Source organism: Momordica charantia (assembly GCF_013281855.1).
Source record: "Momordica charantia cultivar OHB3-1 chromosome 9 unlocalized genomic scaffold, Mcharantia_2.0 BLBB01000009.1, whole genome shotgun sequence".
NCBI classification, from domain to species: Eukaryota; Viridiplantae; Streptophyta; class Magnoliopsida; order Cucurbitales; family Cucurbitaceae; genus Momordica; species Momordica charantia.
The window spans coordinates 5153310-5221922 of record NW_028275167.1 but is presented as its reverse complement, the minus strand read 5'-3'; the positions used below and the strand labels follow the sequence as shown (position 1 = coordinate 5221922).

Sequence of the window (68613 nt, the reverse complement as noted above, 5' to 3'; positions counted from 1 at the left end):
AGAAAAAAAATTGAAAGTAGGGTTTAGAGGGGGGTCACATGGAAAAATTGATCAAATTCGAATCGAGGGTAGGATCCGCCACTTGATCGTTAGGGGTATAAGTGGTTTAGTTCAATTTAGTTTTTGGCGAAAACCAACATTTAGTCAATTTGTTATTTCGCACCAAAAATTTATGTTCAAGAAGAAGATGGAAGCTTTTTAAATTTAGAAATAAAATATAATGAGATTGAAAGTTGATACGGATGGTGTAATTTAACTTAAATGATTCAAGAAGGGAAACAAGTCTCTGAAATATAGTCCATGGTAACTAATTACATTTACTTCCAAAACTTTTAATTAATTACTCCAGCATCCCTCGTGGATAAAGGCAAGAAAGAAACAATTTTTTTTTACTTGAATTATAAATTTTTAAATTTTTAAATTTTAGGAAAAGATATAACCATCAAATTTCATAAAACTAAATTTGTAATTTACAATTCGTCCCATGGAATTTTTTTAATCTGAGTCTCTCATTCTTTTTTTTTTTTTTTTTTTGAGAAATGAGTCTCTCATTCTTTTTGTCATATATTATGTCAAATAATCAAGCAATAATCTAATTAACAAGTAACGTTAATTTTTAAGAAACAATTTTAACCGCAAAAAGTTACTAGAATTAAAATAGACCAAATAAAGCAAAAAGTTACTAGGATTAAATTTATAATTTTAACCCATTTAAAATACCATAACAGATGCAATATAAATAGACTAGATTAAAATGGCAACCACCTACGATGTTATATGATCACAGACGGTCCATTAATCGACCGTGGATCATCCACTCCACGATGAACCTCCACTTCCAATTTTTGGTCTAACCTAAACCGGAGAAAAAAGGAATCCCGGTCGAATTAAGCCACTGGCTACCCTCTAAAAACCCTTCCACCGTAAACTGACTCGCCTCCGTCGAACTATTAATCACCCGATAACCCGGCCAATTAACCCGACCAGTTGTGTTTGAACCGGGCCCTCGATTCATATACTCCCCATAATATAAAGTGTCCAATGCAAACGTCCCATTCCACTCAAGCCACCCGACTGGGTCTACGAGCTGCCCAATAAATGATCGTATAAAAATCGTCCTTGAGTATAGCTTCCAGGGTCGACCCAAGTAAGTTCGGAACGACGAGAGAACCGGGATTAGATCGGAGGCGGCCTCAACCTTGCAATTCAAGATGGAGATTCCAGTGTTCTGGTTGGGGTCCTCTCGACCTTGGGCGGTGAAGATGTTTCGTTGGTTCGAGTTGGGTTTTCGAGCGTAAAGGTTGCAGTTTTGGAAGACGACGGCGGCGTTGCCAAAGATGAAGTCGATGGTGCCGTAGACGTCGCAGTCGCGGTAGAATTGGCGGAGGGAGTGGACGTAGAGAGTGTCTTGGTATGCCACGAAGCTGCATTGGTAAAATGCCGATAGGTCGGAGTTGCTCCGAAGGGCCACGGCTTGGTGCTTGCTTGGCCCGGCGAAGTTCTCGAAGGTTATACCTTTTGCTATGAACCCGCCTCCTACCACGGCTGAAAACGATGAATTGAAACTAGGTGTTATTGTAAAGAGAAGAAAATAAATATTAAAAATCAATTCGTATAGTTAAACTATTTGAGACCGAGTATTGAAACCTCCGACCGGTTAATGAATATATATATATAATATACACCCAAACAATCTTATAAGTATACATTTTTAATTGTGATAGTTACATCTTTTCCTTCAATCTAATATTTTGATCGTGCCAAATCATCCTTTTTTTTTCAATCAATATGTATTAACATTTTAATGTCATGAATTTAATAAAATTACATTTCAAAATTTTAATATAAAATTTAATTTAGCTGTTTGGTTGACAATCATCACTAAGTGGAGTGATGTTCATGAATCTATTAGTTATGATATTATAAGATAATATACGATTTCAAAATAAGAAGCTTAATTTATTTTAGACCTATGACTTGTATGAAAATGAAAAAATTGAAATTAACCAAGTAGAAATTAAAGTATAATACATATGATTTCAAAATAAGAAACTTAATTTATTTTAGACTTATGTGAAAATGAAAATTTTGAAATTGCAAGCACCAAGTCGAAAAGTATAATTTGTCTGATAGTATATAATTTTCGAATAATGACTTTAAAATAAGAAGTTTAGTTTATCTTTGACTTACTTATATTAAAATAATACAAAAATAATATTTAATTTCAATTTAGAATATTGAAGAAAAAAATATTTTTTAATTTCAAATTAGTCCTTGATTCATTTTAATATAACCTAGAGTATGTATTTTATTTTTAAGTCAATTAAACAAAACAAAAAAAACTATAGAAAACAATTATAGTTTTAATTTAGCTAGATTTAAAATAATAAGAAATTAACTATATTAAAATAAAAATTTTAAATAATTAAAAATCAAAATCAAAAGAGATATAAAACACGACCATTTATTTAATATAAATAAATATTTCACATATTCAAGCTACCCGTTATTCAAAATAGATAAATTAATTACTTCTTACAAAATTATTAAATAAAAAAAATTAACTACATTAGATTGAGTACTAAACAGCGAAGAACAAATACAATTTAAACGATACTATGTATCTCAAACACAAATAGCTCAAATCGAAGCTACAAAACTAATAACTCCTAACATTTTCGAGTTTAAAATATCGAACCGCTCTCTTTTTTTCGGTCAGATTACGAATCTTATCCAAGCGACACGTGGTTTAATCATATCCACTCCTTTTCTACCCCCTACAGCCCCACATCTTGTACTATTTTAATTTTTTTACAGTTGTCTTTTCTCTCTTTATTTAATTTTGATTTCATCCCCAACTTTTATCTGCTTTAAAAAGAAATAATTGAATCTTTATTCACTTTACATTAAACACTTCAAAGCTCAACTAATCAACATTTAATCTAATCTGAAGTTCACAACGTGAATGTTATACGGTATGTATTTCACCATTTTTATCGAACACATTTAAAAATTTAGCCAATTTTTAAAGTACTATTTTCTTTTTTCTAGAAAAACATTAGTGTTTTAGAAACAGAAAAAACAAAATAAATTAAAATAGTTATCAAATTGGACTCAAAATAATTAAAAGGGATAATATAACTTCATTTTCTGGTGAATCATAGGTAAAAGTTTAAGTACTAAAATGGATAATAGAAGTTTTAGATTACTTACATCTGTTTTTGTTTTCTATTTTTAAAAAATTTTAAGTTTTTTGGTCTGTTAACTACATTTAAAAATATTTTAAATCTAAACTAAAAAAAAAAAGTAGATTTAAAAAACTTGTTTTTCATTTTATAAATATGGCTAAAAAGTGAAAATATATTATATGAAAAATTATGTATAATTTTTAAAAATAAAAAACAAATAATAAAATAGTTATCCAACGCTTTAAAAACCAAAATGATAAAAAGTTGAAAGGCCAAAAGTTCATTAAAACCCTACTTTTTAAGTTTGAAGAAAATGATAAAAAAGGTACGTTAATGATTCATCGTAGAATAATGTCTCAAAATGTTTTGAGATATTCCTGAAAGTACCATTTAAAAAAAAAATGTTCTTTTTAAATCTAAATTATTGAAAATGGATCCAAAATTTCCCTTCCCCAGATAAATTGTATAATTAATTACTAAATTAAAAAATAATAATTTAGAGGCAAGAATCAAGATGCGATCATGGTCAGTTGGTTTTGTATGTGGAATAATAATAAATAGGTTAAAATACTATTTTATTAGGTAATTCTTCACTTTTGTTTCTTTTAACTTGTAAGTTGATTTTAGTTTATATATATATTTTTTAAAATCAAAATATTTTTTTAATCTTTGTATTTTTAAAAATGGACTATTTTAATATCTATTTTTAAAAATTTAGCACAAATTTTACCCCCGACGAAAACGTTTAATATAAAATTATGATTATATTTCAAGAAATATGTAATATATTGAAATTTTGATAAAAAAATGAAATTAAAAATAAAATTAATGATAAAAATTATCACTTTCTAAAAATAGAGAGACTAAAATAAAGATATGTACGAAAATAAATAACTAAAATAACTGAATCAAAATGAACCATATTGAGAGTGGGAGATGAAATTAATATTTTAACCTTATTTGATTTACCTTTCAAACGGTGGAATAATATATAATTAGTTATATAAAGAAATATTAAGAGAACTGACCGACGGTGGCTGATCGGAAAGTTGTCCAGCCGTCGACGACGTTCCGGTTGCCCTTTATCTGCGTCTTTCCGATCCCGTCGCCGACGAACATCAGATTTGTCTTCTTCCTTTCTATTTCAACGTTCTCAAAATACGCCCCTGCTTTTATGTATATTAAAAACCTGCCCCACATTTTTAAATCTTTGTAAGAACCATAAATTTAATCTAACATTTTCTATTTTTTTTAAGGTATCGTCTTATAACAATAATAATAATATTATTATTATCTTGAGTATTTGAAGAGGAGTTTTGAGTTCATAATTTTTTTAAAATATAAATCTATGTAAATATAATATAATACACTTTATCAGTTGAACTAGATTTAGATTTAGATTTGTTTTTATATCTTTATTTGTCTCTATTATTAATATCTAAAACAAATTTAAATATAATATACTTGTCATAATTGATAATTATTTTTTTTAGCTAATAAATGTGAGATGTGGATTTAGATACTATCTATATTTTATTTCAAGAAAAAAAAAGATCATGTCTATATTTAGTAATAGTGTTCAAATTTTAAAAACTTAAACTATAATTTAAACTTTCAATGAACCTAGTTTATTGTATTAAAAACAACCCCTAGTTTATTGGGTCACCTACTTTTCAAAACCTTCCTTTTAGTTCTAGATAGATTTGAAAAGAAAAAGGAAAAAAAAAATTAGATACTTTTTCTCTTAGTAGAAGTATTAAAATTGGAAACATATTTTTAGATTTTGTATTTTAATTTTATTTTATTCTAAATTTTTATAATATTTACTTTAACTTATAAAGTTTAAAAAAATATATTATAATTTTAGTCTCTACATTATACATTACTTGATTTTTAACATACATTATTAATGTATTGGAGCTAGATAAATTAGTAATGTTTAACTCTGGATTAGAAAACTAAATTTTTCTTCACTTGAAAATTTGACAATTAATTTTTTTTTGAGAAAAAAAAATTCTCTTTCTTTTTCTCCTTTTATACATTTCTCTCTACTTATTGTAAAATAATAAAATGATGGTCGGTGAAGAATTCTACTAACCAATAAAAAGTAAATATTGTTCTTAACTAAGATAGATAAATATATATATATATATATATCTATATTAGACCCATAATAACAGCAATAACAAAATTAGCTATTTTTCAAAAAAAAGTTTATAGATTACAAAGAAAACCCTCACTAAAAAGTAGTTTGAATCTATTTTCTTCTGTATCCATTTTAAATATCTTCAAAAAAACAAAACAAAACAAATCTATTTTATTTTAGTCCTTCGACTCTTCATATTTTGTTTGAACTCCTATTAGTATTTGCTAAACTTCACCCTACAAAGTAATTTTAGATTTTTTTTCCCTTAATTTTTCCATAATCCTTTCCTTTCCTTCGAAATCATAGTTCAGAAATTCCATTTCGCTGTGTCAAAAAAAAAAAGAAAGAAAGAAAGAAATTCCATTTCGGAAGGAACAAACCTGGTCGCGCTGGAATTCGGGGCGGCGGCGACGGCCTCTCCAACGGTGGTGAAATTCCCGGAGCCGTCCTTCGCCACCACCAGATCGAACTTCGTCTCATTCACCGCCGCCTGCAACAGTCTCCGATCCTTCACCGAAATCCACGTTGGAAACCCACCCCTCACCGCGCCGTACTCCGGCGAAACCTCCGCCGCCGCCGCAGCCGCCCGCTTCTTAACCATCGGGATTTTCTTCAGCATCGCCAAATCGATACTCAAATGCTGCCCAATTTTACCCAAGTACTGCTCCACCCGGCTCCTCACAGTCCCGGAACTGTTGTAAAATCCGTCAAGGCAGGTCCGGTGGTTGGTCATGGCGGCGCTGACCAGAGTCAGAAGGTCGTTGTAGTGGCGCGAGGCGGACTGCGGCGGCGCCAGATCGGAAATCGAAGCTTGGAGCTCGGCAATGCTGCCATCGAGAAGCTCGAGGCAGTCGTCGAGGGCGCGGCGCTCCGTCGGATTCAGGCCACCGTAGAGGCGGGTCTTGAGCTTCGTGCAATTGGCGTAGGCGGCGTGGACCTCGACGGCGGTGAAATTAAGGGCGCTTCCGGCAACCTTCTCCGGCGAGAGGGCGGCCAATTCGGGGAAAGAACAGAGGGTCTCGAAACAGAGGTGTGGGTACAGAGTGTCATGGCAGATTGAGAGAGCGGTTTGGCGATGGAGTTTTTGGGTTATTTCTGAGTTTGGAGAAATGGGTCTGGAGAAAATGAGGGGAAAGAAGAAGAAGAAGATGAAAATGGCGGAAATGGAGGGGATTTGAGCTCTGTTTTTGAGGGGGGACATTTCTGAAAGTGAAAACAGAGAGGGGAGAAGAAGTAAGAAAGAGGGATAGAGGGAGATTTGGGGATGTGGCTGTTGAAAGGTGGGTGGATGGAACTTGCTTAAATAGTGACATAATTTGTGAATCTTTCTTTAAATCCAATACAAACTTTTTGCCAAGTTCAATTTTGTTTTCCATAAATGAATTTTACCTAAACTACCCAAAATATCACTTGACTTTGAGTTTAGTTTACATTATGTACTTACGGTTAAAAAAGTTTCACTTCTACCTTCGATGATTCAAATATGGATTCCCTGAACAATTTTGTCCTTAAAGACATGTGATGGAAGTTCTTGTGATTTTTAAGTTGTAAAAGGAGCAATGGCAGCTTGAAATCTCGTTTGAAGAGTGATTTTCTAGTACTTATCCATATTTGGCACATTTATCGTTCATTTTTTGAAAAGTTACATTTGTTACCATTTATTTTACAACTCGACAACTATGTCAATTTTTGTCACTTGTTTTAGCCAGAAATTGTTCAAGAGCATATTTGATTCAATTTTAAAAGTTAATGGTAGAAGTAAAACTTTTTAAACAATAGGATAATAACTTTTTTTAATTTGGTGTTTTTAGATGTAGGTTTAAATATCATTTAAGTTGGCGAGCTTTCAATTAGAAATTTTAAAATGTATATTTTACATAAGAATCCCAACTTATTCTATTTTTTCTTTATGAATTTTACCAACATGTTTATTTTAGTCTCCTAAACTTTATGGTTCTTACTATTATTTTATATTTTAACAAATGAATATTATGTAAATGGTTTTTTTTATTAAAAATTTAGAGACAGAAACTGATTATAAAGGTTTAGGAATCGTAATGAAATAAAATTGAAAGTTCAAGACCAAAAACAAGATTTACATCTTAAATCTCATGTCCAACCTGATACAAGGACTAAATTGGTTTTTATTTTTAAAATTTGACTAAAAATTCAAATGTTTCTTAAAATTATTATTATTATTATTATTATTATTATTATTATTATTATTTTGTAGAAGATGAATTTATTATGAAAGATAGCCTAAATTATACATTATTTTTATAAGTTCAAGTTTTGAATTTTGCAATTTCATCTAAATTAAAAAGTTTTTCAATATTACACACTATCTTAGTTATAGAATCTAAAAGATTGAACTAAAAAAAATAAAAAAAAAATTGAAATGGTTGTACTCAATTAAATAATGTGGGGGCGAGTGATGAGAATAATAAATATGAAGCAAGTAGGGTAGATTTTAGATATAAAGTGTTCCTTAAATAATAAAATAATAAGGATGGCTCGTAAAAATTATTATATTATATTGTTTTACAAAATTCGAAAAATATCCGACCTGCCGGATTCGAACCAGCGACCTAAGGATTAAGCTGCGATCTCACTACAGTCCTCCGCTCTACCAACTGAGCTAAGGTCGGTTACGATTACAACGTTATTCTTTAATAAATACTACTGTTACATACTAACAAATTTATTTATATTTTACGTGAAGAAATGATTTTTTTCTTTTTTTTAATTTATGATTATAGTATTATCACGTTTTTTCTTTTCTTTTCCTTTTTTCTCTTTCTTTCCTTTTTGAAAATAGGATTATCATATGGGTGACTCTCTCGATACGATGAAGAGAATGGATTCGATCTAAGCTCAATAGCCCTAGGACGAGAAGCCCTCATCTCGAAGATGGGTAGTCCATCGACATTTGCTTTTCTCTGATAGAATTCACCCGATGAGGTATTCGTTGACCTTCGGTGGGAGTACGATCTCGCGTGTCAAAGTATCCTTACAAGTCACCAAAGGACTTTTTGTCCAAGGTTACGACTGAAATTTTACGGTGTATGTTTCCCCAAATCAATCCCCTATAAAAGGAGGAGTCAAATAACCCTTCTCAAATGTATGCAAATGTCTTGCACCATACGCTTGCTCTCTTTTTAACTCTTCCCAACTGGGTTCTAATTTAAACTTCGGAGTGTAGTCAGTAGAGCACCACATCAAATTCATTTTCATTCATTACAATCTAATATGACCTTCATCACACTCTTACACCAAGTAGATCGTATAATTCAATCGTCCAATATCACTCACACTAAACGAGCACACATTTTACTTGGTGCATCCTATGACCTTAGAACTAACTCTGCTTTTGATGCAACCAATCATGAATACATGTGATGTACAAGAGTGTAGTGCAAGCAAAAGACTCTCAATACATCATGGACATGTTTGCAAGTTGACGTAGATGTAAATACAAAACGTATCCATACGTGTTATAATTTAACGCAGCTTATAACTTTATAAACCATGTGAGATGATTTGCACTTTAAAATCACTTGTCATACATAGTGTATTTGGAGTATAATATGAAACCATGCATATCAGGAGAATTATATTATAAACATTATGAAAAATTTATTTTCTTCAATTAAAAACCATCAATCCAAAATTATAAATTTCGGATTGGATCCACTTACTTTTAGAAGTGGGACCAAAGAGTGGAGGGAGGAAGAAAAAAAGCAAGATGAAATGATTTAAGTTGCTTTTGCATGGAACAGTTTTACACACCTTGTCCTTTCTGGACCACTTTTTTCATGTTTTGTTGCTATCTAGGTTGTCGTTTGATCCTTTTTTCTTACTATGTTTTTAAACTTTATTATGAAGTTCCAATTTCTTGATATTTATAACTTAAGGGAAAAAAATGTACAAGAATGAAATATATAATTCTTTTGTAGTATAAAAGTTGTTGATGCCTAAATCTAGTTGATAAAAATTACCAAAGATCTCACCAAAATAAATCGACATAACCTGTGCAACCAACAGAATAACACATCAGTGTAGTGCTAGCCAGTAGCTACACACTGCGATGCTTAAGTTAGAATCTAGTTTTGTGTGAAGTTTGACTAAGACAGTAGGATTTCTCAGTGTACTTTGATTCTGAGTCTTTACCCTTTATTTATAGGGTAGAAAACCTATAATGTTATTCGAATATGTTATGTTCTCTTTTGAACTCTTTATATATCTCGGAATTTCGAATTTGACTACCTCTTTATCGATGATCAAGAAAGTCTTTAAATTGAAGGTGTCTTTGTTAACCTTACAATGGTTTATAATAAACATGGATTACTCCTCTCATTGTCAATTGGTCTTGAGATTGAACCCCATGAATATTAATATGGTATCAAAGTTCAAAAGCTCAAACGAGCTTCCGGTCGAAAAATGGGATCCGACCAAGATCGATGAGCCAAAAGAGTCACGATCTTGAGGGGGACATGTTAAAGATCCTGAAAAGAAAAGAGACATTCCAATGGTTTATAATAAAACATGGGCTAGTCCTCTTATTGCCAATTGGTTTTGAGATGAACTCAATGAATATTAATAGTCTTTACGTCGCTTTGACCCAAAGTTGACCAGACGACCCATGAGCTGGTTGGCCCGAACAACCAAACCGGCTTGTAAACTTGTTGATTTTCGATCGTGGATAGTTGACCTCAAACTTGTTTCTAGTTGACTTTGATTCATTTCTCTTCGTTTTTCTTTATTTCATCCATAACAAAAATTAAGATTTAGTAAGTGTGGTAAAATACAAATCTTCATATTGTTCTCAGATACATTTACTATAGAGAATTTATTTTTAGAATATAATAATATAAATGTGGTTGTGAAAATCAAACTCTTCCATCTATAAGAGATTACTAATACCTTAATCAATTAAATACACCAATATAAACATAACTTAGAAGTGAAATATTTACTACTTCCATGGTGGTTGAAGGTTTAAAGTCTGTTGGGTAATATTCATGTCTCTCATTTTCAGTTTCATCTTTTTTAATAAATAAAAATAGAACTTGATTTGATATGTTGCTCTTGTTTCTTGCTTTTTTATTCTTTTATTGAAAAACAAAAGAAAATTAGAAACTTAATCAGGGTGCCAATTTCTTATTTCTCATTCTGTCCAATTTTAAATTTAAAAAGTAAAATTTTCATATGAAAATTAATTTTTTAAAATAAAATATTTAAGTTATATTGTATTTTATAAATCAATAATGATAAAATAACGAAAAAAAATAGAAAGGAAAACAAGTAACCAAAATTTCGATTTTGTTGTTTCCAAAATTTCTATCCAATTTTGAAAACATTTAAAAAAATGAGAAATGTGAACATGACCGTTACCAAAGAGTTATGCTAGTTAAAAATTGAAAACGAAAAATAAGAAATAAGAAATAAAAATATTATCAGAAGAGACCTTAATTTCCATTCTCAGGATTAAAGAAAATATCAATTAAATTCAAAGGCAATTGGAGTAATGTATGACCCAATCGATTTTGACTTAAATTTGATAGGGGAAATGGAAGGGTGGAGACAAATTTGAAGGTGCACCGACAAGTTTGCAGAAATCTAAGGGATTTTGAGGGCAAAAGAAAAGGTAATTGACTAATTTAGTTCAAATTATTGATGCCTTTTTGCTTTGTTGGCACATGGCTGGGGAATCTCCCAATTCAACTTCATTTGCAAGCAATAAAAATCTATCCAATCTTAGAGGCACACCAACATATTCATTTTCTTATTATATCCATCAATGATTATGTAAAATATTGTTAAAGTGAATATAGCTCACCGATGATTGGCACCTATCTTGAATCCAGAGGTTGCAAGTTTGAAACTCCTGACAACCAACTAATAATTATCTCAATCACAAATGCAAACTATATTTGTAAGCTAATCTCAGGTTCCAATTAATATGGACTTCAAATTTCAAATTGGAACTTACAACTTAAAAAATTAGATAAAATAATCTAAAACTTATAAGTAACAAGAACCATAAATAAATATTAGGAAGAAGAAAATTAAATGCTGGATTTATAATGACTCGCCCAATGTGGGCTATCTTCCTAACCGGATACACAAGTATTTAGCTCTCGAACTCTCTTCTTAGAGAATTTTTCACGACTCTCTATTTTTGCTCATGTAGAAAAAAAATTGTCCGCTTTAAACATAATTCTCACGACTTTGCTTTTGGTTTCACCCAAAAGACCTCATACCAATGAAGATAATTGTCCTCTCTTGTATACTATGCATCAAACTCTTCCCGAGCTAATTTTGGACTTTATTTGCATCTACCTTCCAAACCGAACAACCCCACACCACGTGTTGTGCTATTTCCAAAAAAACAAAAGAAGAAAGAAAGAAAGAATTCATTTTTATATGATAGAAGGGAAATTCTCATAAATTATATGACTATGTGGCATCCATTGATAAGGCCACCTGTATCCAAATAAAATTCATAAGCAATATAAGTTCGTAGGAGGATAAATACTAGGTTGACATATGAACCAATAAGCTCGGTAACATCTAAATGGCTTGTTTAACCAAAAGGAGAATACTAATCTACCTTTGAAACCGATCTGAGACCAGATGAACCAGAGAATCATCCAAATTTTCTTGAACCAACCTGAGAATGATGACCTTAGATCTGACAATCTGTAACCATCCTAACCTCCTGTCATAACGGCCATAACAGACTCGTTCTCGACTTTACCTATAAAATGAACACTACTTCTCCAACTGATCAGGTACGCGATTTTGTCTGAGAACGACCTACTAAGCTTTAACTCTTGCTTACTTAAGCGTTAGAGGGATGTTCATTCTACAGATCACTCTTCGTGCAACTCGCTTCTCCATCTTTGTAGCTCGACAAAATTGATTTGGACAGTGTGCAAAGCAAGCATACCTAACTCAGCAGGGTAATAACCTTCCTAAAATAGCAAAAAACATGACTATACTAGACCTAACAAATTATGCGAAAGTCTATGATAAAAAATCCTAATGAATATTTTTTTAGATTTGATTAGGTTGATCCATATTTACAATTGAACTGTCACTTCAAAAGGATCCTATAGAATTACTAATGCAATACACTAAATAAAGAATAAGATTCTTATGACGGGTGAATAGAGAATACTATGTTCTTTTTTCTTGAAAATAAGAGAATACCATGGTTTGAAAGTTGCAAAAAGAATTGAAATCATGTGGCCCAATACGAAGGCCATAATTCCTTTATTATTAGGCTATTTAGGAAATTAAAGTCTGCTAAATTTAATGAGCCAATGACCAATTCTTGGTCCCACACCTCCCTAAATAGGATCACATGTCATGTCGTTCACCTTATCTTAGTAAATAGAGTGAGTGTCACATTTATGATGCATTTATGTCCCTAAATTTATATATAATTTGGACATTCAATTTTATTTCTCACTTTCATTCTCAATACCTATCTTTTAGGCATAAAACGATTTCAATAATGACCCATATTCAATAACGTCGTTGAAATTAAATTAAATAACAACGATGTTACAATTAAAATTGATTTTTATGAGCTAATATCTTTTCAACCTTAACATAATTACTCCCATTATAGTATATCATATGTCTATATTTTATTGAAAAATCTAACTCTTCTGATCTACTTTTACTATTTATTGTGATTAACTAACTTCTATTAACAATAAATGTTTTTTCTAACTCCACATAGCTATGGAAAAAGGGAATAATTAACACTGTTTCACATGAAATAAATGAAACGTGAAAAACGAATATTTTAAATATTATAAAAAATGAATCATGATAGTGTGTATATATTTTGAACTCTTGGGCCATATTTTGTATTTTTTTTTTTTCTGTTTAACGAACATTACACAGTTATTGATGTTATATTTGACAAATAGCTCTCTACAGCAAAATCGAAAATAAATGAGAGCCCATTCCTCGGGCCCTAAATTCTCACATGGGCTCATAAATGGGCCTCACGAGCCTGTCCAGAAACATACTGTGTTTATTTGAGTTTTATAAATTTTTTATAAAAAAATTTAAAAAATTAGTCTAATTCAATTTTTTAATTTAAAAATTATAAGTATATTTATTCCATGAAGTTTGAAAGTTGTGATCTATTTAACGTATAAACTTTCAAAATTTTCAGTTACATTTTTAAATCTTGGATTTTAATTCTAATCAATCTTTAATATTAATATTTCATTGGGGCTAATTAGATTAAGGAGGGATGATTTTGACACAAACTAACGCGAGAGAATAAACTAATATGATAAAACACGGGTGGAAAGCCTAAATTAATTAATTAATGAATTAAAATTAAAATATATCATGCCCTCCTGCCTCATGAAAAAGTTTAAAGATTTTCTCACAATTATTTTAAAAATATATTTAAATTTTATTTTGGAGAATGTTCAAATTAAAATATATATTTTAGTCTCTATCATAAGAAAAGAAGGAAAAAAAAATTTTATTTTAGTTCTTGTCATTCTTATTTTATCAGTGACTTTTAATGTGTATTTATGTATTTGATATGAGAGTTAGAATAACGAAAAAATAAATTCAAACTATAAAAAATTGAAAATTGAAATTTTATTTAGCGAAGATGAGCATATAGTTGAACGACATTAGTCTTTTCCTTAAAGTTAGAGGTTGAAATCTCAACGATAGAGGTTGAAATCTTAATGTTTCAAATTTTTTTACGGATCACAATTTTATTTTTAGTGCCGACTCAGAAAAATTTGAAATTTAAAATATTATTACTAAAGTAGAATATAAAGTATGAATAAATGTGATTAGAAAGAAAGTTGCTTAAGTCAGCAATGACGGTGATGGATTCTTCGTCCGTCGGTGTCGGCGGCGTTGTCGGTGGTTTATGTACAGGAAGTCTGACCGGAAACAGCCGCAGCCAGGCCGTGATTCTCAAACCTAATTTCCATTTCAAATTCCAATTATCAATTTGATGGGCCTTTTTAAAGCTAAGCAAAAATTAAAAAAAAAAAAAAGTTTTGATTTGATTATATGTCCCATTCTCACCTCGTAATGCTCATTTTAATTTTTGTATTTTTAATTTTTAATTGTTTGGATTTTTTTACTTTCAAAACATTATTTTAGTTCACGTGTTTTTAAAAAGTGATAAATTTGATTTTTTTTACAAAATTTGAACATGAATTTATATTTAACAGTGTTAAAATCTATATAAATGAATTAAATTTATCAAGTCCATCAACTTAAACTGTTAGGTTGAGTGGTGGTTTATTCATTCTTAAGAAATGGAAACCTTTTTATACAAATTTATGGCAACATTATTTCCAGAAATTTAGTGAATCGTACGGATCAAGCTACAATTATGATTAAAAAAAGATAAAAATTAAATAATAAAAAGGGTCACTTTTTGGAATTATATGGTTATTTTGGCTATAGTTTTGTTACATTTCTAATAACTTTTTTTTCCTCTCTTAATTCCCTCTCTCTATCCTTATTCATATCTTTCTTTGGAATTTCCTTCAACTTGAGACTTGAGAGAGATAGAAAGAGGTCGGGAGAGAGATTGAGACCTAATAGCGAAAAGAAATTTTGTTTAATACGACGAATATTATAACTACTGTTTTATTTTATACTATGAAAGAGAGATTTAAATATACTTTTATACGAGATGAGGACCATTCATTTTTTTTTTTTTTTTGCCCAGTCGAATCTAATTTTTATTAAGATTTTGTATAATGTCTCCATCATTCTTCAAAAAACGTTGTCGCTTGATGATGTTTCTTAAAATAAATATGAATTTTATGGAATTACAAAAAATAAAATAAAATCGTTTTTCTATTTTCTACCTTATGAATTTCCTTTCGCACTTCGACTTAAAAGGATGATATCATAATTTATTTTGTGCTCTTGGTGTCTTTTTTAAATAACATTTAAATATAGATAAATTTTAGTTTTAAGGGTTTGGTTGATAAATTATTAATATGCATAATATATATATTTCTCCAAGACAGGAGAAAATTATTGTCATCCCATATGGAGGATATATATACATGCACCTTTTGGACTAAATTAAGTGACCGACAGCTTTAATTATTTAATCTCCATCTTATAAAATCTACATTACTATTATTCCTATCATATTTGTTGTTATCTTTTTTTTTAGGTCATATTACCAATCTAGCGGGAGTGATTTTAGGCTTAGTTTCAACTTGGTTCTATAATTTTAAAAGTAAATATATAGCATGCTTTCTATTTATACGTTAATTAGTTGTCATAATCTAATTGGTACATTTTATAAGGATTTTTTTAAACTGCATTAAAAAGAAACACAAGACTACTAAGGAGGATAACATTAGAAGAGTAGTGACCACGTGTTACCATCACAATCTATGAAGGAAAACAACTGTCCCAGACGACAGAAAAACGAGGCACATTTGGCCAATAAAACAGCTTGTTTTTTCAAAGAACAACAAATTTTAGCCCACCAAACACCTTGTCCAAAATTAGGAGGAGCTCCAAAATTTATTTAACAAATTTTAGTTCACTAAATAATAATATTGAACAATTGTTTTCGATATGAATTATGGAGAGTTCTATTGCTTGCTTTTTAATTAATAAAAAAGCTTAGTAAAAGATAGAGGAAAATGAGTGAACTTTTAGAAAGATAAATTATGAGGAAATTAAGATTAACCTTAAGCTCTAGAAATTAGATTGATAACTTTACCTTTATTTTATTTATTATTAAATCATAGGTTATTTTTTTCTTTTTATTTTGATTAATAAGGTAATTGAATTGACTCATATGCCCCTTGACCTAACTTTAGGAAAAAAAAAAGATGACAGAGAAAAGAAAAAGTTGCAACAAGGAGGAAGAAAAAGATTGGAAATTGTGTGGTGTGGTAGCTTGTATTGAGATTTTAAAATGTAGACTAATATACGACTTAATTGATTTAATTCGTCGGTTCAACTCCCTTTAAATAAAATGGTGCGGTGCGGTGGTAATTTAAAATAAAATAAATCTTCATAAGAAAAAGTAATTTAAAATAAAATATTTAAATACGAAGGAAAATCTTTACATCACGGTCATGTGCTTGATGCTTTGACTTCTGAAGTTTAGGAACGGCACACGCAATATTTGACCCATCTATTTATTAAATAAATAATTAATAAAATATTTTAAAACTAAAACATAATAGAAGTTTTTTTATTTAATATCTTTTTTTCGAATATAATAATTAAGTTGGGATTCAAACTTTCAACAAATAAGACTCGTATCACATTCCCTAAGATTCGATCTTCAACCTTACATAAAAAAAAATATGTTCTCAATCGTTCACAAGACAAAAATCAGTAAATATTTTTGTTTGAACATTTTAAGGATCTATCTATGAGTAGCTAATCAACCATGGATAAAAAAATTATAAGATGTTTTATATTCCTAGCAAAAATAATATTGATTACACTAATTTATTCTAATAAAAATAAATTATTCTAAACTTGGCCTCCCAATTTGACCATATGTTCGGCAGATCTTGACAGAATTAAGAGATTTCTCAATTCCTCCATGATTGAACCATCACGTCCCTTTGCTTCCCTTCACAATCACAAACATCTTTCTTCCATATTGTGAGAAATTTGAATTCGACTATGGAATCATTTTTTGGATTTACTCACACCAAAGAGAAAAAATCAAGAGAGAAAAATAAAATTGTCTCCATTTCTGACTTAACATAGCGTGGGGAGTTTGAAATTTATGCCGACATGCAAATATTTTTATCAACATTTTCGTGTATGTTTATAGATTCAAAACATAGACACAATAACCGATCGAATTGACATTTTTATTATATTGCAAAACAATTGATAGAAATATCAATAAGTTAGCATTAACGTGGACATAATATTAATAATAAAAATTTCTAACTCAAGCAAAAAGGGTGAAATGATTATTTATTAATTTAAATATTTTTATAATTTTTTTAAAAATATTCATTCACATCGACATCTTAGTGATATTTCTATAAAATTGGGACATATTGATATTTGCATCAACATCGACACTTAGTTAGAAAATTTTAATTGCATATGTAGGTACATTAATATAGCTATTGTTTTAATTTTGCAAGAAAATGTTTAATTATTACACTTCAGAATAAATAATAGATAGAATCTTTTAACCAACACAAATTATTTATCGAATAAATCTTGTTTTAATGTGAAGAATCATATATGGATAATCAGATCGACGAGTTTGTAATTAATTTGGTAAGTCAAATTTCTAGGCATATGTTATTAATAATGTATTTCATCAATTATTAAGCATATGTGATATTATACTAAAAAAAAAACATGTGTGATATAAGTAGAATTCGAAAATTATTGATAATTATTAAATGAATATTGCTATTTTGTAGTTATTAATAATAGTTGCCACCACACTCTTATATAAACTATATAAATTTAACCATTTTTTTAATTTTAAAAAATTAAAATAAGCATAGTTGTACCTTAAAAAAAGAAGTTAAAATAAGTACAAGGCATTTTCAAATAAAATAATTTTTGGTTGAATTAACTATTTGGCCGGTATGATTTAGATTTAGTTACACTTTTAAAGTTTTGATTAATTTTTTTTAGTACAAAATGTGGGGATCAAACTCACAACTTCTTAATTTGAAATATATGTCAATTATCGCTGATTTATGCTCGTTTTGACAAAGCTTTAATTAATTATTTATGATTGGATCAAACCTCACAGATTATTATTCTAATGAATAAACTATCTCTATATTTTTCTATTTACAGGTAATAATCTAATATTTTTTATTTCATTGCCCCGTGTGTAGACCGTAAAAATGTTGAGGAAAAAAAAAGTAATATTTAGATAGGTAAAAAAAAATTTTGAAACTATTGAAAGAAAACTAAATCTAACAAACCATAAGGATAAGGATAATGTAGGAAAAACTTCCTCCTTAACCTCAAGGAGAGCATGCTCCTTATCCTCATGGCATAATAATATAATGAGAAGTGTTAGTTATTCTTTATTTTAATTATTTTATTAAAACCTATAATCACATCAAAATCTCTTTTAGTTATTTTAAAATGTGTTTGATTATTTTCTCTTATTTTTCTCTCCTTGTACTATCTCACCCCCTTTTTCTCTCTTATTCGCTCCCATTTTTTCTCAATATTTATGCAGTATTGTAACGTCTTACATTTCTCTCTTCTTCGTCTTTTTTCTTTCCAACCTAATGCAGCTTAAGTTTACAGCATTTACATCTCCACAATTTAAAGGTATATATACACTTTTTTTTTATTTTCATAGTTTTAAATGATTGTCGAGACAGTTATACATATACATCTCCACAATATTGTGGATATGTATTTTTTATACTACAAACTTAAGCTGCATTAAGTTAGGAAAAAAGAACGAACAAGAAAGAAAGACATTTTAGATGATGCATAAGTTGAGAAAAAGATGATGGAGGTGAGAAGTGTATGGAGAGAAAAAAAATGAGAAGAATCGTCGGACACATTTTAAGATATTTTGATGAGATTATAAATTTTAATAAAATAATTAAAATAAACGAATAACCAACACTTATCATTCTATATGAGGGATGTTCTCAACCTTAAGAAGCCAAGTCTTTTCCAATTAAAGCTCCTCCCAAATTTTCAGTCTTTAAACGAAATATACCGTTAAAATCATCATGAGAAAACTCCACCAAAGGAATAATTTCATCTTTTTGTTAAAAGACAGAAAGAAACAAAAACAAGGTAATAAAAGGTTAAAAAAGTAAAAATTTACTCCGCAAACATGAAATTATGTTACACATAATAATTTAAGATATTACTCATCTAATTCCCAATTCATCCTTCATTGAATTGAAAAAAAAAAACTATTTATACTTCCTATCCAGAGATCATATATATGCTATATGTTCCAACCTCTTTTTCTTTATTACAGTAGATATGATGGTGCGAGTATTTTTAATCTCTGACATTACGGAAAAAAGTAGATGTCTTTACTGTTGAATTATGTTCATATTGGTATATATGGACCGATGTAATATTATAATTAAAAAATAATAAATGTGGAGAAGAAAATGTGCATCCATTTTTGCAGCACATGCAAGCACCTGTTTTTGGGCTGCATTGAGTACGTACCTAATACCACTAAGTCTTTATTTATTAATATTTGCATGGCACTCTGACTTTACCCATTTTTATTTATTTTTTTTAATGCAATTTATTAATAGACGCGGTTTTTTATATTTCAAGTCAACCCAATTTTATTTTTTACATAATATATTTGCCACACATTAATTTTATTTAGTTTTATATACTATCTTTTGTTATTCTTTTCATATTGAAAATTTTGGTCATTTGGTTGACTATACTAAGCTCCCACTGGCCCTTTTCCTAAAAAAAAAAAAAGAGAGAATATAATAATAACAAGAGGGATTATAGAAACCTTGTTAAAGTCTAACTTAAGTGGAGATTAAGGTTGACTAAGAACCCTAAAGATGTTTGACTTTTAATTTTAATGTCTAAATTTATAAAACTTTGAGTTGTAAAACTTGAATTTATAATTTACATTTGGATTATACAAAACTTTCATTGGTAGGTTTATAATTTTTAAAATAAACATATAGTCAAGGTGAGCCCCTCTTAAAAAAATAAAAAGAAAAAGAAAAGAAAAAATGAAGAAAAAAAATAGTATTTTAAAAATTTCTCTCTCTCTCTCTCTTTTTTTTTTTACATCACCCAATAAATTTTTTTAGCTCCATTTTGTGTATAATATAAAATATGAATTTTATAAAAGATAGTTTGTGTATAGCCTGTGAAATTAGTGGATTTATAAAATGAGATAAAAGGAAATTTATAATAAATAGAAATCTAGCTTTCTAGTATAAATTGGACCAATCTAGATCATAACTAAACTTAATGTTACCTAATAATTACCACAAATGACTTAAATATAACTAAATTTTAATTTCCTTTAGGAAAGAGACAAGAATTAAAATATCGATGTTGAATGTTGATATCGAAATTTCAATTTTATTAAAATATCCCTATCAACAACGAATACTTTTGTAGAAAAATTACGAAAATTATTTCAATTAATAATGTAGTCCTTTTCAAATTTTACTTTCTAAACAAGTTAAATATGCTATTATTAGTATTTATATTTATATCAGTAACTAATTGATGATATTTTATGCTGGTAAACAAAAATGTTACCTAATAATTTGTTGAGAATTTGATCATAATTACTAATTAGGAATATGATTAGAAACGCGTGAATTAAACGCGGCAGTGGGACCCAGAAGTCTCCACGTGGTCCCTCATTGACTAAGTCACGTAGACTACACGCAATAGCCCCAACGACTGGGTCTACTGTCAAACCACCGGTTTTTTTTTTAGTATTAAAATAATTTTATTTGGGAACTTCCAAACCACCGGAAATAAAATGCAGCAGATTTTGTAAACCAAACCGGCTCCGGAACTGACATTTCAACCTTTTTATTCAATTTATTTTAATGTATTTAATTTTGGTAAAAAAAAAAAAAGGAAAAAAGACACAATTGTATGGTCTTGGTACATTTACATGTAGAAGATTGAAATGTACCATATATTATGTCCGGCAGCCTTCTCACTTCCTTAATTATTCAAATACGTCAAAGGACTCTAGTGTCTGCCAAAACGACGTTGATGATAAATTGCGTATCAAAAGAAAATTTTGATAGAAGAATTCAAAAAGTTTAAATTTATGTATGTTTGTAAAACACTGCTTTAAGATTAAATTCAAAGAAAGAATATAAGAGAAGTAATGACTATGAAACCTTGTTAAGTCCTTTGATTTTTTTCGATATGGAATCTTTAAGTAGAATGACGATGACTTGAAGTTAAATATCTTAAATGGGTAGGCGAAGGTTGAGAATTCCATGTTGTAACAAGCCAGATTATTTTAAATACAAAATTTTTGTAGGCATAGATCAATATCTATCACTAATAGAAAGTGATAGACATTTATTCAATGATATACATCTATCAATAATTGAGATATATATTGACGAGTGTTTTAAAAAGTTGTACTAGCTTACCTTATATTGGTTTATCTTGAGTCAGATTTTTATGTGTGCAACTACCATTATCATGTAAAAAGAAAACTAAAAAAGAAAAGAAAGACTTAAGCTTTAAAAAATAAAAGAAGAAGAAGAAGAAAGAAAAGGAAGAACATTGTCATGTCATGTCTTTTCATTTTTACCCTTAGATTTAGAAAACTAATGGGTGGTGGGTCTAATGAGGATAATAATGTCACTGTTCTCAAATTTTAAAAATATAAAACTTTGTTGTTAGTGGGTTTTGGTAGCAACAAATTAAGCTTTGAAATTAGTGGCTTATGGTAGGATTTGTTTCAGTTAGATTTGCTGCCAATAAGGTTGGCAAATTCCTTCTTTTTTTTTACATTAATTTATAAAAATGTAACCAAAATAAAATTTCCTTATAATATAGTATATAAGGTTGATGCTTTGAGTATGATTCAATTTTCTTGGTTAAAACTTGATTAAACTCATTTAATTCAATATAGAGATTTAACACTTTTTTGTAATGTTCTCATTTTTTATTTTTTTTTTAAATTGTGTTTGATAAGTATACTTATTGTATTTTTTTAAGTAAAAAATGATGACCAAGTCATGTTTTTATTTATGTTTTTTTATAAAATGGAAACATGTAAATAGTAATAACAATAATAAACTAGAAACCAGATTTTGTTACTCCCAAAATTTATGTACAACTTTTTTAAAATATATATCTTAAGGGTACAAACAACAACATGACTAATAGAACACTATTTATTATTATTATTATTTGACACTATTTCAATACTCTTAAAAAATTAATAATAATAAAACCTACAACTTATAAATAATGACACTAATATCTAGCTAGAAAGTTAATGTGAATATTTAGACAAATAATGCAAATATATTATGTTATATATTTAGAAAAGGATAATTAAAATAAATGAATGAATTATTAAAATAAGGAATATAATGGAATCCATAGTCTTACGTAAATTCTTTTAAAAAAATTAAAGAAAAAAAAAGCAGGATCCCACACCGATTGCATTGGATAAGGGAATTATAAGTTTAGATTTAGAAACAAAATTAAATAAATAAATTATTTTTCTTACAAAACAAAACATCTGCATGACAGCTTGCAAATCTTGGCACCTTTTCCCTGTAACCAAACACCGCCTTGTTCAATGTCCCTCAACGCGCTTCTTCCTTCTTTTTCCATTTTGACTCTCTCATTATAATTAATTCGAATTTCGACCTTTCTTCCTCATTTAATATAAATTTATTTTAGTATTAAAAAAAACATTTATTTTAATATGGGTTTCTTACACTGTTACATACGGTTTAGGTTTCTTACCTCGACATATGGCTTCTCTTCGATCAATATTGATTGGACCGAACTATCAAATCCTTGTTGATCATACTTCATAGGTCGACCATTGTCTTTCTTTGTTACGACTATTAATCTTTTTTTAGTATAATAATGCGTGGAACGAGGTCAAATATACATGTTTTAGGTAACTTCAAGTTGGTTGGTTTACTAATTAGACAAATACGTAACAATTTCACTCAATACATATGACATAAAAGAGTAGAAAAAATAGATAAAAATTAAAGCAAGCTAAAAAGTTATACAACAAGTTAGTTAGAATAATATATATTAAATCAATTTTTTTATACAATAGGTAAGGTGGGGATTCGAACTCATAATCTTTTAATTGAAAATAAGGTATCTAAATCAATTGAACTATGCTTAGGCTGACATATCATTCTAGATTTTTATTATCCGTCGTGTCAACATTTAAGTATACTTTCTAGTGTAATCAAAATAAAAGATTTCAGAATTCCAAAAATAAAAATTAAAAATTTTAAAACATTACTAATATATATAACCCATTTATAATTTTAAAATATTTTTACATCCTAAAAAGTTCGAATCTCTTCTGTGAATTTGTCCATTAATATTCTCGAAATAAAAAAAAGCCTATAGTCATCCTATAAATAGAACCCCCATTCCCCATTGAAAGCCCATAGCCTTCACAGTTCCAAATCCCCAAACTGAAAAAAAATATATATAATAAATAAATAGAAAATAAAAATCCCTTCTCTTTGCTGTGTCCCATGGGCAGCACGACGTCGTTCTGGTTCTTCACTTTCATTCTCTTCTCCTTCCTCTATTTCTCCACCTCCGCCAGCCGTGCCCCGCCGCCCGCCGCAGCCGGGCCCGTCTGCGACTCCACCCCAGACCCCTCCTACTGCAAATCCGCCCTCCCGAACCAAACCGGCAATGTGTACTCGTACGGGCGGTCGTCGGTCGGAAAGTCGCTGTCGTCGTCCAGGAAGTTCCTCCGGCTGGTGCAGAAGTACCTGCGGACGTCCCGAGGGTCGCTGACGGTGGGCGCGGTGCGGGCGCTGGAGGACTGCGAGCTACTGGCGGGGCTGAACGTGGACTTCCTGACGGCGGCGGTGAGGGCGGTGAACGCGACGAGCAGGGCGCTGCCGGAGATGAAGGCGGAGGAGGTGCAGACGCTGCTGAGTGGGATTCTGACGAACCAGCAGACGTGTTTGGACGGAGTGAAGGCGACGGCGGGTTCTTGGTCTGTCAAAAATGGACTGTCCCTCCCACTTGCCGCTGACACCAAGCTCTACTCCATGTCATTGGCTTTATTTACCAAAGGTAATTTGTTATTCTTATTTAACAAATATCTCCATTTTCAATTTAATATCCTTTGCAATATTCTATTAATACATCTTTTTTTTTTAATTCTCCCATTTTTTAGACATTTTTTAAATTTAGAAACTTTAGGTTCTGTTTTCGGTTTCCGATTTCCTTAAGAAATGCATTTTGCAATTAATTATATTTATTGTTTATTCATTTCTAATTTATTCCATAACGTAAATGAAAAGATTGTTTTATAATTTACAATTTATTTTTTTATTAAAAATGAATAATAAGAAAAACAGAATCGTTATCAAATGAGTTTGTTAGAACGTTTTACAATGCTACTGTTTTTAGTTTTTCTAAGCTTAGAGGGTTTGTTTTATAGTTTCTTATTTCTAAAATATGTTTCTAAATTACGTAGAAATTTAAAAAACAAATTTATTGTTAAAGGCATAATAAATATTAAAAGTAAAATATATAATATAAATATTTCAAAATAAAATTTTAGATCATTTTATTTTTTAAATAAAAAAAGAATAAATTTTAAATTTGTAGTTTAAGATATAAACTTAATTTTACTTTTTTGTTTTTCCTTTTTGAAATATTGCATTCAATTCAGACCTACAAGTCTAGGGGGAAAGCATTATACGGCTAAAAAGCGTCCCTTTCTATAATTGGATTAGCATAATTTGTTTTGGTCTATTTTATTAAATTAATAATAAATTGATACGAAAATAATGTGAGACAAAATACCAATTAGGCCGGTTTTCAAAAAGTTTGGTTAGCTTATTTTAAGCATTAGTTATACAATCTGACAACCATGATCTTTTTTTTTTTTTTTTCTTTTAAAGACCAGCTTAGAAAATGTTGATGTAGAAAATATTAGTTTCTTTTTTGTGCTACTGCTAACTTATCATTTATTATTGTGTAGTACTTGTGCCTCATTCCAATTTAGTTTACATAGTTTTTTTTTATTTAAAATTTCCATAAATATTGATAAATTTTACATTAGAGATCAAGTTAAAAATCAAATCATGAGGGCCAAAATAGTAATTTAACATAATATTTTTAGAAAAAAAAAAGATTGTAAATTGACATTATTTATTATTATTGAATCTGGACAGGTTGGGTTCCGAAGAAGAAGAAAAGGGCGACGTGGAACGCCGCCGGAAGACATGGCGGTTTCAGAAACGGACGAATGTCGCTCAAAATGTCGAGCAGAACAAGAGCGATCTACGAGACGGCGAGTCGCCGGAAGCTGCTCGAGACCGACGGCGACGGCGACGACCAGATTGCGGTCAGAGACATCGTCGTCGTCAGTCAAGACGGTACCGGAAATTTCACCACCATTAACGAGGCCATTGTGGCGGCGCCCAACAACTCCGCTTCTACCGACGGCTATTTCTTGATCTTCGTCTCCGCCGGAGTCTACCAAGAATACGTCTCCATCGCCAAGAATAAGAGGTACCTGATGATGATCGGAGACGGAATTAATCAGACCGTCATCACCGGTAACCGGAGCGTCGTCGACGGCTGGACCACTTTCAATTCCGCCACATTTGGTAACTCTTTCTCATCTTCAAATTTTAATTATAAAAGTTTGATCAAGCGTTAATATTACCAGTTACGTCCGAAATCAATTGATAATAATAAGTGTATCCTTAGATTTAGAAAGTTAACGATTTCAAAACAGAAATTTGAAAATAAAATTTTCGATGAAAACATCGTTGAATTTGTTTTAAGATATGTATTTGGTAGTAAACTTAATTTATATATTTAAAAATTGAATCTCAATTTAAAGAAAAAATATAATATTTTATAATATATTAGTTATCAGATAAATATTGAATTTAATCTAAAGTATTATTAATTAATTTATTAACGTAGATGTTATAATTCCGATTAAAATTAACATTTGAGTGTTTTAAAATTTTGATACTATATTAATATTCTTGGTTTTTTTTTAAATTAATTTTTTTTTAGTACTTTTCAAAATGAATCTCTCATCAGATTCATCTTAACGATGGACTGTTTATTTACTTTTTTATTTAATTTAATTTACAGCGGTGGTCGGACCTGGGTTCGTAGCGGTGAACATGACGTTCCAGAACACGGCCGGAGCAGCGAAGCACCAAGCGGTGGCGGTGCGCAGCGGCGCCGACCTGTCGACGTTCTACCTCTGCAGCTTCGAGGGGTACCAAGACACTCTGTACACCCACTCCCTCCGCCAATTCTACCGCGACTGCGACATCTACGGCACAGTCGACTTCATCTTCGGCAACGCCGCCGTCGTCTTCCAGAACTGCAACCTCTACCCACGCCTTCCGATGGCCAACCAGTTCAACGCCATCACCGCCCAGGGCCGGACCGACCCCAACCAGAACACCGGCACGTCGATCCACAACTGCCGGATCACGCCCGCCGACGATCTCGCCAACAGCAGCTTTCCGGTCAAGACATTTCTCGGCCGGCCCTGGAAGGAGTATTCGCGGACGGTTTATATGCAGAGTTTCATGGACGATCTGATCAATCCGGCGGGGTGGAGGGCTTGGGATGGGGATTTTGCTCTCAACACTTCTTATTATGCGGAATTTGGGAATTTTGGGCCCGGATCCAACACGTCGGAGAGGGTGGATTGGCCGGGATTTCATCTCATTAATGATACTGACGCCGGCAATTTCACGGCCGGCAATTTTGTTTTGGCCGATGATTGGCTGCCGCAGACCGGAGTTCCTTACGCCAGTGGCCTGACGGGGTAGTAGAAAACAGAGCGAAAATTTCTTTTTTCTTTTTTTTTTTCCTTTTAAATTTCTTTTTAGTGAAATTCCAAAGCTAAGCTTCAGGAATGTATAGCAGCGGGATAATTGATTCTTTGTACGGTGATTGATTTTCAATACATGAGGGCAAAAATGGAACAACCAATAAATAATAGCTGCATTAATTTTAGAACTATCTAAATGCTCCTAAAATTTTAATTTTTGTGTTTTATAGTTCTTTGGCTTTTTTTCAAATTAACGAAATTATTATATTTAAAATTGAATTTTTTGTTTAATTGAATTCTAAACTTTCCATTTTGTATGAAGTCAATAAATTTTTTTCTCAAAAATAAAGGTCAATAAATTGAAAAAAAAAAGGCAATAAATTTTAGAAAATGTCAAATAACATGAATTAAACTTATAATTTTAATAAATAAAAGATTATACTCATGACCTCTAAACATCTTAATTAATTAAATTATACTCGAGTTGGCATTTGAAACAATTAAATGTAACTTCTAAACAATATGAATTTTATAAGTTCAATCTACTTGTAACCTACATTTTCATAATCCACTATTGACATATTTTCATCTTAATTTTAACGAAAAATTAATGAAAGTGTTTACATTAATATTAGTATGTCCATGAAATTAAGACCTCATCGCAACTGAAAATTTATGGATCCCAAAGGAACATGATTCGGCGCCTAAGTACATGGCATTATGTTTCAATAACACAACAACACGTTCATCTTCGAGAGTTAACAGGATATTTTTCTTATACTACATGGTGGCTGCAAATTCAGCAACCATGTGTTTTATCTAACTAAGGACCGATAATATCGCTCGGGAAGCAAAGATGCAGCGGCTATGTAGGTGCATTTCTTCCAACTTCATGGTTTCCCATGAAAAAAATCCCGAAGGAGCTCGGAACTCGAAATTCATCAAGATTAAAGACTTCTTTGATAACGCGAACTTGAAAAAGCAACTTGACCACTCTCTCTGAAGATTGGTCTATGCCCATGGAGATCTGCACTTCTGTGATTCACAATGGGGGCAACTTGCTTCACTGATAAGTCATTTGGATTGGCATTGCAGATCCCGAGTTTCACAATGAACACGGCCGTGGTCCCTTTCTCGGGGCCTTCGCTCTCAATCCAGATGTGACCTCCCATGAGGTTTACAAACCTGATCCAACAACCCATGTGAAATGGTTTTCAAGAAAAGCTATAAGATAAAAGCAAATTAACAGATACAAGTCAACTCAGACCAATTCTTTCTCTTTGGAACATGATCCAAGAATAGCTTCTCATAAAAATGGAATTTTCAGGATACTGTACTTTAGATGGTACGAGGTGTTACCGCTTACAAAGGGCCAATCCAAGTCCTACGCCACCATTTGTTCGGTTAGATTGCGTTTGTAGCTGAGCGAATCTGGTAAATAGATGAGGAATGTCTTGTGGAAGAATTCCACATCCAGAATCTTTAACCTGCACAAGGAGAAGTTAGAAGCCATAGCAAGAAGATTTAGAACATTCAATAAATATGGGATGAAAAATAAAGTTGGCCTAATTCTAATTGGTCTTTAACCATGTGGAATGAAAAATAAAAGCTGGATGAAAAGCCAATGTCCCGGTTAGCGGTTACCAACCTGTACTCGCAGGTAAAAGTGGCCATCAGATTGCATTGGATAGAATTCAGGAGGTCGCCAATCTCGCATAGAGTCCAATTTTGCAACAGATGCTATGATTGAAACATGACCTTCCTTCGTAAACTTCACCCCGTTACCCACAACATTCAAGATGATTTGCATAAGCCGCTTCTCGTCGCCAACAGCACAGATGGGTAAATCCGAGGCCAAAATCAACGCCATCGACAACTTCTTTACCGAAGCAATGGGCTTTATAAGATCCATTGCCTGCAATTAAAGGCTTGATGGAGTTAGGATAACACCTGATGGTTGTTGAGACAACTGAGAAAAAAGTTAGCTTAGATTCTAAAGTTTACCTCTTTGAAAATAGCATGGAGATTGAACGATCCCATGTCTAATACTAGACTGCCATCTTCGAGTCTAGAGAGATCTAAGACATCATTAATCAGAGTGGCCAGAAGATTACTACTCTTGAGTATTGTCTCTATCATCACTCTTTGCTCTGGAGTCAGTTCGGTCTCTAAAAGTAGGGATGATAGAGCGATTATTGCATGCATTGGCGTCCTCATTTCATGGTTCATGACAGCCAGAAAATCATTACGAGCATGAATGGCCACCTCCGCTTCTCTTCGAGCTAAATCCAAAGCCACATTTTGGTCAACAAGCTGATCCCGGGCCCGCATAGACTCTTCAAGAATTGAAGCATGTGAAAGGGCAACAGCTACCTACATATGGATTTCAGGAATTTCATTACTCAGTAACAAATTCCTGATGAGTGATAAATGTATCACAATCTCCGAACAGGCAAAGAAGTCTTTTAATTGCAATTACAAAAACTTGAAGTGCAAACTATAGCATTTTGACTAAATCTTGAAGAACAAGTGGACATACATTATAATTCATCAAAAAATGTAAGAACCTATTCTAATTATTTGTAAGGATTGAAGAAAAACCATAAAATCTGATAACTAGGAGGAACTAGAAAACTTCTCTGCATTGTTGGATCAAATAGATTGAGGCCATATTGGTTAAAGAGGAGGAATTTTATAAGGAATTTTATAAATAGATTTGACCTTCCTTCATTTCAACAAAAAACTAGAAAACTAGGTAACCCAAGAATTCAAAGGAACTCTTCCAAAGCTCCCACACTAGCCAACTTTCGTTGATATAAGCCCTTAGCCCGAACCACTAAGCTCTTACCTGACAACATTCCCAACAATATCGTTATCCGATGAGGGCTTAGAAGGCTTGACTAGGTCATCACTTACAAACAGTGTCCTAAGTGTCACATGGGTATTTGTACTCCTAAGCCGATAGCATCCTGTCTTAACATTCGACCTATTTAGACCATCTATTAGAACTACAGATGATCAATTATTCATATACCTTAACTAACTTTAGTTGTGTAAAATATGCCAGTCAAGGGGCAGTGTACAGGTGCAGCAGAACAATAAATTACACAAAACCTGGTCTGCGACAACGTCCACGAGTTCCAACTCATGATCTCGCCATTTCCTAGCGCTATCAGTAGGAAGAATTAGAACCATTATTGCATAGCATCTGGAAGAGCCATCAGGCCAATTGTTGATTTGGAAATTTGAGAGGTTTAAGAGTGGAACTCGCACGGCAACAACTTCAGGCGGTAAATACCTTCCTCCTACAAGAGGCCTGACCTTAGCCAATTGACAGGTGTAGGGAACGCATATTGCTCGAGTACTATTGAAAACTTCATTGACAACAGGAAGATTTATCGGAATATTAGTTCCAACTGGTATCTGGTAGTTCAAGGCATGTGAAAGTTGTAAACTAATTCCATTCCGTGATGGCATCCACAAGGCACATTCCTCAAGCCCTAAGGTCTTTCCCAGCTCGACAAGCGTTGTTTTTAATATCGTATCCCGGTCGAGTGTGCTTCTTATTTCATGAGTTAGCATTCTAACATGCCTTCCAGTTTCTTCCTGAGTGAGAATAAGGCCCATCTCCCTGTCAAGTTCTTCAGCCTTGTTCTTCAGAATCAACTCTCGAGTTTTGACACTCAGAAGATCAGGAATAATATGAACAAGCATCAATGCAGTTGCACACGAAACAATAGCACAGGCAACTTTTGCAATTGTCATCACCACGGCAACAGCCTTCGAGTGCATCGAGAACGTCCACAGGTTTATGAAGTGGGTTGCCCCACAGAGAACAATAAAAGCACCAAATTGCATAAGCACCCATCTATAAGGAAAGAATGCCGACTTCTGCACAAAATATATAAGCTCCAGCGGGATGGAGAAATAAGCAAGCGCGATTAACACATCCGATATGTACTGATACTTCACTAGAAGTTCATCAGGGGGCCACTGGGCGTCAATGCAATCGCAGGATTCCATCATAAGATAATCTTCCAAACGTACCTGAAAGTATAAGATAGCAAATGATATTTCACATAGTAAGAAACATATCGAAACAGATCATTGTAAATCGCTTTCCAACAGTCGATTCAATGCTCACTCCCATTTATGGAACAAAAGTTACCAATCGACATTAGTAAGTTTCCGTCAAAAGAAACTCTAATATAATTAATCCTGGAATGCTAATTTGGTAATGACAGGATGCCCACTCTAAAAAATTAGGTGCTCCAATAAATGATCAAGAAAAATGGAACCAAAACTCGGAGGAACAAAAACAGTGTACGAGACCCTTTTAACCGAAATCTAAGTAGATTTCAGGAAGCAGATTTTCGAGGGATTTCACACAACGGATCCATCAGAAGCAATGGGCCAAAAACCCTTCAAGAACTTACAATCTTCCCAGTTTCCAACTTTCAGGCTGTGAAGTTTGAACAGAAAAAATGGTGGCAGTTGATTAAATAAAGGCCTTCCTCGACCAGTACTCTCACCGATTGAACTGAAGCTCTACAACTACCTCCCAAATTAAAGGGCGATCTCTGACATAACAGAAACAGACAGCAACAGCAACTACTTTCATGACCCATTTGAAAAGGGAAACAAGAACAAAATTCGGCAGCACCGAAAAGGGAATGGAAACAAAGAAAAGGGTCGGAAGTCTCGTGGATTAAGAGAACATATATCCAAAAAAAAAAAAAACAGAGAGAAAAAACAGAAGAAGAAGAAGAGGAAATGAATGGGCATACCAATTGCAATTAGGAAGGTGAAGAATCAGAAGTAGTGGGCATTAAAGGTTCCATGTGAAGGCAGAGCAGAAGCAGAGGAAATGGGAAGGGGAGAGTTAATGGAGGACTGTGAATCTGTGAAAAGCCAAAAGAAAGGCCTGTGGGCTGTGGCCGTCACGGACCAAAAGGAGACCCCCGCACGTGCGCTCCATCACCGGGAACCTATGACATTGATATTGCCTTCCCCTTTCTTTTTCTTTTTCTTTCTTTTTTCTCTATTGAGGAGAAAAATGGGTTGTTCACACGTGTGAAAAAGATAGGGATAAATACTATTTTAGTCCATACATTTTCAAAAATCTATTTTAATTTCGATATTTTTGGAAATCGACATTTTGGTTCTTATATTTTTATTTTTATTTCCATCATAATTTTAGCATTATATTTGTTTCTATTTTATATAAAATTTGTCTTAAAATTTTGTAAATAGAGATCGAATTTGTCACTTTTTAAAAGTGCAAAGACTAAAATTGACGTTTTGAGAGTACAATGACTAAAATGAACAAAAATCGAAAGTTTGAGGACCATAATGAACTTTTGAAAGTACATAAATCAAAATAGAATTTGAACCTAGTTCAAGGGATGGATTGTGCAACTTCTAATAGGTCAAAAAAGAAATTTGGTGGTAGAGTTTTTTTTTTCTAGTACAACAAAGTCGAACCTCCGACCTTTAAGGAGGTAAATTATGCATCAATTAGTTGAGATATACTCAGAGTCTAATTAAAATGCTCTACTTGACGGACAATCGATAAATATCAATGACAAGTGATTTTGATTCCAAGTGGATCTTTAATTATTAAACTTGATTTGGCTTATTTAGTGCATTTAGATCCTTCTTAATTTGCTTGTCTGTATTCTTCCTAATAAAATGGTATAAAGCACTGCATTAAATCAAAACATGAAATTTCTTAATAAGATTTAATTATATGTTGGGTGATTTGATGTTTTAAAAAAAGGTTTCATAATGCAATTATTCATCCATTCATTCTTCTTTTTTTTTTCTCCTACAAATATAAAAGTTGGGTTTGATACATTGCACTTGAAAAGTTGGCAAACATGGTGGGCCACCTCAAATCAAATACATCTTTGACCAAATGTTTCTTAGTATAGTAAGTAGTCAACATAAATTCTTGCTAAAAAGAAAATAAAATTTTCAAATGACAAACTTTTGAAGAATGTGACAAAAACTAACCAAATTTTTAGGCTTCACTTCTTTTATTTATGCCCATTAACATCATTTTAGTTAAACTTAGATTGGTTCATACAATATATGGTTGAAATTCTGAGTCTGGACCTAATAATTTGGGGGTAAAAAAAATTCGACAAGTTTTGTCAAGTTTCACACCAATAAAGTTGGATTAAAGCACAAAAGCAACCAATAAAACTTCACACAAGAAATCCACCTCTGGTGTTGTTTTTGTTTGAATCTTATCAATTTCGCACCAAACATAAGTTTTATAATTCGACATATATGAGAGAGAATACATAGTTTTCACGAAATTATCAAACAAAAATCTTATAAAAATTGAAACTCTTTGTTAAAGTTTAAGGTGGAGATTGCAATACTCGTCCAAGTTTAAGATGTAAAATGTTGAAATTGAAATTTTGGGATAAAAATGATAAATTTTGTGCTAAATTGATCTTTTCCAATTTAAACGAGTCGATATTGGACTTTGCAATATTTTGTGTAGGCTTCTAGTAACTTGATGATAAGATTATATGAACTGCAAGTACCAAAAAAAAAAAAGAAAAATGAGTGCAAGAAAATGATGTTGCAAGGCAATGAACCTAAGACATATGGGTCAAGATAATTAAACAGTGCATATTGGTTATTGAATGAATGAAGACATTATTTGTGGGGTTGTTTGGAAACATCTTTCAGTCTTCTCATTGTCAATTTGTCAACCAGCCTTTTCATTTGGATCAAGTTTTGAGTTTTCCTTGAGAAATCATGTCAATCATCTATTTCAAACCGTCATTTTGATTCTATGTTTTCAACTTTAATTCATGTACTTTCAAAATATTTATTTTAGTCCATGTAATTTTAAAAAGTGACTATTTTGATCTATTAATCTTATTTTTCATCTCATTTTCTATATCACAATTTCAACACATCACTCGATATATCTTGAATTGTAAACTTTATATTAAAGAATTTTGGTTGTGTTAAAATTTTACAAATAAGGATCAAAATTGTTACTATGCTCCTCCGGTTTGAAACTTGCTCTTTTGAAGTAGCTGCTTCTTCATCCCATCCGCCCTCAGTCCAATCGAGTATGTGATTCCTGCTCTGCTGTTCGGAGGAGAACTCAATCACCCCTCGATTTCTTATGAAGATGAACTTGAAATTCTCACCAGTCTCTCTTAATCCACCTTGACTACCCAAAGTGGATTAGTTGCAATAGTTGTTGAAGCCCCCGTCAGCACCAGAAGCAACCATCTCACAAACGTAGGACCGAACTAGGACTCTGTTAGAAGCACCAGAAGCAAGCATCTCACAAACGTAGGATCGAGCTAGAACTCTGTTAGAATCCCGTTTACAGAAAAGTAACAAGACGACTATATTGCAATATCAAAAAAAGATTACAATATCAATTCTCTCCTTAGAATCATGCTAAGTTTCTCACCTTAAACTATTCCCTTTAAATGCCTTCCCTGGCTCTCTACTTCTTCTATTTATAACAAACTCGCCCCTAACTAATTACTATATTGTCCCTAACTACGATACTAATACTATTCCCGAACTAACCCTAATAGGATTCTCAGAGACTACTGCACCAGAATTCCAGAACCAGCTCCAGCATTACAGGCAAGATTCATATGCCACCATTGAACTGGATTCCGTCAGAAGCACGTTTCCTAGAAAGCCATAAATAATACGTATCTGCAAATCAAAAAATTTACGAGGGTCAACAACTATGGTTTAAATAAAGAACTATCTTCTGTTGAACAAGAAGGAAAGTTAGCAAAAACTAAACAACCCACCTCAACTAAAAGGAAAAGCTTGAATCAAAATTTTGTATAAATTGAATAATCTAATTTACACTTTGACATTTGTCCCCTTTATCAAAAGATTACTCAGGTTTCAATTTTTTCTTGCTGACCCTTTTCAGTCCCTTGGAGAAATGTTTTTGGGGCTCAAGTACTTCAGAAACCATGTGTGACCAAACCTCTTTAAACTGACTACTTTGAAAACTCTCTTGAAACCAATCCATGATTTCTGAATGTAGTTCATAAGGATTTTCCTTCCAAACCTCTCTCAGTGTAGCACAAGTGTTTATCTTCTTAGATTTCAACCTAGAGAGAAGATTACCAACTCTTTTTTGACCTAATGCCTCTGGCCTTAAGACACTACTGGGAGGGGCTGCCATGAACTTGCGCACCGACTTTAAGCATTGCACCACATTCCCTTCAAGCAAAGCACATGCAAACACTGCAACTCCATGCACAATATCTTTTATTGGCATACTGTGTAAAGGAAGCTTCCATAGATGAGGGCCGAATGTAGGAGCAACCCATGAAAATACCATATCATTTTGAGGTTCGTAATAAGGTCTAGGATCTGTTAGAGGTGCTGAGAAAGTACACAAGGAACTGGCATATTTAACAAGCCAATCTGGTTTTACACAAGTCACTCCATGCATGTACGGTCGCTTCGTAAGTAACAGTTCATTGTACACCAAGAATTCTGGGGCTGAACGAGAAACCGATGACCATCGGTGAAGGAACACATTTTCTTTTACCATGCAAGCTTGATACTTTCCAGCACGTTCTTTTCTATCACCTTCAGCTGTCTTAGAAATGTCTCTAATACGTTTGGCAACCCTGTCTGGCCAACCCGCACAGATTGCTTGGCAAATTATCTCTTCCTCGTTCAATGAAAGAGGATGCTTACTGTATGGGACATCCCACACATTGTTTACATCCTCCAAAGTCCCATTAGTCCATGAAAAGTCCAACTCAGCAATAGAAACACCACTATGATTGAAAACAAGTTGCAATAGTTGTTTCCTCAACTTGGACATTTCTTGCATAGTTTTTAGATGTAATGTGTAGCAATTACAGAATTCCACAGGACGTTCAGAAAGTTCAAAACACTGCAATGCGTAAGCTACTGTCAAAGCATCACTGCTAGGATTTGAAAATTTTTCACGGGAGAGTTTACCAGCTTCTTTTAGCTTCTTTTCCAATGATTTTTCCACATTTTCCCCATCATTTTGTTGTAAATCATCCTTCATTTGACTTCCTTCAAACATCATGACAAAAGGATTAGACATGCTCAAAGCTGCAGCTGCTGCAACAGAATATGCAAGAACAAGATTTGCACGAGCAGTATTTTTCGAATTCCTCATAATCTTAATAACCGTAAGTAGCATCCTAGAGTGGCGTGGACTTAAAGGATAACGAGCCATTGTCTTCCCCAAGGGTGTCAATCTGCCACCACTATCAAGAGCTTCAAGAGCTTTCAAACAACTCTCAGCCTCAAGTACTGCAGAGGTCTCAGGAGGAGTGGGAAATGGAAAATTAACAACCTGAGAGAGAAAAAAAATATATATCATCGTACAAGGAACAATCAAGTCTTCTAGTTAACAAAATAATACATTCAAAATCCAATGGAGGAAAAATATAGTAGCTCAAAACACATTACACATACCTTATCAATACCCATTGATTTCATGAGAAGAACAACACCATCAACTGGTATTCTAGCTATTTCAGCAAGAGAAAATTCAGGAAATATATTACTAAAAACGGCAGAAGAATAGAGACGATAACAATGCCCAGGCCCAGTCCTTCCGGCTCTTCCAGCACGTTGAGCAGCTGATGCCTTGCTAATCCACTGCACTTCATAATTTTCAATTCCATTTGAGGAGTTATATGTTTTCACCTTCTCTCTACCAGTATCCACAACATATTTTATGCCTGGGATGGTCAACGAAGTTTCAGCTACATTAGTAGCAATAACGACAAGTCGCTCTCCTTCCTTGACTTCTTCAAACACACGCAATTGAGATACTGCAGGTAGCATGGCATAGAGAGGAAGAACATGCAACGCACCAACAAAGAAACCATGTTCACAGTTTTCTTTGGTCCTCGCAACACATCGTTCAGATGATGATTCCTCTTCTGTAGTGTGATCAATCTGTATTCCATCATAGTTTGAAACAGTTTTTCCATCTAAAGCATCAAATGCAGCCTTGAGAGAGGTGAGACTTACATCTTCTCTTAAAACATCAGTTAGGTTACCATCATCTTCATCAAACATTGCATCATTTTCATTGAATTCCAATTCACTGTCTGTTTCTGAATCGTATGAAACATCAAACACATCATCATTTATATCAAACTCATCCTTATCATAAGAGCTAAACCGATCTGCCTGTTCACCTATTGAAAATTCATGATCTTCAAATGCTTCATTGATCTCCTTCATATCCAAATTCTGAGTGGAATTCATTTCAACAGCACCATTGTTATTTCCAACATCTTTTTCATATGTTTTCTTTATCAGCTTCTTTGAGGCTTCACGTAGCTTCTTGCACAAATTCTCAACCTCTCTCTGTCCAGTAACAAAGACGAGTATACCTCCCGGTGGCAGCTTTTTGTGAATTGCCAGAACCTTTTTATATGCCTGACCAATATAATCTACCGTCTCTGTTCTCCTAGAAAAATGCACAGTTACCGGATATTGTCTAGTGGGAACTTCTATAATGGGAGGTGCAACATGAAACAATCTTCCCCCAGAAATGAAATCTTCCACTCGCAAGGTAGCACTCATAAGAACCAACTTTAATGGAAAAATCATGTCCTCAGGACTAATTCTTTTTCCTGAAAGTATCATCTGTTGTTGCTTCATGTGCAAATCCTACATTTAGCAGTAAGATAACATCGGATGAAGATAGGAAAACAATAAAAATTATTGACATGTCCTAACGAACAATATATGTTCACCTGGCGAAGCTTAACAACACGTGACAGCATTCCAATCAATATGTCAGTATTCATGCTTCTCTCGTGAGCCTCATCAAGAATTAGAACAGAGTAACGCTTCAGTAAAAAATCATTCTGCACCAGAAAATATAACTTGTTTTCAACAACAATTACATAGATAAATCATCATAAACCATGGCTCATTCAAAATAAATCAAAGAAATGGAGACAACAAATGACATGAGAGAGAAGAGCTAGTTAAGCCAGACAGCAAATTAATTTACTTCTAAAATATAATGTTGATTGCAGAGTAAACCAACTCAGGCTTGGAACATAGGGTATTGTTTCACAACAATTACATACAATCATAAAAACTAAACACTTCACCCTGCTGTGAGAATGGAAAGTACATTTTATTTTGACATCTTCCCCCAATAATATGAAAATGAGAAATTGCTGCAAGTCATGGTCCCTACACACGAGTGTGAGAGAGAGAGACTCTTTCTGTAGATAAAACAATGTCAATAAATCAACTATAGCACATTTAATGTAAGCACAACGGCACAAGATTCAATTACATTGAACGCTACAGTCAAAATGGTAAAAATTATTGCATGAGATGTTACTTAACCTACAGAACACAAAAAGACATCACATCTCTAAGGAATACCTGAACTTCACGAAGTAAAATTCCATCAGTCATGAACTTTATTGAGCAACTATCTCCAATTTTCTTGTCATACCTCACTTGGAATCCAACCTCTTTCCCTAGATGAACACCAAGCTCATATGCAACACGCTTAGCAGTGGCAAGAACAGCAACACGTCGAGGTTGAGTCACCCCAATGGTACCTCTCTGAAGACTAGATTGTAATGAAGCAAAGCCAGCCTCATATAGAAACTGTGAGATATCAAACAAAAGGGAGAAATGTGATGATGAATTAGAAGACCTCTAAAAGAAGAGTGAGCAAAAATCAACCATGAATAACAGATACCAAAGAACCTGAGGAACTTGAGTTGTTTTGCCACAACCAGTCTCTCCACATATTATAACTATGGGATTCTCATTGATCGCTTCCATTATCTCTTGCTCCATCATGACTATTGGAAGATCTTTCCTCTTATCTTCAATTTCATGTGGCCTCAGTACGGGCACCACAATTGGCCTAGAAAAACGCCTTTCTGGAAGCGGGTTAGATGTTGTTGTACATGTTTCTACCTTTGGGATTTCATCCTCCTTATCCTTTAAACCATTTAGATCCACAATCAGCTCCAAGCAAATAACAACAGAATACACATAATTGAACAAGTGAGGCTCTACACTAATCACTATTATATGGTAAACCACGTAGAGGCTTTTGGACAGAAATTTACACATAATATAGACATGAAATTGTATCTGTTATATCAAACTTATGACTAAATGTACACAAATTATTTAATGCAATTGGTCATGACTGACAAAAAGTGCAAAGTCTATGGAAACTCAATTGATGCATATTTTCTACGATAAAGATGGGTGCCATACCAAATAAAATATAGCTAGCCACAAATGAAACCATAACATACCATCATCTCAGGTTTTTTTAGGCCACCATCTATGCACGTAATACATGATAAACCTCTTTCATCTTCTAGCATAACTGTACTAACATTTTCAACTTCATCTGGCAATGAAGAAAAAACTTCGCCTTGCTTAGGGACTATAGTACCATTATCTTGTAAGGAAACTTCTCCTTCTTCTGTCAAAGGATGATCTTCATCAATCTTGATATAAAGTTGATGCCGTGAAGAAATATCAGGAGATTCAAGATGATTTTCATGTCGAGCAATGTAAGTGCAGGCTTTGTTCAACTGCTGGTCATTCCTGGAAACCTCTATTCCTACTTTAGAAAATTGTATGTCTCTGCTACGTTTTTCCAATCTTGTTTCATCCTATATCCATTTTCACATTAACTTACAACAAAATACAATCCCAAGGGAACTGATTAAAATATTTAATTAGTTATTGATTCGATGTTACCAACCTGGCCAATACTAACAGAAGATCGTAAAAGAAGAAATGCGTCATCTGGAATCTTATATTTCCTGTATCATGAGTGATTCAAATAGTGAGAGACTATATTATATTTTCTCCATTAAAATAACTAAACTGAAAAGGTTATGAAAGAAATTAGCGTTGGAATACTCCAAAGTTTCCAGGCTTTTTGACAGTAAAAGTGTTTTTTCTTTGTCCTCCTGCACAGATTAAACCAAGTTAATTCAGTCAAGTAAAAAGAAAAGAGATAAAAAGCTCAAACTGCACATGCTCTACCTCCAACTTCATAATCTTTCTTTTCTGTGACTTGCTCAACTTTGGTTTTTTATTTATCTGAATCTTTTTACATCCCTGTACATGGAAAGGTTTGATCTCAAAATTGTAATCACAAAAAGTGAAAAATGACAAGATTGTTGCATTACCTTATTCGTGTTTTTCCGCTTTATATTATTCTTCTTACTTCCCTGCAAGATGACTTGATTGCTACCACCACTATCCAAACTGCCAAGCACAATGGAAAAAAAAAGGTCTAGAGTAAACTATGGATGGGAAATCCATATTCAAAGCAGGCTAGAAAATGCAATAACTCGATTTCCTTTTCACATGAAAAGTGAAAACTAATAATAAAAAATCAAACAATATCTATTTCTTCTTTTTGTCAAATAAATATGCACTACCTCCACGACCCTTTTCCACAATCTAGCTGATCATCGATAAAGTCTCCCATTTTATTGCACTGCACAAAAACGAGCAGATTTTAAATGCAGACAATAAGGTTTCATAAAGCGCGATAGCCAAAGAAATCAAATAAAGGGGTGTAAGGAACCAACTCCGGATCGTGTCGGGTCGGGTCAGTTCTGACAGTAGTCGGTTTTAACCCGACAACCCGAGGGTTTCCCTACCTTGTGCGCCGCTCTTTCTCTCTCTGCAAGGCGGCAGCAACCCCAGCAGAGTTACAAGCGAAAGGAACTCGAGGATTTTGGATGGATGTTCATGACTGAGCTAAATATCACAATTCTTATGGGTGTTGTATCTCTAATTAATCGCCCTCCCTTTATAATTAACTTCAATTGGGATGCTTTATATAAAATTTGTACACAGGGAAGATGAAGAACAGTCAGTGATTACAGCAGATGAAAACCAGAGGAGTCGTACTAGAGAGGGCAGAAGAAGGCGTACGCCGTTTGAGAATCAACGGTAGAGAAAGCGAACTTACACGAAAGAGGCGGTAGGCGGCGGCGCAGTTGGACAGTCCAGACCGTAGGCGGAGGCGGAAGCTTTCGTTTCCTACCAAGACGACGAGAATGCGATCTCCGGGGGAGTGGCGCAAACTGAATATCTTAATTTATTACAAAAATAATAATAAGATCTCTGTGAATTTAAAAAATTTTATAAATTTTCCACTTTCTATCCCTTGTTTTTTCACCAACAAATTTAAATTATATTATGTCTATTAATTTATAAACACTTAATTTTCTTTTTTTATTCTAATCTTTTTAATAAATATTGGTTTTCTTTTAATATTTGATGTTAGTAAAAAATTAAATTTAAAAAATAATCACATAGTAATAGACTAGTCTTTTAAAAATGTTTCGATGTTGTAGGTTATTTCAACCGCATCTTTTTTAACCTACATCCTCGACTCTTGACCGAAGGAAAGAAATATAAAAAAATGTATGGTAATAAATAAAAATCACTTATGAAATAGTTAAATTGATTTTTAAACTATTTTCTTTATAAATCCATTTTTAATTTGATTTTCAAATCATTTGAAATTTGTAAACCATTTATATATGCAGTGTAATCAAACAAATTTGTGATTAAAATTACTTTTAAACAAGGTAACTCAACGCTAGAGTATTTTAATTAAAACTATTTTTGTAAAAAAAATGTTTTAAATAATTATAGATTTGACTCATTAGTCCAAGATAAATCAAAAAAAATATTTTGAGCAAATAAGTTAAAGATCTCATGATAGTCACGCTACCACCTTCAATATCATATTTAACTTAGCACCAACTGTATTTAATACTTTGCAAAGAAAGGTCATAAGAAAAAATATATTATGACATTATGAACTAGTAAATTGAAATTTGCAAAATAATAAAGAATAAATTAAATTATAGACTTTAGGCCATGGAACGAAGGAATGAGAATTAATTTTTTCATTCCTTTTGACGGTGTTTATTAGATTGTAGGAATAGGAATCAAATGGTGGGATACACACAATTTTTTCATTTATATTTCCCAATCTCATTCCTCTCCTACATCCTCATCAATCTCTTTCTCATTACATGGGCCCACACATTTATTATAATTACTCGGGATCGAATTGATTATAGAAACATGAGTTTAATTAGTCGCTTTATTAGTGAACAAGGAAAAATATTATCTAGACGGGTAAATAGATTGACCTTAAAACAACAACGCTTATTACTAGTGCTATAAAGCAAGCTCGTATTTTATCTTTGTTACCTTTCTTAATAATGAGAAATAATTTGAAAGAAGAAAGTCGACCGTCATAACTAGGAATAAGTAGGCTTACTCTTCAATTGAATTAAAATTATAATCTAAACTCAACCCAGATTAATGCTTTGTTCGAAAAATCCAAAAATCTATATTTGATTGTCATAGCGTTTAATAATGAGGTCCGTAACTTTTTTATTTAATTGTTTTATACTTTTTATTATTTCTTTTTCATTTAATCATTCTTCTTTTAGTAAAAAATTATATCATTTTTATTAATTCATATGATTTTATTATAAAATATTACAAATTTATATTTAAGTTCTAATTTTTTAATTTTTTTTATTATTAATTAATATCAATAGATTTTTTAAAATAGAATTCATTATTATTAAATATTATAATAATAAAATTTTATATTAAATGGGTGGTTCTTATAAAAAATTATTTTAGTAGATATAATTTTATTTTAATTATTCATTATTTATTAACATTAAATAAATTGTTATAATAAAAAAAATATTTTGTATTGAAAAAAATATTTAAAATCAATTAGTAATTAATAATGGTTATATATCTGAGACTGTCTACTTTAATAATGTTTCAATGTCTTGTCCATAAACTTTTACCAATTCAACCTTCAAGCAAATAATCCCAATAAACTTATAAATGGTATGTCCAATCCAAATTAATAGAAGGGAAAAAGAAAAGAATGTATCACATTATCATTTATCATCATCATCAGCTTCTGTAAAAAGGGAAACAAAAATGAGATATTGCCTCTCACAAGAAAGGACACTTCATGACATTGATGAAGCTAACTGTGAGGGAGGCAACAATGTGTTCAGTTGTCTACAAGCTACAGAGGGGAGGGAGGGAGGATGGGGCAATTAGTGTGTACCCAAAAAATTGTGAATGAGTCGGGCCGATTAGTTTGTGCAGTGTCGAGTGAACATTTACTTGTCTTCATAATGTGTGCGCCTGTGGATCGGGAGGATACATGTTGACAAGAAACCGGTGAATCATTTCAAAGCTGGTAAATGTGATAACTGCTGCAGGTGTCGTCCTAAGAAGGTTGGTTGCACACCCGCGATAGAAACCGGGGAGGCCATCTTGCTGAAATACTTTCTTTGCGCAGTCGATTACGCCAGAATAGCGCTTCTCCGAGTGAAACCCCTGTGCCTGGAGCCTGGAACGCACCACCTACAAGACGAAGTGCGATTTCATCATTTTTCTCTCAGACAATTGAAAATGAGGGGACGATTTTTCTCTAAACATCATATGCACTTGATCTGGATAATGACAGGAGAAAAAGAGAGTGAAATTCCCACCTCATGTGGATAGGTCAACGTGGAAGCAAATATCTTGGAGACAGATGAGGCAACCGCAACATCACGTGCGCTAAGTTTATCCATCGTTGTGTTATCTGTGACAACGCGATAAGTTCAATACGAGCCTTTTTCCTTGAGAGTTTACAGGGAGGTATAAAATGGGTTATTAAACGGTTACCTTTTCTAGCCAAATAACATTTTATTTTCTCGTATGTTGGAAACTGGATCGCGACATGACTAACACCAGCCAAAGCAGGCACAAGACCGCTGTAGACCACAATATCGAGTGTCACAATAATGCCACTAATCACTATAGTCATTTTCTCCATATAAAATGCATAGATCAGAATGGAAACATGATAAGAAAGAACGAACCTGTACAACCCACGGATTCCTTCTTCAAAGGCTATTCTTCTCAAGGCAGACACTGTATTTCTATAAGGTAGCACACCAGATTTCATTCCCTGCGTCTACAAGAATAAAAGAGAAAAAGTTGTGATTACTGTAAGTAAATGATAATAACCGGACACGATGAACCTGATCCATTTAAAATGACCAATAAAATCACAGACAGTAAATTCAATTGCGTAAATGTAATCGTAAACATAGAGATATAAATAAGAAACAATTATATTTGACTCTTGCAATGTTGTGGTCCTTGCAAAAAACCCCATGTGCTAATCTTATTATATGTTACTAGCATTCTAGAAGCATTGGGCTAGTAATTCAATATTACCGTCACATTTTAGGACGGATAGCAGTTGGGGAGATGTTTTATAACTTTTCCTCTCTAGTTACAAACTGGAAAATCAACATCATTGGTTGAAGCTAAAGAAGGTTCATGGCTATCAATCCACAAAGATGAACCCCATGCAACAATTCAGAGGAGACCTCAATCACCTACTCATTCTAGGTGCCTTACGCTCCATGATTCTCATTCCCCACAAGATGAATTCAATTTAACAATTCGGAGGAGCGTCAATTATGCTTTTACTAGATCGGTTTGGGATTATTCCTTTCAAGCATTTGGATGTCTTTGGGTCCTTGCTCCCTCATGCCACATGTCCAAGGGGAAAGGGTTGAACCCTCACGATGGGTTAAACTTTTTTTGGTATGATACCATCCATCACTAGAAGGAACGCTAAGGATAATGAACTTTGCAAGATTTGAGTATCCTAATCTTCAGATTTCTCTATGGGCTAATGCTTATTAAAAAATTTAGCAACATATACAACAAGAAAATCGGTGTACAGGAGTTCGGATGAAAGTTCCTAACATAGAGTATGAACTTGAGGTTTCTTCAAATATATATATACACACACACATATAAGAACATGAGCTTGAAATACTCACCTGAAGTCTTGTCTTAACTACCCAAAGAGGATTAGTTGCAATAGTTGTAGCAGCCCCAGCACCAGCAGCAGCCATCATATTGGCACCTACTGAAAGCTGATGACTCTCATCTGCACATGTACCATGAGTAAATTCATGAGAAAAAAAGATAGTCATTAATTGTAAAAAAAAACACAGTAGGCTAGCAAACTGACCATCAGAGCCAAGAAAGATTTTAAGCTGACCATAGATTGTGAAATAAACCTGCCAAAGGCAAATATTGTGTCATATGAAAGAAAAACTCCTACAATTATTCTTTGACCAATGAAACCAGAAAACTGAGGTAGTGATTGTTTCAAGGTTTACTACACCCACACCATATTTTTAAAGCTTAGGAAGTAGTGCAATTACGTTTCAAGAGATCCAAGTAGACAAAGAAAAAGGGAACACGCATTGAAAAAAGAATTTGGATATAAACATGAGTCAAAACTCACAGCCCAGTTAGGAAGTAATGCAAGCACGGTAGGCGAGAGTCCCCGATACATTCCACGTAGCCCCTCCTTATGAAAAATGTCTTGCAAACTACCAACTATAAGACTCCCTGGACATATAAAACGGAACGAATTCATAAGAATTACATCATCATTAATCAATGCACTTCAATGGTGATAGAAAGGATACAAGCAACCCACAATAAATAAGACAATAATCGGTATCCAACTCCGATGTATTCATATACTCGACACTTTTGCAATGTGCATGAGAGCAAAAACTCTAACAAATCAAAACAAATCCAATTGTTGCTGCATATCAGGGAAAAAGAAAAAGGCCATACCTTTACCAATCTTTGGCAGTCCATGGACCTGAAATCTAGTCTTGATAACATCCAAAGGGCACACAAACGTAGCAGCCAGAACTCCTGCATCAGATTTCCAGAACCAGTAATAAATAACAACCAAACATACAGTTCAGAAAATTCCCAATATAGTCCTTGCACGAAATTCCACCAACCAAAAATCAAATGCTTATATACCCCTCTTCTTAATTATCTAAACAAGCCGGTGACTGTTGTATTGGATTCATATTTCACAAATTAAACACGGTGGGGATACTTTTGCGACGAAAAGGGATCCGTAAAGGGAGAGAAGAGACGCAATTACCAGCAGCAGCACCAGCTCCGGCATTACAGAGAAGACCCCTGGGAGTAGGGACGTGAGAATCGGCGGCCATCGGAGAAATGGATCAAAAACCCGCAAGAATTGGCAGCGTTTCGAGGGCAAGAATCAGCAAAAGAACCCTCTGTGTAGAGGCAGATCTCGGCAAACCAGAGTCGCATGGCCAGAGGAGGAAGTCAAGCCGATTTGTAGCGAGACTCTTCGTTTGGGATAATGGGAATCGAAAAGCGAGAAGAAAAAGGAGTCGTATTGGAGATGGGAAAGTTGAATCCTGCACGAAACCGAGGGATATTCATGTGTGGATCAGGAATTAGGAGAAAGAAAATTTATGGGCCCTTTTGGAATCTTCGCACCTCTCTTCGCCGTCGTTCTCGTTGAGCCAAAAAAGCTCCGCCCGGCTGCGGCCCGACGAGTCGCCGCAAATGGGTCCTCCTCCGCAAAGGAATTCGATTCTTCAATTACTATCGCCGCCCCTCGGAGACCACTCCTTTTAAATATCAATTCTATAATATAACTTTTTTAACTTATCTGTTATTTCCTCCTCCTTTTTTTTCTTTTTTTCTTTTTTAATTTTGACTAGTTCTTGATTTGATTTGAGAACTTTTCCTTTTTTTTTTTTTTTGACATTGACGATGTCGAGGCGTGGCACGTGAATTTCTTTTTATTTTTTATTTAAAATATGGCACGTGAATTTATCGAGGAATTTTTTAAGTAAAAATTTATCGAGAAAAATATATCACAAATAAGTATTTATTTTTTTAGTACTTATTGGTTCAAATTTCTTTTTTTGTCTTCCCCGCACTTCCATTGGAGTAACGATTATCGTTATAAACTAAAGTTGATAACGATTTAGTACATAATTCATACATTTTAATTTCTGTAGTTTAATATCTGTAATAATTTAATCTTTACAGTAAAATATCTCATCAAAATTAGGTGTATTTTTTATTATGCAACTGATAAATTTCAGCGAATCATAAATTGCCAGACAAAATTTTATGTCATTAAATTGAGACCGATTAGAATTTGACAGGTGTCTTTAAATTAAATTAAAAAATATTAAAAATTAAATAGTCTCAGGTTAGCAAAAGGCTTAACTTATCGATGATTCATTTGGTGAGCTCAAGTCCAAATCAAGCCCATGTGCTTGAACTCATGAGTTTCTGGTCAGAATGCTTTAACCATTTGAACTATACTCGATTTGGTAGAGGTCTTTTAATGTTGAAGATAGCAAATATTATCACTATCTATTATCAGTAAAAAAAAGTTTTGAAAATTTGTGATCCATATCCCTTTGAGGAAGTATATTTTGTAGATGTACTTGTGTATTTCTCAATTAATCATTTATTTAAAGTGGTTGATGAATTCTTAATGGGGAAAATTTTTTATTGAAATATGACTCAAAATGTCTTGTATTAGAAAGGTACCATTCACAACCACTAGTTGGTGTTATTTATTTTCTCATCCTCTTTTCATGGTTGGGGCCCTTTTTGTATGATTTTTCTTTCCTTTTTGGTTTTATGTAGCTACCATTCATTTTGCAGACGATTTGAAAATATAGCCACAATAATAATTAATTACGAAAATGAGAAAAATTATTGTGTTGATTAGTATTTTAGCTATCATTGACATATTTAATATGGCTGATATATTTCATATTAGCAATATGTCTAAACTGAAGTATCTGACATATCATTAAGAAACTCATCATGTTACTTAAACCAAAATCTTCGATACAAAGAAGATTTATTAGTGGTATAACTAATATAGACTCTATCATTCATATATATTGATGTGGCTGATATACTTCATATTAGGTAAATTAGTTATATCAATGATGTACTTTATATTTTGTATATTTTGATATATAATAAAAAACTTGCAATATACTTAAATAAAACTTTTCAACCCAAAAGAAGAATATATGATCAGTGACCATATATAAATGATAGTATATTATTCAGGAAAATAGAAATAAGAAACAAAAAATTGAAAACCTTATTTAAAAATTTGTGGCTGCAAAACTAAAAAGTTATATTTGGGAAAATGTTTTTGTTACCCATGGACCATCCTTAAAAGATTTGTAACCAATCATCAATTTTATTTGATAAATATAAATATTTAAAATTTAAATATTATGAACCCTGATAAGTTCTCGGATATTGTTTTTTGTTTTCAAATTTATTAAGAAATATGAGTAATTGACAACTATTAATGTTTCATGTTTTTCATATTTTTTTAGAAACATTTTCAAAATTGTATAGAAACGTCAGAGACAACAAAAACAAATTTATTGTTTATGGATCTCATTTCCATTTGTTTTGCAAAACATAAATAAAAATATATATTCTTTTATCATTCTTAACTTATAAAATGCTGCCTGGTTTGAGTACAAAAAAACTTTCAAATTGAGATTCTTGTCTTTTCGGAACCACGAGTGAGGTTGGAGAATGATCCAGGCGAAGCCCTTTCCTTCCCACGTAATAAATATTAAAAATGCAGGGATGAAAGATTAAATCTACAACTCTACTTTAACCACTCAGCTATGTTTATATTGGCAAACTTAGAGTACTTAAATTACTTAGATGTTAAATAAAATTTTTTAGATTGTGTTATTTTGAGCTATGTTGTTATATATGCAACTTAAAAAAAGATATCAAAATTTACTAAACTTTTAATTTTATCAAATTGTACCTTAAACTTGGATAAGTGTTGCAGACTTCTACATAAGCTTTAAAAGTGTTGCACTTTTTCCATATTTTTCCTTCATAAAATCGTCGAAAAAAGTATTCTCACATGCATCAAATGAATTAATGTGTATATTTGATACCAAATAAATAGGATTTAGAAAAAAAAACGACAATATACATAGGTCTTATTTTTGTTGTAAAAGTTTATAAATTTTGATGGAGTTATTTAATTTTCAATTAAGTGCATTTAGGATTAATAAAATTCAATTTTGTGTGAATTTTAAATTTTTTAATATTATATTTTTGAAATTAAAGTTAATGGATTAATTAACAGATATTAATACAGATAAAAAACTTAATTCGATTGAAAATTGATTATTAGAAAAAAAAAAAAAGCCCAATGGACCTAAATTAAAAGAAAGAAAAGTGGATGGATGCAAGTGGGAGTGTAGAATCCAGTGGGGATGAGACCAACCCTATCCGCGTTTACCAAATTCCCATTCCCATCTGGGTTAAATTCTTACTCCGGCTAGGGTTACCGCACTATCCCACAAACCCGATTCCCCCTTCTAAACTTATCCAGGAAAATCCCATCCCAAAATCCCCAGTTCTTCCCCAACACTCCCGGAGCTTCGTCCTCATCGGCTCTCACTCTGCAGGTGCGTTCTCTTCAACCCCTGTTCATAATTTTCCGTTCATTCTACCGGAAATTTCCATTTACGCTGTTAGATTCAAGGATTTCGCTCTTTTTTCTGACCTGAGTCGAAGTCAATTGGGTTCTCTGATGTTCTTGTCGATTTAGTTCTTTCTTTCTGTTGGGATGACGGGACTGTTGGTTTGGTCATCGATGGAGCTCTTTACTCTTGTGGGCTGGTTTAAAATTACTTTAAAAATAATGCTGCTTGAAATGGGGCTGTTCTTGTAGTTGTAGTTCCATTACCTTGTTTGTCTCCTCTTCAGCATTAAGGTTTTCTTTTTATTTGTTCCTTTTTTCTTGGGTCAGTGGAAGAGGTCACTTATGGATGTTCTGTTTGTTCGAAGAGGATTTCACTTATTCTGAGGAATTTGATCTTCATTTGTTGTAGTATCCATTGGTGCCACTACTTAAGGTTATATTGTAAGTAACGTAAAAGTGTTTTGTGATAAAGTACTTGTAGAGTGTTTTTAGTCAAAGTGCTTGACTGGTAAGGACTCAAAAGCACTTTGAAAAATACTAAATTTATTTTAAAGATCTATGCTTGAAGATACCGTATAAATAATAGTAATTGCTTGTGGATCATGTGTTTGAGACTTGAGTTATGTACATTTGGACAATTAGACTGAAGTGATCCTTGCTGAAATTATGGTGCAGTATGGGTTTACAGTCCCGGAATAGTAATGATCGGCTGAGAACGGTTTGGACGCCCGAAATGGATCGGTATTTCATAGACCTTATGTTAGAACAAGTTAATAAAGGGAACAAATTTGATGATCATTTGTTCAGCAAGCGAGCATGGAAAAGCATGATCTCACTGTTCAATGCAAAATTCAAGTTTGACTATGAAAAGGATGTTTTGAAGAATCGACATAAAACGCTAAGGAATCTGTACAAAGCTGTGAAGAATCTCCTTGAACAGAGGGGTTTCAGCTGGGACGATGTGCGACAAATGGTGACTGCTGATAATAATGTCTGGGATGAATATGTCAAGGTTTTGTAGAAAGCATCTCTATCTTTCTTCATTTTGTTTTCTTCTTTCTTACCTAAAGTTCAAAGAATTTATATATCGTGTTCTCAGGCGCACGCCGATGCACGATCTTTTAGAATAAAGAGCATCCCGTATTACAGTGATCTTTGTATAATATATGGTAATGCAACCGTTGAAGAAAAAGGTAATGATATTTGCCTCAACAGTATTATGTAACCAAATTATTTTGATTCCTTCAAAAAGGTAGAAATTATATTGTTATACTTGTTGATTATGGGTTATCAGGGATTTATTTACAGGAGTCGTCTTCGGGTGAGAACGAGATGATATATACAAAGCCATTGGGGACTGTTGGCGAGGGAGATGTTGAAGCTCTTCTTGAAGACTATAAAATCTCCATGCCTGGAAATGTTATTGATGAGATACCACAACATACTTCAAGCGTATCAACGACCACTGCCATTTGTCGTTCCCGAACTTATTGGCAGCCTCCGATGGACCGGTACTTCATAGATCTTATGCTGGAGCAAGTGCAGAAAGGCAATCAAATAGACGGGATTTTTCGCAAACAATCATGGGCTGAGATGATTGCATCATTCAATGCTAAATTTGGTTTCAATTATGACGTGGATGTCTTGAAGAATAGGTACAAAACTCTGAAGAGGCAGTACAATGTTATAAAGAATCTACTAGATTTGGACGGGTTTCTCTGGGACGAGACTCGTCAAATGATTACCGCTGATGATTACATTTGGCAAGACTATATCAAGGTCTGGAAACTACATATTAGCTCAATAATTCTCTCTGTGTTGCTTGTAAGTGTGAATTAAAATCTTCAAATGCTATTAATAGAAACTTCGTTGTTTTTTATAAATAGATTTGCATACAAGCATTTTAGCTGCAGTTGATCATATTGAACTTTTGGCACATTGAATTTGAACAAAAAAGAAGAAGAATTTTTGTAAAGTCATAATGACATTTTAGTATGATGTAATAGGTACCTAAGCTGACACAATTTTAGAATTTGATGGTGTTTAGGATGTTAACAAAGTTCTAACTATTTTTGTTGCTGACTAGTAGGCACATACCGACGCTCGACAGTTCATGACACGGCCGGTGCCTTACTACAAAGACCTATGCGTGATCTGCGATCCTAGTTTCGACGAAAGAGATTGTTTGTCAGGTCAAGGAATAGAGCAGCACAACAATGCGGAGGAAGGAAGACTCTTGATAGGTTTCGAGTCTCCTGTTGCATCAGTTTCAAGCGAAGAACAAACGAGCATAAAGGAATCAGCACATCTGGGTCCGAATCACAAGCGCAGATTAGAAAGCACGTCGAGTTTTGACCATAACAAGAAGCTTAGAGGTGAAGATGAAGGCATGGCCAGTGCCCTCCGGGAGATGGCAAGCGTTGTTTCTTCTTTGTCAGAGAAGAAGAAGAATGACGATAACTCGGGTTCGATACCGATCGAAACAGTGATTGAAGCGGTTCAAGCATTGCCAGACATGGATGAAGACTTGGTATTAGATGCCTGTGATCTCCTAGAGGATGAAAACAAGGCCAAAACGTTTATTGCATTAGATGTCAAATTACGGCGAAAATGGCTGATAAGAAAACTTCAGCCGCAGGGCTAGGTTCTTTTGGTCCCCTTTTCTTTTCATAGTTAGCTAGCTCAATGTCAATTTTTTTAGTATATAGTGAGGATTTTATACAGGAAATTTTGGGATGTAACGCAATAATGAAATATACGATCGTGAAATACATTGATCAATTTCGATTTTCCTGTTTGAGCTTTTGATTGATAGCCATTCATTCGGTATTAGGTCCTTGTACCTCGACCCTTGATCAGATAAGCCTTATTATGATCCACAACTTAACTCGAAGGTTCGAATATATTAGGTGGAAGGCATTTTCGTTGCGAATTGTGTGTATATATATTTTGTATCCATTCAATTAAAGTCAATTTATATGCCCCTGGACTAATTCCATGAAAAGAAATAACTACCCATACAACCCAAATACAAAATTCTAAATTGCACAAATTTAAACTTTCTAAACCATCAATCAAAAACCCATTAAGTCTCTTATTTCTGTCAGATCCAATAATGTTTCCTCTGGTACAATCTAGTCTCTTGGTTGTTAGTTAGACCAATTTAACAATTCTTAACAATATTTCTTTCCTTTGATTGAATAACCACGAGGACCTGAGGCGCAGCACAAGAGTTTGATAATGATTGCACTTTCTAACCTTATATTTACTAAGCCACATTAATACAACTTCAATTCCTACGCCATGTTCTCACAAAGTAATATGGACATTGAAATACTAATTCATAACAATAAATAATATTTCCTACGATTTTGATATGGCATCCCTCTTATGCTTTTGCCCTGTCTATCATAAACTGTCACCTAAGATTGCAGAGAAAACTAAACCCCGTACGAAGTCGCATCTCCGCGTCTTCTCTTCTCGTTTCGTGTCTGGTATAGAAGATAACTGGACATCCCTGCATATGCATATTAATATAATTAGCTTGTTGATACTGAATGTAGGACTGCCAGGAATGAAAGAGCAGTGGATAAAGCAAAAACAACTCAATCAGGCTCGTAAAAAAGTAGAATTTATCGCTATTTTTTCTTTTAACAAATGTTCAAGAATGGTAGAAAACCAAAACAGAACTGCACAGTGGCACCAGACTAAGCTTTTAGACAGGAAGGAATGGATCTGACTGATTATTACTTTACCCATTTGTCAGCTGGTCTGACATTCACCTCCCAGTATAAAGCAATAAATTTTTTCTTGACATATCTTTTACCAAATCATAATTGGCTACACAATTGACAGGGACATATAACCTTCACTCTCAACATGAAAAGGATGAGTCATATAAACTACTATACTGTGAATATTGAACTTCAACATTCATTTGTAGCTCAACTAAAAATAATCCTTGGTATTACTGTCTAAAAGCAGGTTTTAGATTAGAAGGAATTTTGATTAGTTTCATTCCAACATTAAGCATTAAGAATGTATTATATTTATACTGTGACTAAGGCAAGTACGAATGATTCAAGGTCTCATCAAAATTTCCAGCCATTGTAAAAAAAAAATATATGAACATGTACCACCATTTGGTCATAAAAGTTCAAAATAGCCTCAAACATTGTCATTGTTGTCTCGGTCTCAGGTAGTCAGCGAAAGAAAGGCTTCAGTTAAAAATTCCTGGAAGTCTATTTTCTCCATTTTTCCCTTCTTCTCTTAGTTCTGGAACATCTCTTAGTTCTTGAAATGTTCCATTGGGGATGGCTCTAATACTTACGTCTGGGAGGATTGGTGGATGGGTGACAAACCCCTTTGTGTTGTATACCCTTGGCTATATCTTCTTTTGAACCCGAGATTGCATTCAGTGGACTCCGTTTTGTTGTATCCCAATCGGGATAAGAGCAAAATTCATTGGCATCATGGCATGCTTTTTTTTTTTGGTCATTTTGGGGGTATTTAGATGGAGAAAAATAATATAGTTTTTAGAGGGATAGAAAGGTCTTGGGAGGCTAACTTGGGAGCTTACAAGATTTAATACTGCTTTGTGGACTTCATACTTCTTTGTGGACTTCAGTTACTAAGGATTTCTGTAATTGTCAGTTAGGTGTTTTTCTTTTGGATCGGAGATATTTGGTTTCCTTTTGTTGAGCTGTCTTAATGAAAGCCCTAGTTTCTTATCCAAAAAAAACACATTCTCATGCCCGTGACAGAAAATCCAAGGTTATCTTAGTTCGTATGGAGAAGCAAGACATAACTGAATTTCTACAGGAATACATTTTAAATGATAAACCAAAATGCATTCCTAATAACCAGTAAGAAGCATAATTATGTTGAAAAGATGCATGAAACAAAGTGCTCAATTCTCAAGTCAATTCAAACACGTTATATATAATATAAATCTAGATTCTAGAAGAATATTTATGCGCTTACCTTTCTGAAAATGTATCATCTAATTCTTTTTCCTCCAAATTTTCTTTACTCGAAGGCATGGGCTGGGCAGTTTTTGACTCATTGATGATAGGTGCGTTGCATAAAAATGACAGCAACGGATCAGGTGCCATCTTGGAGGTGGAATTCAGAGAAGAAAACCCCGAAAGAATAGATGTTACGTGATAGTCATGCAACTCCTTTCTCTCAAAGGAAAGGCTTTGAGGGAAATCGTCTTTATGGAATTTCAATCGTTGTTGACTGTAACCTCGAGTTAAGGAACTCAGTGCATTGAATCAAGTATGCATTGGATATAAATAAGAAAAATAACAAAATATAGACAATAAATGATTCAATTAGAAAGAGAAGAAGTTGAGAGATTTTTAAAATGGGGAAACTCAACAATATCTAAACAATGAAATAAAAGGATATATTAAATATATCTCCATGATGCATTGTTAAATGTCCAACCATACTTGCTCCCGCGCTTAGAGAACAAATAGGGCATATCTGAAAAAGGAACCAAAACCAACCTCATGAGAAAACACTACAAAATTAAAAAGTAAACTCCAGCAGAAACCAATAGACGCTTTACTACCAAAATATATATATATATATAAAGCTTAGAAAAGCTTGCTGAAAATCTAGCCCTCAAAAATATGGTAGGACTTTCATAGCAATGCTAACATAAGAATCACATATGAATATTCTTGACTAAAAGAAAGATGAACAATAAAGCATTATATTGAACCTAGTTATGTGACTAATTTAAAAAATATAAAGGTAATACCACCATGTTATCCACAATAAAGACAACTCTAACAATGTAATTTTCCACCTTAAGTCCAATAGAATAGTACATTAAGCAACAGGGTGGTGCCATCATCTCATATTAGCAAGTGAGTTACACTCTTGAAAGATGATGATAAATTCAATGACAGCAAATAAGAGGATAGATCAAAAAGAGACTTCTTATGCATGGCACTTAATGTTAACAGTTAACTAGATTGTGCCTTGCACTTGAAGATCATAGTCATTAAAGGTAGACAAACAACCATTCTGTAAGAACATATTACAATGGACTTTGCCAAGAGTTCACTAACGTAGGCAGTTTACGTAAATAGCAAAGGCTTAGAGGGAATAGTTTCAAACCATGGTAGCCATCTACCTAGGATTTAATATCCTAGGAGTTAAGCAACCAAATGTAGTAGGGCCAGACAGTTGATTTGTGAGGTTAGTCGAGGTGCGACTAAAGTAGACAGTCTATAGGTGTCAAAGGATAAATTAGAACTGCCCCCAAATCTTAAGAGTCACCCCCAAGTTTTTGTTAAGGCAGTTAGGATTTTATATCATTGTATATTTGTAAATCTGTTATGATCATCATATCAGTAAACCCATATCCTGTATTATGGATTCTCACACTAACGTCCCAAAATCAATTTTTTTTTAACCCTGAATTTTCACTTCACTGAAATGACACTGTGAACACGATCATAAACTTTGCCTATGCCATCAAGGAATCAAACAAATTGCCATTATATTAATGTTTGATACCGTATTAATAAGGAAGATATCTCTAATCTCCCCCTGAGACTAAGAAAAAACAAAAAACCCAAAATCGACAGCAGCTTCGAGTAAGCATCAATAAAACAATTGGAACTAAAACGATTTCTTCCGAAAACCGTAGTGAAAGAAGTAAAAAATTAGCGATTTTCTTACCCCATACTTCGCTTCTACGGGATGTTCTTCATCAATATGATAACATAACTCAACTAGATCAAATTCGTCCGGACAAAACGGGCAAGGATATTCCGCATTCAAAACATCATCGCCATCCACCTCCTCATAATCAAAGTAAAAATCTACAAAACCAAACAATACCCACTTAAACAAAAAACCCTAAACAAAAACAGCAGATCATCAGAAAATTAAGATCGGGCATGGACTAACGCGAGTGGGATCTCAACTGAGAGCTCCTCGAAGCAGCAACAGTAGCATCGGAGAGACCATAGCTATAAGCTTCACTCTCCATTCTCCGACTGAAGAAACACTGCAACACGCAACCGATTCAGGGGACAGAATCCGGAGAAAAAATGGGAAGAAGAAAGAGCTCGGGGTTATGGAGCTTGAAGGTCAATGGGATTTTTGGGGTCGTGATCCTTAGCGAACACGATTTCTGACTCTTAGACGACCAAGAACTCCCGCGTTTTATCATCAAAACTACTCGCTCAACAACCCGAGACCAACGATTCTGGATTAGGGCCAGCCTCCCCATTTTGCCCCCGGGACTTTCTGAATATTACTGGAAATTCAACGGGAGGTTTCGTACTGTGTGGGTTATTATCGTCTTTTCGTATTTGTTCGCCTCTTCAAACTTTTCTTTTTAAATTAAAGTTTCTCAATAAATGATATCTCAATTTTTTAGTTTTTAGTTTCATATTCTTTTTAGAGGTCAAATTATTATTTACTTCCCGTATTTTTAGATTTGATTTATTTTAATTTATGTACTGTATTTTCATTACTGTAGTTTAGATTGAGTTCATTTTAATATAGGTAATATAGATAAATCCTGATAATATTTTGTGTCGGAAAATGCATAAGAATTAATTCCTAATACAGACTCGACATCATAAAGTTTGAATAAATTCTCCCTCAATTTATCTGAGTCTTTTTTTAACAATGAGTCATCCATGATAATTTTTTATTAACAAATTTTAACATATTTTTCGATAGAATGATTTGATTGGGAGTTATTAAATTTTTAAAAAATATTTGTAGGTTTAAATGAAGTTTGTAGGTTAAATTATAAATTTGGTCCTAAATCGAAATACTAGTTTATAAGGTTTAAAAAGTTTCAATTTGGTATTTATATCTCCGCTCAATTTCAATTTGGTCATTACGCTTTTATAATTTTCAATTTAATTTTTACAATTTAAGTTTAATTTAAATTTAATCCATATAGTTCGTCAAACTTTAAAGATAGTAACTGCGATTACTTTATTACACTTTATTTTAATTTTTTTTGACAATGAGTTGATGTTTTTATTTGATTAATAGTGTCATATGATTATTTAGTGTTATGTTAAGTAAAGATTAGAATGAAATATATTTGTTGTTTCTTTTTTCAAAATAAGATGAAATATATGGTTTTTGAAGTTAATAAGATTATAAAGATGAAATTGAAACTTTTAAAATTATAAAGATTAAATTGAATTTTTTTTTTCGTTCTTAGTACACATTAAATTGAAACTTTTAGAAAATCACAATAATCAAACTAATACCGAAGTCCAAAAATAAATTGAATTTCAACGATGAAATTCAAACTCTGACACGATAAGCAAAGTTAAAAGGGATAAATTTGTAATTTACAAAAGGATATGAGCTTTCCGAAGCTATTATAGAAGCCCGATTATGAGAGCCCATATTCCACCAGGCCCGCCTGAAAACCCGATCTGTTTCCCTCCGGCGAAGTGTAAAACCTCCGCACGAAGTCACTGTTCCGGGAAGGTTCCGTTTTTTCGTTTCTCGCACTTCAATCTGAGCATTCAACCATACAATTGATTTCATTTTCATGCTGGAACTGATTCGAATTCTTCGAATTTGGTATTTCTTGAACTCTCTGCTCTTTGATTTCTCGTTTTTCTCTCCGGCCGTTGTTTTCCATGGCGACGAGGAACCGAACAGCGCAGTTCAGAAAGCACAGGGACGCCGTGAAGAGCGTCCGTGCGCCTTTATCTTCCTCGGCAGCTAGTTCGAGCGGGCCAGTTATTGAGATGGTGAGTTCATCTCTTCTTCGTTCAAAGGGCTCTTCTTATGCTCCTCTTAGCACTGAAGATCCAGGACCTTCTAGGTATGGACTCTTTCTTCTCCTGCAATCTCTTCCAAAGTTCTAATCATTTCTCTGGGCATTAGAAAGTTCAAGATATTACTTGTGTTAGATTATTTCCTTGGCCATGTGGAGTATCTGGATGGAAAATTGAACTTCTACTGTAACATCCAATTAACATTTCTTTAGTTGTTTGCGTCGAAGGCAAATTTGATGCGTATTTGTGTCTTTCGTTATTTCTTTGTCTGGGGAAATTTTGAAGAGCAGATAACTAGACATTATCAACAAATGCTTGCCCTTTTGTTCCCCTTCCCATATCTACTTGGGATTCTCACTTAAAATTGACGAAAACAATGGGTTGCTTTGAAGTTGTTTTCACCTCAAACTTTGACTCTTAGTTATGTTTTGACTGTGTGCTCCAAAGAGTTTTGTCGATTCAGGCAGAAGAGGGCTTAGAAAGGACATAAAAAATTTGGGAAAACGAATAGTCGGATGTGTATCTACGTTTCTACTCTGTTAATTTTTGTTCTGAAAATGCTTCAGTTTTATCTACAAGTAGAATAAATTTTTTATTTCCCTCTTTCTTTTCTACCTCCTTTTGAATTATATATTCACTGTTTCTTTCTGGTGTCTCCATAATTAGTTTTAGCAAAGTATCATGTACACTAAACTTAAAAAATTGTATTTCTTCGAACTGTTTCACAAAATCATACCTCAGGAGGAAATTTATTAGTGTTGGTTCTCCTTAATTGCTCCCTAGGATGAGTTGCAATTGCGACAGAGGTTTTCTGATCGATATTTCATTCTAGAATTGGACTGGGAGTCTGGGAAGGAAACGCTTACTGAGAGGTTGGGTGTCATAGAGTTTAAGGTTAAGTGAATTTACCAAAATGTTATGTAGGAAACTAAGTGTATTAAGGCATCCACTCCAAATGGTACAGGACTACCAGAAATCGTAACCCATTAACTTATAATTCATACTCCCCTGACTGTTAATATTGTATCTTTGGTGCAGTAGTGATGCATTTATGGTTGGCCTACCTCCAGCTTGGGTGGACGATTCTGAAGAAATAACTGTAAATATACAGAACATTCGTAGGAAGATGGCGGGGTTAGTCAAAGCTCATTCTAAAGCTTTAATGCCTTCTTTTGCTGATGGCAAAGAAGATCAGCATACTATTGAGGCTCTTACGCAAGAGATTACCAATCTTTTGAAAACCTCTGAGAAGAGGTTGAAGAAAATTTCTAGCACCGGAGCCTCTGAGGATTTTAACATAAGGAAAAATGTCCAGGTATGCTCTGACTCTCACTAAATTTATGCTTAATACTTTGAATTATTCGACTTTGGAGCATTGTCATCGTTGGCTTTTTAGTACAATTTATTTATGTTATTGCATCTTTTTAATTGTTGTTCACAGTTTTTGCTGTTGGATTTTTTTTTCTTGCTGCTGTGAAATCAACGTACAAAGCTCCAATAAACTTCTCCCCCCCACTCCCTAAAACTACAAGTATTTATAGGATTCTGGTGTTCATGCTCTTTTATGTGTATACATTTTTGTGATGGTTTGACTCCTTTTCTTAACAGCGTTCTCTTGCTACAGAGCTTCAGAACCTTTCTATGGACCTCCGGAGACGGCAGTCAATGTATCTGAAACGTCTGCAGCAGCAAAAGGAGGTTAGTGCCCTGTGTTCACAACGCATCTGTAAAATATTTCTGATTTGCTTGGAAAGATTGTATCTAATCAGTTGGCTTGGTAGTTGGCCCATTTTGTTTCCACTTTACAATTTTCTTGTTCTTTTCACTTATCAATTAAAAAATTGTTTCATATGGGCAAAAGGGAAACTACTTTACGATTATGACAAATCTCCCCATTTAGAATTTTCTCTTGGTCTATCATTTTAGAGTTCTAATTTTTTTGGTGAATCTGTCATTTGGTTAATAGCGAGTAATCTTTCTGGAGTCTTATTAATTGAAACATCGTTCTTTTTAGTTAATGGGTCTAAATTACTTCTGTATTGCAGGGACATGATGGAATTGATTTGGAGATAAATTTGAATGGTAACAAAACTCTACTGGAGGATGACGGATTTGGTGAATTTGTATGTGTTCATTTCTATGGTAACCTGGGGTTATCGAGATGCAAGGGATCATTATTTGAGAAATTAAAGCATAAAAATAGCATGTTAGCTTTTAATTCCATTTTTCTTTCATGACTGTCAAATCTTTTGGTGTTCCATATTTCCTTTTGGGATATGTGGATTCTGCTTCAGTATCCCCCATATGTTAATATGCCATGCCTGGGCTATGTCTTATTATTTTGTATGCTAGGGTGCAAGTTAAGGCTTTATCTGATAGCAATTTTGCTTTTAGTTTTCTGTTTTGGAAAGTTATGCTTAATTTTAAACAATTTCTTTGGTATTTTATTTTTTTTATAAACACATTTGAATGCTAAGCTGATTTTTTTTTTTCTTTTTTCTTCTAACTCAGTTTTAAAAAACTACCGGTTTTTAGTTTCCAAAATATTGAATTAGATTTTGAAAACGTTTTAAAAAAAGTAGATAATAAAGCAAAAAACACAGAAGTGGAGAAGTGGGAGTTGTGTTTATAATCTAAATTTGGAAAAATAGAACAAAATAGTTATTAGATGCGCCTAAACTTCATGTTTTTTGTTCTGTTGGATGTGGCTTTTATGATACAATATATATCATCATCAATCTCACTTCTCCCTTTGATTCGTATTTTTATTGGAATCAGGGAATCAATGAAAACCAAACGATGACATTAGGAACGGATGAGCAGCACATCCAGGGAAGGGAGAAAGAGATCATACAGGTTATAAAAGGTTCTTGTGTTCTTGTGGTGAGACCAACTATATATCCACAATGTGATAGAATGTTCAACATTTTACATGTAGGTTGTGAAATCGGTGAATGAGCTCGCCCAAATTATGAAGGATCTCTCAACCCTTGTTATAGACCAGGTTGAAGCCCAACCCATATTCTTTTAAGGTCAAATCGAAAGTTTGGAGACTATATTTACAATGAGAGTTGTGTCTAATGGATACTTAAACTTTAAGTGTCTAATAGGTCTCAAACCTAGAAGACAGTTTAAAGGTCAAAGGTCCTATTATACATTTTTAAAGTTCAAGATTAGATACCACACTGAAAATTAATGGACTAAACTTGTAATATAACCCTCTTTTAATGTGTGTTTTTGATCAATATGGGTTTACAATCAACTAATGGGTGTTGTTTCTTCTACAAGGGTACCATTGTTGATAGAATTGACCACAATATTCAAAATGTTGCTGCATCAGTTGAGGAGGGCTATAAACAGCTTCAGAAGGTTCTCTCTCTGCTTTAAAAGTGCATCATTTAACTATTACTGAATGCTGGTGCTTATAAAGTAAATAAAATGGTCATGGTCATCCTAAAATTGAGACATCAAATAGTTAAATATATATATATCATATTGTTGGCGTTGCAGGCAGAGAAAACTCAGAAGAGCGGAGGAATGGTGAAGTGTGCAACAGTGCTTGTTATTATGTGTTTCGTGATGCTGCTTCTCTTGATACTCAAGGAGATAATTATGTAATAAATGTTTGGCGGCCATAGGCTTGTTGCTGACAATTTTTCTTTTTCTCTTTAGCTATGTTCAAATTGGATGATAAGGTCATCTTGGATTTAGGATGCTGTCGTTCTCTGTGTGTTATGTATTATTCTTGATGTCGTTGTATATGGTATCATTGGAACGATATTCTTTGAAATATCACATTCCTTCATCGTTTTTACAAATCTATAAATAAAAAATGGATATCACTATATAGTTGATATAATAATTATAGTATTTCTCATTCTAAACTTCAATTTCGACATTTTTTTAGAGTTACTAATCCCTAATAATCCAAGTGCCAAACAAATAGATACAATAACTAAATTATAGACAAGTTAACTACAAATATGCTAATTCAATTCTTATAAAATAGAAAGTTGGCGTTGAGAAAAGTGCAACCCCTAATTGAGCTCGTCCTACAACACGATACGAAATAGGTAGACTAATCCTATATAAATGAAAAGTATATTATTATTTGTCTTACATTATAATGAATATATAAAAAGACACAAAAACAATACCATATTATAAAACGATCAAAAGTATGTATATACTCATCATGTTTCTTCAACACTAACCTTGTATTCTCCAAGTTGAGATACATTCACAGAAACCCATTGCCACAATCATTTATAAGTCTTTCATTTCATGATCTTTAAAAAAGTCGTAATATACAATCTCCTTACTCGAATCTTTATTGTTATCGACATCGGAGATTTTATCGGATAAAGATAGAGGAGGAAGCGGCTGATTATTGGTGCCAGAAAGATCGACTTTGTCTTGCCCAAGTGGCTCAATTTGTGGAGGTTGAGGATGTTCCATTTCCCCAATGTCGTTTTCTTCAGTAACTTCTGATTTCTCCAACTCTCTTGCACACCAGTGATACTTCTGCATATATAAACAGATTCACATGTTCAAATTCCTAAAAGATGGCTAGAAAGAGAAGCAAAAAAGTGAAGAAGAAAAAAAAAGGAAAGATTTTGGATTACCTGAAGACGGCTGACAACATTTTCTCGTGTGATATTTGGCAATCCATGATTTCGCATATATTCTAATATTTTGGTGGGAACAACTCCTGAAAGAAAATCAAAATTACACTTCCCACGATTAATTAGAAGAACATATTCGAATCCCAACCTTCACATACTGTTAATTAAAAGAAAAAGAACAAGAATTTAAGGGCTTAAATTAAATTAAATTAAATCAAGAACAATTACTTCCAAAGTCATGGGCTTCGATGGCATCAAGAAATATTTTGTTGTGTTCATCCGTCCAAATGAGACATGGCTTCTTGGGATCAGTGGTGGATTCTTGCCTCCTTTTCAGATTAGGTTTAGGGTTTGAACAGCTGGGTCCTCCTCCGTGTGCGGCAGCGGCAATGGCGGCGGCCGGCCTTCGGACGATCCCCGAGGATGGTTCGGCTGAGTTAAAACTCGCCGGAGCTTGAATTTGGGCGGCTAAAAAGGTAAATTGGTTCCTCCGTTGGCTTACCGCAAATTGCCAAATATTTTTTAAATCCTCGGGTTGAATGGGTTTTGGAAAACATCTGGTGGCCCCATTGAGAATTCCTTCCGAAACAAATTCATTGCTATAATTCAAACTCATCACTATGATCATACCAAAAAGAAAAATAAACAACTTTAGTCGTAATACAACAATAACACTAAGCCATTTTCGAAAATAAATCACATATCTATTTGATCAAGATTCGAAATACAGTTTTTAATTTCTCTCTCGTACATCCAACGGTACGGTACAACACAACAATCAATCACCATAACCAAATGAAACTTTTGTAATCTTTCATTCATACAAAAGTAATCAAGAAACAATCAACTTACAAACAACGGGGATATCGAGTTCGAATCCTGCGAACCGAACGAGGAAATGGGCGTAAGGATTCGACATAGGGACGCCGCAGACGACGATATCGGAAATGTAAGTTTTTCTTTGGAGGGCGAGGAGGACAGCCTCAGGGCTCTGGTGTATTTCCACTGCGGGAAAAGAAGAAGAAATTAAAAAGATGAGCAAAAAAAGTGAGGGAAAATTAAGAAGAACAAATGAAGAATAATCAATAACCTTGATATCCAAAACTGAGAAGGATGTTCTCCACTCTGGAGAGATGAGTCAAATCATCGTCAACAACCAGAACCCTGAAGGGAATTCTTGGACAATTGCGGATAAACATTTTGGATAAAACTATAGTAACAAGATTGCTAGCAAAGAAGAAGGATCATATATAATATATATATATATATATATATATAAGACTTTGGGTTCATTTTATTTTACCTCCCTATTTTTTCGAATTGTATTACATAATTACATTTTAAATTGAGATTTTTAAGTGAGAGTCTCTAATTGGTCACCACTTTTTTTTCCTTTTTTTTTTTTTTTGAAAAAAATTTCAAGATACTTCTTCAAAGAAGTGGGATGGTATTTAGAAAATAGCAGGGATTAGTACCTAATAGCCTATAGAAAAGTATAGAATTTACACTTGTCATGAAACAATCCCCATGCTACCATAATACAAATTACTAATATATCCATAAGGTCTATTTCAATATTAAATAATTATTAAAATATAGAATTGGTAAATTGGAATGAAATCCCTTCAAATGTGCTAATTACACTTTTCAAAATTGAAAAATCCCAAAACTCCAAAATTTTCAAAACTTCCGTTTTTCTTTCCTTCCTCTGAAACCTCCGTTCATCTTCTCCGACCGTCGTCGCTCTCCCTTCCTCTCCGGCGGCGGCCGCCTTCACAAGAGCATTTCATTCCGTCGATTCCTATTCTCCGGTAGTTTCTGCCTGCATTCGTCTGCGGCTAACGTCTGCTTGCCTTCATCTCCAACCTTCTCCATTTTTCTCAGTCGCCAGAGCAGTTCATCTCCAATTTGAAGGGTTTGCATTCCATCTGATAAGTTTCAATTTCTGATTTCGTTTGTTTGAAATATTGTATATGTGAGGACATATACTATAGTGATTAGATTAGGATATATATTATAACTCAAGTTTTATATATCCGAATATATATTGATGGTGATTTAAAACTAAGAATCTGGTGGATATATACTGCCTACAATATTATACTCGTGGATATATACCGTTAGTGATTTACATCTTGGCTTTCTAATGTACATATGCAGATATATAAGTGAATATATCTTATAACTCAACTTGTATATATGCGGATATGCGGATATATACTATAGTGATTTTGAATGTAATATGCGGATATATAAGTGGATATATACTGTGATTTTGAATATATTTTTTGAATATGCAGATATATGTTTATTGAGACTTCAAAAGATGTTTATGTGATTTTGAATTGTCCTTGAAGATTGAGCAAAGAGAGTGAATTAAGAGAAAATCAATCTTTTTTAAGGGGTAAATTAAGGTTTTGAAGGGGTTTAAAGGATTTGTGTTGAAAATTAGTGTGAGACCACATTAATTAAAGGATTATGATAATAATTTATGGAATTAAATCTTTTATATTTCAAAAAAGCAAATAGCTATAATAAATGTAAATGCAATAAATAGAGGTAAATTCGGAATTAAAATAAAATCCTACATACAGAAATCTAAAAGTGTAAAATTAGAAAATTTTAGACAGTGATGTAAATAAGTTTCTAAAACAGCAATCCAAAGATATTATCTCAAAATAGTAAGATACAGACGAAAGGAGTGAAGTACAAATATGTCCTGGATTATATTGGCTCTTTCCTAGAAAGAGGAACCACTCTTCGTTAAGTTGTAAGTGAGAAACATACCTAAAATTAAAAGGAGGTTTAGATGAAAACACTCTAATTTAGTGAAATGGTAGATAAGTTATAATTAAAAAAAGGGAGACTTTGACATCTTCCCAAAGAGTGGTAGAAGAGTAAACGATTGCTTGTTTCTTTCGAGCCATACATTCCATTGGATAGCATCGAAAGGATAAATCTACTACTGATTGGCATGGAGGAACTCAAGCCGTTTAGGGAGAGCCGACATCAAAGAAATGAGGTATAAGAGCAATGTAAAAAAGTATGGTCCAACTTTTCTTCTAATTGGTGGTAGAGGAAATAAAAACCTTACACTTTTTTGGAGTGGATGAAGCCCGAAGAAAATTGAAGAAGCTGGCAGTTAGTGGTCGATCCAGAATTTTTGTTCAGGGTCTTAATATAAAATCCATCAAATATGCTTAGTGAATTGAACTTGGTGTTGAACAACACAATTATAAATTGTGGATCTAAAACTTTACGTTTAGGAGATTGTATAAAAATAATTCGAACACAACCCTGTGTATTTAGTTTATATATGTTTATACTAAATTAGAATTAAGTTTAAAAAAATTCCTTAAAGCTTAAACTTTTAATTTTACGTCTAATAAATCTATCTATATATATATATATATATAATTAGGTTTTTGAACTAATAGATTTTTTTTAAGAGAATATGAACCAATATATTGTTAAATTGATAGGTACAATAATACAACCTAGAACAATCTTGTTCAAGTAAGATAGCTTGAGCCAATAAATTCTTGAGCTTTAAGAAAATATAATAGGTTAAGGATTTATGGAACATAAAATTGAAAGTTTGAAGATCTATTAGATGGAAAAATGAAAGTTATGAGACTCATTTGATATTTTTTAAAGTTTAGGAACATGTTACACACAACGGCCAATATTTATGAACCAAACTTATTATTTATATCTAATTAACTTTGTCTAGAACAAAATTTTATAGGTAAATATAGAAGAAAAAGAGTGAACTTGAAATAATAAATCAAATTTTCTCTTTTTATAAGAATTATAGAGGTTTTAGCCAATAAAATATTTTAAAATTAATTTACTGAAATTAAAAATATTTTTTTATTAATTTCCATCTGTGTTTAACGCTATATCAAAATTTTTAAGAACTAAAAAGTTTATATGATATATTATTTTCTATATGATATCACTGTAGATTTTTTCCATATTTAAACCACTGTTGTTAAGAAAATAAAAATAAAAATTAAAGAAAAAGAATACTAAAAGATTTATAAAATATATTCTTTTATGAATAATATCAATGTAGATTTCATAATTAAAAAATCGTTTATGAAAATAATAATAAAAAACATTAAAGAAAAAGAATACAATAATAAAAATGAAAGTAAAAAGAATAAAATCTTTAGAGCAGGGAGACTTGAATCTTGGCCTTTCACATTCAGGACCGCTGGGGCAGCTGAAAGTTTTGTGAAAGAGTAGACAAAATTTGTATATTAAACAAATACTTTCTGTAGTTGAGGTGGGCCCGCGCCCCCTCTGGGCCCAACGTGTATCTGCTCCTGAGTGGAATCCTGTGTAATGTTTGGCTTAATAGAAATGTGTGATAACTTCATAGACTTCACGGTGTGTTAGGTTTATAAGATGATTGCAAACAAAATTTCACGTTGGTTAGGGAAGGAAATGATCATGGGTACTATAAGAGAAGATAATTATCTCTATTGGTATGAGGTCTTTTGGGTGGAACCAAAAACAAAAACCGTGAGGGCTATGCCAAAATTAGCTGAAAATATCAACCATGGTGGAGATACTCGGGGTACTCGGGGTACCATTGTCCTTAACAAGTGGTATCAGGACCATTGAAACCTAGGATGAATCCTCGGGGTCAAACAAAGAGTGTTTGGTAAGCCTAATAGTCATTACGAAATTTGTGGATGAATCTCTAGATCGAATAAAAAGTGCTCGAGGTGGTGAGCAAAGACATGTTCTGTGCTTGGGTGACGAGCAAGACATGTGCCCTATCAAGTCGGGGTAGATTGATAGGAAGCCTATCACAGTCAGGGTAGACTGATAGGAAAGTGGGGTATCTTTGTTCGAGGGAGGAAATTGGGGGTACGATAGAATGACACCAGATGTTCCCACGATGTTGGTCCATGTAGCAAGTGATCTATCTAGAAGTGCTAGATAGAAGTAGGCTTTCAATGACAGCTGGGAGTAGATGAGTGCATGACTATTCGAGGCAAGATATAAGTGGTACTTTGTTCTAGGAGAGGATTGTTAGGTTTGTAAGGTGATTGCAAACAAAATCGTCTCATATTGACTAGGGAAGGGAATGATCATGGGTATATAAAAACCATGAAGGCTATGAGCTAAGCTAGCAACTACAAGTCCCGACCTTCAAGATTAAAAAGATTTTTCTCTCTAAAAAAAAGATCTTTTTATTAAACCATTTGGCCTCTAAACATATTTTGAGTCCGCCCTGTCTTCAATTTTCTTTTAATGTATCTAATCCCAAAATGTTCAAATTTAAAAACACCATTAAAATCATTTAATTTAGAAAAAATTGAAGTTAATTATAACAAATAATGAAAAAAATAGTGAATTTATGTAAATTTTCATTGCCTTAATTAGTATCTAAACCCAACAAAGGCAAACAACAAGAACCCATTCCGAATTAATTTTTATAGTTACTAATCTCTAATCCACAAAATTATATACAAGTCAACTACAAATTAAGTATGCTAATTCAATAATGCAATGCATAATTAACCAATGTCTGGAAGATATAATTATCCTGATTGAACTTGCCCTGCAAAATAGAGTTATCATATATTTTACAATGGTTAGATGAATGAAAAAAGTATAATATCACGTGTCTTACATGACAATACTTATATAAAAAAAGACGTAAAACACATTACCATATTATAAAATAATCAAAAGTATGTTAAATTGAAGGAATATATAAGAATTGATAATTCATATAACGTCATTGAACCGGTCCAACCAACAATTAGATCTGTATGCATTATATGAACAGAAAGCAACGACCCACAGACTGTGGTACCTAACTGAGTTTTTCTTTTCCCTTTTCCGAAA

The 68613-nt window shown here is 33.0% G+C and overlaps 9 protein-coding genes and 1 non-coding gene across 18 annotated transcripts; 3 read left to right on the top strand and 7 right to left on the bottom strand.

Moving 5' to 3' along the window:
• Window positions 1–667: 667 nt before the first annotated feature.
• LOC111015311 (pectinesterase) lies at window positions 668–6625 on the bottom strand. The gene is made up of 3 exons (XM_088117919.1): window positions 5715–6625; window positions 4217–4377; window positions 668–1545 (listed from the first exon to the last, which is right to left on the bottom strand). The coding sequence occupies exons 1-3, from the start codon at window positions 6533–6535 to the stop codon at window positions 851–853; spliced, it is 1677 nt and encodes a 558-aa protein (XP_087974045.1). The 5' UTR covers window positions 6536–6625; the 3' UTR covers window positions 668–850.
• Window positions 6626–7894: 1269 nt separating this feature from the next.
• On the bottom strand, window positions 7895–7982 carry TRNAY-GUA (transfer RNA tyrosine (anticodon GUA)). The gene is given in 2 exon segments: window positions 7895–7930; window positions 7946–7982. It is a non-coding gene; the product is annotated as a tRNA-Tyr (tRNA).
• A 15462-nt stretch (window positions 7983–23444) lies between these two features.
• On the top strand, window positions 23445–27066 carry LOC111016136 (putative pectinesterase/pectinesterase inhibitor 7). Its single transcript, XM_022291441.2, has 3 exons — window positions 23445–24129; window positions 25239–25676; window positions 26179–27066. Exons 1-3 carry the CDS (start codon window positions 23574–23576, stop codon window positions 26871–26873), a joined length of 1689 nt encoding a protein of 562 aa, XP_022147133.1. The 5' UTR covers window positions 23445–23573; the 3' UTR covers window positions 26874–27066.
• A 416-nt stretch (window positions 27067–27482) lies between these two features.
• Window positions 27483–31824, bottom strand: LOC111016120 (putative ethylene response sensor 1). Of its 2 annotated transcripts, XM_088117075.1 has the most exons (7): window positions 31663–31824; window positions 31312–31455; window positions 29990–30922; window positions 28880–29248; window positions 28524–28790; window positions 28235–28362; window positions 27483–28060 (listed from the first exon to the last, which is right to left on the bottom strand). In XM_088117075.1, exons 3-7 carry the CDS (start codon window positions 30899–30901, stop codon window positions 27823–27825), a joined length of 1914 nt encoding a protein of 637 aa, XP_087973201.1. In that variant the 5' UTR covers window positions 30902–30922; window positions 31312–31455; window positions 31663–31824; the 3' UTR covers window positions 27483–27822. The 2 variants fall into 2 exon arrangements, with proteins under 2 accessions (XP_087973201.1, XP_022147113.1); XM_022291421.2 differs by lacking the exon at window positions 31312–31455 and having other exon boundaries at window positions 31663–31815.
• Window positions 31825–33822: 1998 nt separating this feature from the next.
• On the bottom strand, window positions 33823–41042 carry FAS4 (RNA helicase family protein). Of its 5 annotated transcripts, none has more exons than XM_022290604.2 (14): window positions 40884–41042; window positions 40498–40745; window positions 40345–40403; window positions 40090–40168; window positions 39944–40018; window positions 39818–39867; window positions 39657–39717; window positions 39199–39564; window positions 38633–38872; window positions 38300–38530; window positions 37651–37764; window positions 36353–37564; window positions 34684–36230; window positions 33823–34582 (listed from the first exon to the last, which is right to left on the bottom strand). In XM_022290604.2, exons 3-13 carry the CDS (start codon window positions 40392–40394, stop codon window positions 34773–34775), a joined length of 3936 nt encoding a protein of 1311 aa, XP_022146296.1. In that variant the 5' UTR covers window positions 40395–40403; window positions 40498–40745; window positions 40884–41042; the 3' UTR covers window positions 33823–34582; window positions 34684–34772. The 5 variants fall into 5 exon arrangements, with proteins under 5 accessions (XP_022146296.1, XP_022146279.1, XP_087973719.1 ...); XM_022290587.2 differs by having other exon boundaries at window positions 40570–40745; XM_088117593.1 differs by having other exon boundaries at window positions 40498–40592; window positions 40884–41010.
• A 1796-nt stretch (window positions 41043–42838) lies between these two features.
• NDT1 (NAD+ transporter 1) lies at window positions 42839–46481 on the bottom strand. Of its 2 annotated transcripts, XM_022296210.2 has the most exons (10): window positions 46325–46481; window positions 45957–46242; window positions 45632–45715; window positions 45291–45397; window positions 45012–45060; window positions 44818–44927; window positions 43840–43934; window positions 43643–43731; window positions 43465–43559; window positions 42839–43336 (listed from the first exon to the last, which is right to left on the bottom strand). In XM_022296210.2, the coding sequence occupies exons 2-10, from the start codon at window positions 46024–46026 to the stop codon at window positions 43100–43102; spliced, it is 936 nt and encodes a 311-aa protein (XP_022151902.1). In that variant the 5' UTR covers window positions 46027–46242; window positions 46325–46481; the 3' UTR covers window positions 42839–43099. The 2 variants fall into 2 exon arrangements, with proteins under 2 accessions (XP_022151902.1, XP_087974224.1); XM_088118098.1 differs by having other exon boundaries at window positions 45957–46451.
• A 2681-nt stretch (window positions 46482–49162) lies between these two features.
• LOC111021712 (Myb/SANT-like DNA-binding domain protein) lies at window positions 49163–52130 on the top strand. 2 transcript variants are annotated; one of them, XM_022298750.2, is made up of 5 exons: window positions 49163–49320; window positions 50013–50349; window positions 50437–50530; window positions 50632–51116; window positions 51427–52130. In XM_022298750.2, exons 2-5 carry the CDS (start codon window positions 50014–50016, stop codon window positions 51979–51981), a joined length of 1470 nt encoding a protein of 489 aa, XP_022154442.1. In that variant the 5' UTR covers window positions 49163–49320; window position 50013; the 3' UTR covers window positions 51982–52130. The 2 variants fall into 2 exon arrangements, with proteins under 2 accessions (XP_022154442.1, XP_087973853.1); XM_088117727.1 differs by having other exon boundaries at window positions 50632–51161.
• A 279-nt stretch (window positions 52131–52409) lies between these two features.
• LOC111013723 (protein DEHYDRATION-INDUCED 19) lies at window positions 52410–56522 on the bottom strand. Its single transcript, XM_022288242.2, has 5 exons — window positions 56268–56522; window positions 56037–56179; window positions 54750–54827; window positions 54321–54580; window positions 52410–52854 (listed from the first exon to the last, which is right to left on the bottom strand). Exons 1-5 carry the CDS (start codon window positions 56347–56349, stop codon window positions 52746–52748), a joined length of 672 nt encoding a protein of 223 aa, XP_022143934.1. The 5' UTR covers window positions 56350–56522; the 3' UTR covers window positions 52410–52745.
• Window positions 56523–57709: 1187 nt separating this feature from the next.
• LOC111013977 (syntaxin-42) lies at window positions 57710–61938 on the top strand. 2 transcript variants are annotated; one of them, XM_022288565.2, is made up of 8 exons: window positions 57710–58167; window positions 59162–59435; window positions 59729–59818; window positions 60166–60243; window positions 60899–60976; window positions 61059–61124; window positions 61409–61489; window positions 61631–61938. In XM_022288565.2, exons 1-8 carry the CDS (start codon window positions 57980–57982, stop codon window positions 61736–61738), a joined length of 963 nt encoding a protein of 320 aa, XP_022144257.1. In that variant the 5' UTR covers window positions 57710–57979; the 3' UTR covers window positions 61739–61938. The 2 variants fall into 2 exon arrangements, with proteins under 2 accessions (XP_022144257.1, XP_022144250.1); XM_022288558.2 differs by having other exon boundaries at window positions 57712–58167; window positions 59159–59435.
• A 448-nt stretch (window positions 61939–62386) lies between these two features.
• LOC148208867 (two-component response regulator ARR14-like) lies at window positions 62387–63962 on the bottom strand. The gene is made up of 5 exons (XM_088117008.1): window positions 63836–63962; window positions 63598–63750; window positions 62974–63363; window positions 62746–62831; window positions 62387–62644 (listed from the first exon to the last, which is right to left on the bottom strand). Exons 1-5 carry the CDS (start codon window positions 63942–63944, stop codon window positions 62387–62389), a joined length of 996 nt encoding a protein of 331 aa, XP_087973134.1. The 5' UTR covers window positions 63945–63962.
• Window positions 63963–68613: the final 4651 nt, after the last annotated feature.

Excerpts from the sequence above, each read along its gene's own strand:
- LOC111015311 (XM_088117919.1), bottom strand. The coding sequence starts at position 6,535 with ATGTCCCCCCTCAAAAACAGAGCTCAAATCCCCTCCATTTCCGCCATT. Across the intron at positions 4,378-5,714 it reads CCGAATTCCAGCGCGACCAG|GTTTTTAATATACATAAAAG; the intron begins GTTTGTTCCTTC and ends AATGTGGGGCAG. Across the intron at positions 1,546-4,216 it reads TTTCCGATCAGCCACCGTCG|CCGTGGTAGGAGGCGGGTTC; the intron begins GTCAGTTCTCTT and ends CATCGTTTTCAG.
- LOC111016136 (XM_022291441.2), top strand. The coding sequence starts at position 23,574 with ATGGGCAGCACGACGTCGTTCTGGTTCTTCACTTTCATTCTCTTCTCC. Across the intron at positions 24,130-25,238 it reads ATTGGCTTTATTTACCAAAG|GTTGGGTTCCGAAGAAGAAG; the intron begins GTAATTTGTTAT and ends GAATCTGGACAG. Across the intron at positions 25,677-26,178 it reads TTTCAATTCCGCCACATTTG|CGGTGGTCGGACCTGGGTTC; the intron begins GTAACTCTTTCT and ends TTTAATTTACAG.
- LOC111016120 (XM_088117075.1), bottom strand. The coding sequence starts at position 30,901 with ATGATGGAATCCTGCGATTGCATTGACGCCCAGTGGCCCCCTGATGAA. Across the intron at positions 28,791-28,879 it reads TCCATGCTATTTTCAAAGAG|GCAATGGATCTTATAAAGCC; the intron begins GTAAACTTTAGA and ends CTTTAATTGCAG. Across the intron at positions 28,061-28,234 it reads GGATTGGCCCTTTGTAAGCG|GTTTGTAAACCTCATGGGAG; the intron begins GTAACACCTCGT and ends TTGTTGGATCAG.
- FAS4 (XM_022290604.2), bottom strand. The coding sequence starts at position 40,394 with ATGGGAGACTTTATCGATGATCAGCTAGATTGTGGAAAAGGGTCGTGG. Across the intron at positions 39,565-39,656 it reads CTTCTGTTAGTATTGGCCAG|GATGAAACAAGATTGGAAAA; the intron begins GTTGGTAACATC and ends AAATGGATATAG. Across the intron at positions 38,873-39,198 it reads TAAAAAAACCTGAGATGATG|GATAAGGAGGATGAAATCCC; the intron begins GTATGTTATGGT and ends AATGGTTTAAAG.
- NDT1 (XM_022296210.2), bottom strand. The coding sequence starts at position 46,026 with ATGGCCGCCGATTCTCACGTCCCTACTCCCAGGGGTCTTCTCTGTAAT. Across the intron at positions 45,398-45,631 it reads ACTGCCAAAGATTGGTAAAG|GGAGTCTTATAGTTGGTAGT; the intron begins GTATGGCCTTTT and ends TTATATGTCCAG. Across the intron at positions 43,732-43,839 it reads GGAATCCGTGGGTTGTACAG|CGGTCTTGTGCCTGCTTTGG; the intron begins GTTCGTTCTTTC and ends TGTGGTCTACAG.
- LOC111021712 (XM_088117727.1), top strand. The coding sequence starts at position 50,014 with ATGGGTTTACAGTCCCGGAATAGTAATGATCGGCTGAGAACGGTTTGG. Across the intron at positions 50,350-50,436 it reads TCTGGGATGAATATGTCAAG|GCGCACGCCGATGCACGATC; the intron begins GTTTTGTAGAAA and ends TCGTGTTCTCAG. Across the intron at positions 50,531-50,631 it reads TGCAACCGTTGAAGAAAAAG|GGATTTATTTACAGGAGTCG; the intron begins GTAATGATATTT and ends ATGGGTTATCAG.
- LOC111013723 (XM_022288242.2), bottom strand. The coding sequence starts at position 56,349 with ATGGAGAGTGAAGCTTATAGCTATGGTCTCTCCGATGCTACTGTTGCT. Across the intron at positions 56,180-56,267 it reads TCAGTTGAGATCCCACTCGC|ATTTTTACTTTGATTATGAG; the intron begins GTTAGTCCATGC and ends TTGGTTTTGTAG. Across the intron at positions 54,581-54,749 it reads ATCATGGAGATATATTTAAT|AGTCAACAACGATTGAAATT; the intron begins ATATCCTTTTAT and ends ACTCGAGGTTAC.
- LOC111013977 (XM_022288558.2), top strand. The coding sequence starts at position 57,980 with ATGGCGACGAGGAACCGAACAGCGCAGTTCAGAAAGCACAGGGACGCC. Across the intron at positions 59,436-59,728 it reads ACATAAGGAAAAATGTCCAG|CGTTCTCTTGCTACAGAGCT; the intron begins GTATGCTCTGAC and ends TTTTCTTAACAG. Across the intron at positions 60,244-60,898 it reads ATGACGGATTTGGTGAATTT|GGAATCAATGAAAACCAAAC; the intron begins GTATGTGTTCAT and ends TATTGGAATCAG.
- LOC148208867 (XM_088117008.1), bottom strand. The coding sequence starts at position 63,944 with ATGTTTATCCGCAATTGTCCAAGAATTCCCTTCAGGGTTCTGGTTGTT. Across the intron at positions 63,364-63,597 it reads ACTCGATATCCCCGTTGTTT|TGATGAGTTTGAATTATAGC; the intron begins GTAAGTTGATTG and ends GTATGATCATAG. Across the intron at positions 62,832-62,973 it reads CGAAGCCCATGACTTTGGAA|GAGTTGTTCCCACCAAAATA; the intron begins GTAATTGTTCTT and ends ATTTTCTTTCAG.